The sequence below is a fragment of the Lemur catta genome, chromosome X (genome assembly GCF_020740605.2).
Source record: "Lemur catta isolate mLemCat1 chromosome X, mLemCat1.pri, whole genome shotgun sequence".
Taxonomy (NCBI): domain Eukaryota; kingdom Metazoa; phylum Chordata; class Mammalia; order Primates; family Lemuridae; genus Lemur; species Lemur catta.
In genome coordinates, this window is record NC_059155.1 from 18,433,478 (window position 1) to 18,505,566 (window position 72,089).

The 72,089-nt window shown below is 36.8% G+C and overlaps 1 pseudogene; it reads right to left on the reverse strand.

Annotated features, from left to right (window-relative positions):
• Positions 1-14,054: 14,054 nt before the first annotated feature.
• LOC123628164 lies at positions 14,055-21,070 on the reverse strand (annotated as a pseudogene).
• Positions 21,071-72,089: the final 51,019 nt, after the last annotated feature.

Here is a 72,089-nt window from a genome sequence, read left to right on the forward strand (position 1 = left end):
TTATGTGTGAATATACCCATCCCTTCCTCCCCCCCATCTGCTCGACACCCGATGAACGTTATTACTATATATGCACTTAAGTGTTGATCAGTTAATACCAATATGATGGTGAGTACATGTGGTGCTTGTTTTCCATTCTTGTGATACCTCACTTCGAAGGATGAGTTCCAGCTCTATCCAGGGTAATACAAGAGGTGCTAGATCACCATTGTTTTTTGTGGCTGAGTAGTACTTCATGGTATACATATACCACATTTTATTAATCCACTCATGTATGGATGGGCACTTGGGTTGTTTCCACATCTTTGCAATTGCGAATTGTGCTGCTATAACCATTCTAGTGCAGATGACTTTTTTATAGAATGTCTTTTGTTCTTTTGGGTAGATGCCCAGTAATGGGATTGCTGCATCAAATGGTAATTCTACTTGTATCTGTTTAAGGTATCTCCATATTGCTTTCCACAGAGGTTGCACTAGTTTGCAGTCCCACCAGTAGCGTATGAGTGTTCCTATCTCTCCACATCCACGCCAACATTTATTGTTTTGGGACTTTTTGATAAAGGCCATTCTTACTGTAGATAAATGATATCTCATTGTGGTTTTGATTTGCATTTCCCTGATGATTAGAGATGTTGAGCATTTTTTCATATTTTTCTTGGCCATTAGTCTATCTTCTTTTGAAAAATTTCTATCCATGTCCTTTGCCCACTTTTTGATAAGGTTGTTTGATTTTTTCTTGTTGATTTTCCTGAGTTCTATATAGATTCTAGTTATCAGCCCTTTATTGGATGTGTAACATGTGAATATTTTCTCACATTCTGTAGGTTGCCCCGAAACAAAATTACCTGTACTTCTCGTATCCCCCTACCCTCTAAAAGGCATATATAAAAATATCTGGATCCCATTGGGATATTGAGTACTCACTCTGTGATTCTCCCCATGCGTGTGGCAAATAAACCTTTCTCTCATTAATCTGCCTTAATTGTGAGTTGACCTTTCAACAAACTTTCAGGGGAAAGGACAAGTTTCCCATCATCTCTACACCATCAAGAGAGCAGACAACCAGTTAGCACATTAAAGTATTGTGAACTAAAAATAAAATATTAAGCCTTTGTTAGCTCTGAATTTCAGGGGCTACTCCAGTTTTCCTGGTTCCCTCCATTCTGGACTCCAGACAGAATATTTTTATAGGTTCCAGGTTGTTTAGAGTTGATCTACTTGAACTCAGCTGACCGATAAGGTTTAAGTATGCTCATTTTCCCAGAACTGGGAGTAGACACTGTCATAAAGCTAAGTGCAGTTATAAAAACCTTAGTTATAAGGCAACGATCTCTGATCGACTGCCATCAAGGACACTAGTGACTAACATGCTTTAAAAAATACAAAAAATTCTTAGAAATGTTTGAAATCTAACCTGAAATGATTTAAAGTTTTGCCGGTCACAACAAAATCTTAGGAGACCTCTAGTTTATCTTTGCACTCAATTAAAACAAAGAGGATATCAAACATTCCAAAACAATGAAGATAATGCTATAATTGGTGTTTCAAGTTTTCCAAATGGGATCAAAATTCTCTCATAGCCTCCCTTAACGATTTAAAGTTAAAATAGACTCCAAAAAATGGCACATGCAAAACATTTAAAGAATCTTTCCTTCTTTTTTACACCTCCGTACATCTCTGCTCCTAAACAATTATTTTTCTTCCCAACTATTAATAGTTTTCTTAAATTGCTCCCAATATTGACCTTTGTTTTTCCCTCTGTTTAAAAAGCTCCTATGATACCTACTCCAGGAATGAAACACAGCTGCCTAACTAAACAGATTTATTCACAGGACTAAAAAATTAACTAAAGAAGATATGAGACAATATGTTTAAATTTTGGATTTTTTTCTCATTATCCCAATTTGTTTTTTTCCCTCTTACTCTTTTGCCTATCACTAACCAAATTTCTCCAAAACTATCAGTTTGGTTTCTAATATATGAACCCTTTTTTTTGAGGTAGTCTCGCTCTGTCACCCCAGTTAGAATGCAGTGGCATCATCATAGCTCACTGCAACCTCAAACTCCTGTGCTCAAGCCATTCTTCTGTCTCAGCCTCTGACTGCAGGGGGTGCCACAACACCCAGCTAATTTTTCTATTTTTAGTAGAGATGGGGTCTTGCTCTTGCTCATGCTGGTCTTGAACTACTGACCTCAAGCAATCCTCCCACTTTGGCCTCCCAGAGTGCTAGGATTACGGGCATGAGGCACCACATCCAGCCAATATATAAAACATTTTAGCTTCAAAATGGACTAAGGAGATTAGAAAGGTTTTGCCCCAAGGTATATTTCTTTAACGTATTTTAAAATAACTGCTGCAAAACTGTTTTTTATGACAAAAATAATATATATATACAGCCAGGATTATCTTTTCCTGATCTAAAAAAAAATTTTAACTAAGAGTCTCCACCTTTGAAAGTCTGAAAAGAAACATTTGCCATATATTCTCTGAAAACTATTACCCAAGATTTCACTTACATAACAAGACTACCTTTTGTTAACTGGTCAAGCCTTTCCCTCTCTCTTTCTCTGTTTCTGTCCCTCTCCCCAAACCTGTTTTTCTGCTTTTCAAGCTATAAGCAAACTTAAATTTTCTGTCTTCCACCTGTGAGAGGCACATGAAGGTTTTTATATGTAAAGGGCTCAGACATGTGAAAAACATTTTTTTACTTGTTTCATTCTTAATAACATGATTTAAAATCCAGTTGCCCTAGAAAGACACAAAACAAAAAAAAAAGCAAAAGCAAAGCAAATAAAATCCAGCTGCCCTTTTAGACTGGAGTTTTACCAGTCTCATGGCTAATCATTTTCATCTGAACTCATTGGTCAGGCAGGCCAGATACTATCTCTGCTAAATGCTTTAAGGTCATAAAACTACTGCTTCTGTAATATTTTTAATACTTGCTGGCTTTGACTGTAAACTTATATTTTTAGTTTTGAGCTTCTAGATTCTTGTGTCTGGATAGGTAGCCTTGATAAGGCCTGGGAACATGTTATCAGTGCCTAGACCGACAGCTACAAGACACAACAATTGCCTTTCCCAGGTGGCTTTCTGGCTATTCTAGGAGGGGTTGTATCTTCCAGGCATCTTGTCTTCAGTCCTCAACAATACACCTGGTATGTAAATTGAGGACACAGGCCCTGCCATGTTGGATGCCACGTGGCTACTTAAGACCTACATGACTAGCAAGGACATTAGAGATGATAATTATGTTATAATTTCAAAATTATTTTCAGTAATTTAAAATCTTAAAGTCATATGTTAAAGAAGATATTCATAAACATCTGAGTTATTTATAAGTTAAAATACTAAAACATTAATTATTAAACATAAGTTTAAGTTTATATACTTTAACATCTTATTTTTATATGACATAGAAAATTAAAGATATTTAGATGTACTAAGAAAAATTGGGAACTGATAACATCTCAAAGTTACTTTAATTTCCTAGATTTTTCATCAAAAATAAGGGTTACTAAGAGTTAACATTATAATTAAAATATGTAATTGAAGCTACTAGATATAAGAGAAACAATTCTATATATGATGTCTCATATAAAAAATTTGGATATGTTTTTTTTTCTTGAAAAAAGAGTAAAATTTTTGCTTTGTAAAGTCTTTCAGTTATCACTTTGGCTATATAAATGACTGTTTTATAGTAACCTATGATCCTGTTTTATGACAAGTGTTTTAAACCTTTGATATTTAACAAACTTTCTAAAATCAAAATTTGTTTTTGATTTCAAATTAGCTTTCTAAATATTAGGGCCACTGAAAATCTAAGGGAAAAAGATTTCACATACTCGGTATGTTAAAACTATACAGGAAATGTCAAATATGAAATGGTGTTTAACTTTCTTTGGGTTATCTTTATATAAGCATGTTATTAATATGTGCTCCATAATTGTATAGGATTCCTAAAATTATGATATACTTTGATATATGTTATCAATTATAATTATAGTGATTATGTTAAATTATTGTGTTACCAAAAGTTCAGCATTTGTCCCTTAGGCCACATCAGAAGAATGAGAACAAGTGGTTTAAGAGAAGGAAAGTAAAGTTTATTAATTTGCCAGCAAATGGGGAGGTTGGCAGAATCCAGTCTCAGAGTACCAATGTTCTCCCTCTGAGCAGAAGTACAGAGCTTTTAAAGGTTCTGATTAATCCCATAATTCCATCTTTGGCTAAGACAATCTCATGACCTCTGCCTGGATTCATCCCATCTTCAGCTAAGACAATCTTATGACCTCCGCCTGGACAATTCCCTTGAGCCATCTCCTGTGGCACAAAGAACAAAGGACATCTCCTGCCCCTCCTGACCACTGGCCTGAGGCAGGGGTGTAGGTTTTGTTATCAAAAATGGTGAAGGGGTTTTGAAGAAACAGAAGACATTTTTACCCCTTTTCAGGCCATTTTCTCTGTTACAATTGTATGCCACAAAAATAACCAATTTTTTTCTTGTCAATTGTCTCTTTAACCATGGCTGTTCTAAGACCTTTGGTCATCCACAGACAATTATTATTTTACTTTAATTACTCTCAAAAAATAGTTTTTTACTAACTTTAGAGATCATATAATTTAGACTGAATCCTGCAATCTTTCCTGGCTATGAGTTTCCAATTAAGATTTCAAACTATTCTTTCATTTTTCTGACTTAGACTCAATGAAATTGAGACCACCTTTTTTTGAGGTCATACAAGCATACCTTGTGATGCACAAACTCCAAGATAAACTGTTCCAAATATTAACATTCATTTTTCTATGTGAAAGCTATTTCTACTTTAACTGAAGATGTTTGGAATTTAACATCTAGACACCTCAGCTAGATGTCGTCCATACTCTAATGAAATTGGTTTACTTTAATAAAAGGAGATGCATTCATGAGGATTGCTAACCCAACCTCAAATAGAATAATAATTAATTATATGGGACTAAGCTAATATTTTGAGCAATTGCTTAAAACATTGCTAATTGTTTTATGTTTTGTTTTCCAGAGTCAAGAAATTTTTTTTTTTGGGCTATTTATAGCTTACAACAAATTGATATATTTTATGAACAATTGGAAACATTTATTGTTCTCTCTACTTGATTTCTCCAAAATTTGGAAACTATTCATAGATATTTTTATTCTCTGGTATTATAGTTATTTGCATATAAGTCCAATAAGAATGTGTTTTTCTTTTATAACAGGACAGAATTAGAAATACTGGTTATTTTACCAAGGCTTTGACTGGAGTGGCATATTTTAAAATATGCCCAGACTGCTTTAAGGAATCAGGTTGACTTTATAAGGCCAATAAAAGCCCTCTGGAAAAAATACTGACATGATGTCTCATCTATAACATTTCCTGATCTGTGGTAAGTAAAGGATGTCACTTTGTGACAGGTCCAGGAATCTCGAGTTACCTTGGGGCCCCCAAAAGGAGGCATTTACCCAATTCATACAGGTATCACAGGCAGTTAAATCCTTGGCTTGGATTGAGAGAACTTTAAGTAACATGAGATTCCTTAATTCAAAAAGAGGGGTTCCAGCAAAGCCAAATTTTTAAAGAAAAGCCCATAGCCAATGATTCTTCTTATTACACCTTATGCAAATAGTCAAACCAAAACTCATTATTAAATCCTAGCCTTGTCATTTTATTTTTAATTTTTTATTATTTGTCCAATGTTTGGAGTAAATTCTGGGTTATTTCTTGACTGCAAAAGAAAAGAAAAAAGATTGTAACTTTCTTCATGATGTCTTTATTTGACTCCCTAATGGAATAGTTTCCTTTTCCATTCTGATACCCAGATTCTTCTTTAATTGTTAAATTATTAATATTATTTATCTCTCATTTTACCTCCAAGGAAACCAGAGTCATGATATTCTAAAGACTGGAGATGATTTAATTAAGCCAACAAATCTTCCTCATCTAAAATCCTACTGGGCATGGTTTGTTTTCCATTTCCAATGCCCTGTTACTGTACAAACAGAGTTTCCTCCCTCTAGGCCCAGGGACTATCACAGAAGAGGGAGGCATGTGAGATTGTAAGGGCCAGTGTGTGATATAAAATGGTCTTAACAAAATACTTATGTTTATATAACTAATTAATACAAGTCTGTAACTAAGCCCAAGACTATAATAACTTGATACTTATAGATGACTGAATTTTATAACATTGTTTTTGCCTTTTGGTTTTCAACTATATTGCTTAAAATGTTTTACAGAATTAATGAGTACCTGTCTACCCCCATTCCTGTCTGGCCAAAACATTTAATTTGCTGTAAGCTTTTATGGCTCTAAACCTCTCCTTGTCTATAGGATTCCCACTAAGGGCCTAGATGGACCTAAGGCAAATAGCCATTCCCCTCAGTTAATAATAAAACAAAACAAAGTTTGACGATCATTGCTGCCTCTGGCATATCTCAGCCAAAGGGGGGGACTATGAACTAAAAATCCTAAGCCCTCTCCTAACTGAATGGACCCCTCATGGCCAAGAGACCCCAGAAACACCTTAATACTGAGTTCCAAGCCATGATTGGGATGGGAGAGATAAAACATAATTACAAATGTGCATGATTTCCATTTTTCATAAATATTCACGACTCCTCCTATAGCTTGTTGAATATGTATATTTGACCAACCTGCTCAGTATAAAATCTGTTCCTTTTGTTTGTCCCTTGAAGCATGGTGCCTGGCTTCTGGCTGGGGCTCTGCTTTCCAGCTTGTTGGAATGGCTACCCAATAGGCTGCTACCATTTATGACAAATAAAGCTCTCCTTTTTACAAAGTATAAACGTCATTAATTGTTTTAGTTAACAAGATCCTGCATGCAAAACCTGCTGAATCAGTTCTTCCCTTTGAAATTCATTTTTCATATTTTTCCCATTTCCCTAAAAAAATAATAAGCTTTTTATAGACAAGGACTTTCTTAGACATTTAATCTGCCACAATTTCTCCAGTACCTAATGTGGTCCAGAGCCCACAGGAGAATTGAACTGGCCATGGTAGGATTTAGACAGGAAAGATGCTAGGGTAAGTGCAATTTAGAAGGGATGAAAAACATGATTTGATGTAGATAGTATTGTACCTGTTGCTAGGGAAGAAGGCACATGCTGGGAATGAGGTGTCAAAGAATACCCTTAAGAATGAAGGAGCAGGTTGAGATATGATTATGTAAGGCAAAAAATAAGATGTCAACAAAGAGATAATGTGAGTCATAATATGAGAGATCAACAGGGATTAACATGGAAACTTGGTCTGAGATAATAAGCAGGGATAGGACTGTTTTCTTGCCCACCATTCACCAAAGCTCAGAGTTATGCAGTCCAAGCACAGAGAAAAATCTACTTTTGGGCCTGGATTCTGGATTGAAACTCTGAGTCTTTGACTTGATCCTCAAGTAAATATTTGAGATTTCCAAATTCTCATTAAAAAAAAAAACATAGAAGAAGTGACTTGGAGCCACTGATATCCTTATGTTTGTTTTGTACCACATGTTCAGAAATTCAATTTAATACTGAGAGCTATTTGTTTGAAGTTTTACCATTGTAAGGCATTGTGATAAGTGATTTAGATGAGGTAAGGCAGTCTGCACTTTTAGGAAAAGAGTGGATAGAATAGGATATAATAGGCTAATAAGATAAAATGTTTTCAAGAAGTTAAGAAGGAAGAGAACTTATAATAAATAAAAATAACTCACAATGCCAAGTGATTACTCTGTGACGGGCACTGTTTCATGTATTTGACAAGTGTTACATTACTTATTAATACTAAACATAACAACCTTTTGAGCTAAGTATTATTTTTTCCCACATTAGAGATGACAAAACTGAGGTTCAGAGACATTAGTTGACTTATTTTAGATCAAACAGCCAGTGTTAATGGCAAAGTGGAAGAGTTAAAATTTGAACCCAAGTTGCCCTGGCTCCAGCTGTAGCTTTTTACTGTGACTTCCACTGCTCCAGTATATTACTATATAGTCAAACATTATTCCTAGTTGCTTGGGAAGAAAGAAAACAAAAGAATTCATTCAGTGAAATTTCTAATTGTATATAAACATAAGAGTCAGGAAGTTTGAGTGTAATAGAAAGCCAGAAAATCCCAAAATCTCACTTCAGCCATATGTTTTAATTTCTTTCCCCATCCTATTTCAGTACTTCTTCTAAGGTTCCAGCAGACACTATAAGGAAATAACTAATAAGTGGACAATAGCATTTTGAGGTCTTTCTTTTCATTTCATACAGGTGTTGGGAGCAAGAAACTAACCAGCCAGTGCAGCAGAGATCTGGAAAGGAATAGGGTCATTTACAAGATAGAGTAAATCAGCTGGAATAATTAGAGGGTGACTGGCTCTTTATTTGTTTAGGCTGGGAGATGCTCCAACTAGGAGGTTTATGATTTACACTGGATCAAAGCAGAAGCCAGTGTTCAAGAGAGGAATGGATTCTGCATTTCCTGTTTCTGAACATTATGTTCAGACAGCAGGCCTGTATTTCCACTAAGCTAGAGATAACGGTGGGATTTACCTCCAGCTTTAAACGTATCCTAATTTACCTCAAGAAAAGATATGCATGTATTGACAACAGGGGCTCTTCCACTTCATAAGCCTATTTAAGAGGTTTATGGTTTACACAGATTTAACTGGCCTCAGGGCCAGTTTTTGAACACACATTTGGTGAGATGGCTCCAATTTACTATCCAAGGAACTTCATAGTAGTCTCTTCATTAGTGCAAGTCACTTCTTTCTGATCTTTTCCTACCTATCCATACCCTCAGATTATCTTCTTAATAGGTCATGCACAGGCATACTCCTGTTAATGGAAAAAGAACCGAACTCGGTAAATTTATTTAAAGAGGTTTATTCTGAGCCTAATATGTGTGACCATGGCCCAGAGAGCCATGCCCAAGAAGCCTTGAGAAAGTGGTCTCACCATGGTTGTGTTATAGTTTGATTTTATACATTTCAAAGAGAGACGAATTACATGTAAAGTCATAAATCAATACATGGAAGACATACATTGGTTGGGCCAAAAAACTCAGGACATCTTGAAGCAGGGGATTGCAGCTTATAGGTGAGATTAAAGACTCCTTGATTTGTGTGAATAATTGGTTAAAGAAATGAAGCTTTGTCTAAAGGCTTGGAATGTTTTAAGTTAAGAAAGTCTATTAATCAGAGACAAGCTACTGGACATATACCCAGACTCAAGTGATCCATTAAGTGACCTGCAGGTATGGTTTAAGCTTTGTCTTGTATAGTCTTAGGCCTTTTAATGAGTTACAAAGGATATCTCCAAGAAGGGAAGGGAGAATGATGAGGCATGTCTGACCTCCCTTCTCATGACCAGAAACTCAGCTTTAGGATATTTATGGGGTCCCCTTGGCCAAGAAGGGGTCAGTTCAATCAGCTAGGGGAGCTTAAGATTTTATTTTAGTTCACACCCCTTCCCAGGTCTGTATTCTTGCCTGGAATGCAAAAATTCCTTCCTTAAATCTTTACCATCACATCTTTTTTACCTCTCTGCTTTCTGAATATCATTTGCTCCTTTTCTGACTGACACTCATTTACCCCATCTGTCACATGCCTTGAGGGTATAGTGCTTCCTCATTGGCAAGGTAAAAGCTGACATTTGTTTACAAATAAAGCCATCGCTTTTAAGCCTGAACATGAGCTCGTGGTGCTCACGGAGGAGAGAAGAGAGTACATATCTCTCAAAACTGGGATGCTCTTCTTTCTTTTAAAAATCAACTTTATTGAAAGAAAATTTATATAAAGGAAAATGCATCCATTTTAAGTGTACAGTTGGATTAGTCTTGACAAATGTATGCACTTGAGTAACTTTAGCTCCTATGAAGATATAAAACATAATATCCTACAAAGTGCCCTCCCTCCTACCACTTTGAAGTCAAACCTCCTTTGTAACCCCTATCTTCAGCCAGCCACTAATCTGTTTTTATAATTGCAAAATAGTTTATTTTGTTCTAGATTAATTCATATACATGAATATACATATATATAAAATTATACAGTCTTTACTTTCTTTAGAGTATGGAGATTTATCCATATTATTGTGTATATCAGTAATTTCTTCATTTTAAAATTTCTGTTCATTTTTATGTATTGTTGATTTTTTCTAATCTGCATATAATTCTAATCTGTATTTCTTTATAGAATATGCCATAATTTACATATTTTCTGTTGATGGACATTTGGATTGTTTCGAGGTTTTATTAATTATGAATAAAAATTATGAACAAATGAACAAATAAAAGTCTTTTTGTGGTCATACACAAAATACCTAGATATGGAATTGCTGGAGTCATAGGGGAGATATACATTTAACTTGATGAGAAACTGCAAAAACTTTTTTCCAAAGATATTGTATCTTTTTTTAAATTCAGGATATTATGGGGGTACAAATATTTTTGTTACATATAATGCATTTGCCTCGCCCAAGCCAGGGCTATAAGCGTGTCCTTCCCCCATTCACTGTGTTCCGCTTCCATTAGTGGTAGGTTTACACCCCCAAACTCCCACCTGGCTGGCACCCAATGAGTATTACTACCATGTGAGCACCTTAGTGTTGAAAGGTTAGTACCAATTTGATGATGAGTACATGTGGTGCATGTTTTTCCATCCTTGTGATACCTCACTTTGAAGAATAGGCTCAATCTCTATCCAGAATAATATAAGAGGTGCTAGTTCACCATTGTTTTTTGTAGTTGAGTAGTATTCCATGGTATACATATACCAGATTTTATTAATCCACTCATGTATTGATGAGCACTTGGGTTATTTCCATATCTTTGCAATTGTGAGTTGTGCTGCTATAAACATTTGAGTCCAGATGTCTTTATTATAGAATGTCTTTTTTTCCTTTGGATAGATGCCTAGTAATGGGATTGCTGGATAACATGGTGTTTCTATTTTTAGCTCTTTGAGGTATCTACAAATTACTTTCCACAGGGGTTGTACTAATTTGCAGTCTCACCAGCAGTTTAAGAGTGTTCTAATCTCTCCACATCCATTAAGAATTCTGGAAGAAAATGTTGGGAAGACTCTTTTAGACATCGGCCCAGGCAAAGAATTTATGAACAAGACCCCCAAAGCAATCACAGCAGCAACATAAATGAACAAATGGGACCTGATCAAATTAAAAAGCTTCTGTACAGACAAGGAAACTGTCCTTAGAGCGAATAGACAACCTACACAATGGGAGAAAATATTTGGTTTCTACACATCTGATAAAGGGCTGATAACAAGAATCTATATAGAACTTAAGAAAATCAATAAGAGGCCGGGCGAGGTGGCTTACGCCTGTAATCCTAGCACTCTGGGAGGCTGAGGTGGGTGGATTGCTTGAGGTCAGCAGTTCGAGACCAGCATGAGCAAGAGTGAGACCTTGTCTCTACTAAAAATAGAAAGAAATTATATGGACAACTAAAAATATATATAGAAAAAATTAGCTGGGCATGGTGGTACATGCCTGTAGTCCCAGCTACTTGGGAGGCTGAGGCAGTAGGATCGCTTAAGCCCAGGAGTTTGAGGTTGCTGTGAGCTAGGCTGACACCACGACACTCACTCTAGCCCTGGCAACAGAGTGAGACTCTGTCTTAAAAAAAAAAAGAAAATCAACAAGAAAAAAATCAAACAACCCCATCAATAAATGGGCAAAGGACATGAACCGAAACTTTTCCAAGGAAGACAGACTGATGGCCAGCAAACATATAAAAAAGTGCTCAATATCTTTAAATCATTGGGGAAATGTAAATAAAAACTACAATGAGATATCACCTAACTCCAGTGAGAATGGCCTTTATCAAAAAGTCCCCAAACAACAAATGCACAAGAACAGAGATATAGACCTTTGGAATAGGATGGAGATTCCATATATAAAACCATCCTCATATTGTCATCTAATCTTCAACAAAGCAGAGAAAAATATACATTGGGGAAAAGAATCTCTATTTAATAGGTGATGCGAGGAAAACTGGATAGCCACGTGCAGAAGATTGAAACTGGATCCCCACTTCTCACCTTTCACAAAAATCAACTTATGATGGATAACAGACTTAAACCTAATGTGAGATTGTACCATTTTTACACTTCTATCTACAATGTTCAAGGGTTCTAATTGCTTTACATCTTCACCAATACTTGATAGTGTCACTCTTGTAGGCACTGAGGGAAGTTTCCTCTTGTCGTATTGAAGGTTTATTGAAAATGAACTGACAGAAGGCAGATTAATAGGAGAAAAATGCATACAAATTTATTAATGTGCATAAACGCAGAAGACATACACAAAAATATGAGACTCAAAGACAGGCCAGATGGTTGAAGTTTGAATACTTTTGTCACAGAGGAGAGAGATATGGACCCAGGATGAAGACATTATTTTGTATATGATTCTATTTGGAAGTTGGAGGAACAAAGGAAGGGATAGAAATGCATAGCAACAAAGGTTGTCTATTATGTAGATGAAGCCTCCCAAACAATCTCTTGGAGCTGCCCTCAGAAGAGTAGATGAAAACTTTCTCTGGGCTGGTAACAACTCCTGGTCTCTTCTCTTCTCTGATGGTTGATCTTTCTTGGTTATCTGAGGAGATTCCTAGAGAGGGGATCTTAAGACAATTGCATTTCTTTTGGCAAGAAACTTTCCTAGGTGAGAAATTTATCAAAAGAGTCCCTTCTAGTGCTTTTGGAAAGAAGATCAGAGAGACAGGGAGATAGGGGGAGGCTAGAGAGAGCCCTTAGTGCTGAGGCTTTTCCATTATCAAAGCACTCAGCTTGCTGAAAAGCCATATTTTGGACAACAATTTTTTGTGCTTCAACACCTTTTAGTTTTAGTTATTCTAATGAGCATACTTTTTTTTAATCTCATTTTAGTTTTAATTTATATTTCTTTGAAGCCTGAAAATGTTGAGCATCTTTCATGTGCTCATTGGTCATCCATATATCTTCTTTTATAAAATGCTCAAAAATATTTTGCACCCTCTCCCTTTTATCTTTTATTAGATTGCTTGTCTTCTTACTATTGGCTTGTGAGAGTCCTTATTTATTCTGGTTGCGAGCACTTAGATATATGTATTGTGAATATTTTCTTACAATCTAGGACTTGTATTTTTCTTTTTCTTGTTGGTGTATTTTGTTTTGTTTCGTTTTGTTTCTAAAATGTGGATATTGTTTACTTGAAGCAACAGTCCAGGATTGTGAAATACAACACACATTTTAAGGATGAGGCTTTGGTTTCATGGTCAAGCACCAGCGTCATGCACATAGCGTCAAGTTATTTAATAGCAATGGCCCTGTGGGGTCCGTTCCCGGATGAACACCCGCTTTGGTGTGACAGCTTCCCTCGCTTGCTTCACCACTTTCAGTCACAGCCAGTCTGATTGTACGTCCGAGCCTTCCTCTGGGTGAGAGCAGCAGGCTGTGCTCACCAGCCAACCAGTCACGTTAGTATCTGACTTCTTAAGGTTAAAAAATAAAAGGCAGTTTCTCTGCTCTGCAGGCAGCAAGGCATGAGGCACAGGCCTCTTTATTGCTCCGTATGGCACAGTAAGATGCTTTTAGCAAAGGGCACTGGTAAGTGAGGTAACACCAAGGAGAAGGCTCTGCATAAGACAACCTTGTGTGTTGGGGCCTGACAGGATGGTGCTTGTGGACTGTTTATGGTCTGTCTAATCAAGGCTTGGTAAACCCAAGTACCGTGTTAAAAACCTCAGTCAAAAGATCCTCTAACACATTTGGAACCCAATTACTTGTTCTTAAAAATACGGTACTAAGTGTCACAAAGCTTTCCCTCCAATCTACTACTAGAAAACACTAGTGGTCCACAGACCCAGAGGAGCCAGGACAGATACAGAGAAACCTGTTTTTCAGAAAGAGGGGGGAAAAAACCCAGCAGTACATAAAGTGCTTCTTTTTTAACGAAACAAATCCAAAAGATGTACAGTCAGTTTCAAGTTGTGCAGTTCACAAGCATGGAGGAAACAAACAAACTAAATGACAGAGTTCAAGACAGTCAGAGTTAACCCAAGACAAGGCTGGATTTGCCGCCAGGGGGATTTCTTCTGGATGGCATCTGGGCCTGGGCCACCGGGCTGGGCACAGGAGCAGCGGGCATAGGCTTCTCTTCACTCTGCCCCAGGCTGGCTTGCAAGTCTGTGTCCACATTTTCATGAATGTCACCTTCTCCCTTCAGATCTAAGAAGTCTCCAGAGTTTGCTTCAGAAGAGTTCCTTCTCTGCGGTCCAGATGACTCGAAGTCTTCTCTGCCAGCACTACACTTGGCACCTGCCGACTTGGCTCAACAAGGGGAATTTTCTTCAGGTGTGCTGAAGATGTTAGAGGCCATTTTGTTCTTCCTCACAGGTTGTTCTGTTGGTTCATCAAAGCCTAATGAAAAATTGGATCCACCACCTGGAGACAGCAAAACCTGGGAGCTATTCTGGCTGTTGGGGTCGACACCCTTGAAGGTGGTGGTCCTGGCACCGAGGAGCGAGCTGGTGCAGGAGCAGAACGCTGAAAGGGTTGGACTTGAGGGGCAGGAGGAAGCTCCACGTCACACAGCCCACCACTGCTGCAGGAGCCTCTGCCACTTGTTGTATTTTGAAGGTCAGAAGTTTTTCATTTCTATTGTCAGTGGAAAATACCCAAACTCCACAAAAATAATTTAAAGAGGTTAATTCTGTGCCAAATATGTGCAACTGCAGGCCAGGGAACATAGTCTTAAGAAATGCTGAAAAAAAATGCATGAGAGGCAGCCAAATTACAGTTTGGTTTTATACGTTCATGGAGATAGGTATTAAAGGTATTAAATACATGGAAGGTATACATTGGTTTGGCTCAAAAAGTCAGAGCATCTTGAAATGGGGGCTTACAAGAGATAGGTGGGTTTTAGGGATTCTTTAGTTGGTAATTGGTTGAAAGAGTTAAGTTTTGTTTGAAGACCTGAAGTCAGTAGAGAGGAATACTTGAGGTAAGATATGGGGGCCTTCTGTCATGTGATGCTATCAAGTTGGAAAGTAGGCCACATTATAGTATGATAATAAAAATCTCTTCAATGAGATTTTATCATTTACAAGACATGACTCACCAGCCTTCTTAGAAAGAAATTTGGACCAGAGGAAAAAAGTTTAGAGTTCAGTCTTTGCTATGAAGTCTAATTCAGCACTTTTTTTCCTATTTATAAGGAGTAAGATTTTCTTAAGAAATCAAGGTCAGGAAGATTTTCTTTTATGTATTCTTCTAGAAATTTTGTAACTGTAGTTTTATGTTTCTGTATTTTAGACCTTTCAAGTTAATTTGTGTGTATGGTGTGAGATAAAGAATTATCTTTTAACCATTTGTGTATCCAGTTGATCCATCACTATTTGTTGAAAAGAATATCATTTCCACATTGAATTTCTTTGACACCTCTGTTTCAGAGCCAATTAAGCATATGTGAGTAGGTCTATATCTGCATTCTATTCTAGTCTATTGTATTGATTGCACTTAAGTATGTTTTACAAATACTGCACTGTGTTGATTACTGTAGTTTTATATTAAGTCTTGATATAAAGCAGCATATGCCTCCCAACTTTGCTCTTCCTTTATAAAATTGCTTTGGCTATTCAAAGTTCTTCACATTTTCATATTAATATTAAAACTAGATTGTCAATTTTCACAAAGAATTCTGCTGAATTTTGACTGAAATTACATTGAATCCATATATTAATTTGGGGAGACATGATATCTTTACAAAATTGAGTCTTCCAATCATAAACATAGCACATCTCTACATTTTTTCAGTTCATCACTTTCTTTCAGGAATGCTGTTTCATTTTCAGCATACAGGTCTAGTACGTATTTTGGAAAATTTACCCCTAAGTATTGTTATGCATATTAATGCAATTTAATTTTCTGATTGTTTGTTTATAGTTAGTATATAGCAACAAAATTAGTTCTGTGAATTGACCTTATGTCATTGTCTGCAATCTGTCATTCTCCAGCTGCTTTTTATTTTGTGATTTTCTATCTTTGGTTTTTAGCTATTTGACCATGATGTGCTTGGGTATGGTTTTCTTTGTAATTAGCCAACTGGGGTATTGTAAGCTCCTGGATATGTAGATTGTTGTTTTACAAAAAATTGAAGAAATTTTGAGCATAATTTTTTCAAAATAACTTCCTGTCCCATTCTCTCTTTCTTTGCTTCTGGGGGTCCAATTATGTGTATGTTTGAGAGCTTTGTATTAACTCACAGGTCATTGAGGCTCTTAATTATTTTTAAATATTTTTCTTTCTGGTTTTTCAGATTGGATAATTTCTTTTATTTTAAATTTTATCATTTTTATTTTATTTTATTTTATTCAGGATATTATGTGGGTACAAACATTTTGTTTACATGAAATGCATTTGCCTCACTCAAGCCAGGGCCACAAGCATGTCCTTCCCTCATATAGCGTGCCCCATCTCCATTAGCTGTGGCATTTATCCACTCCACCCACTCTACCCACCCCCCCCACCCTCCTACCTGACTGGCGCCCAGTGAGTGTTACTACCATGTGAGCACCCTAGTGTTGATCAATTAGTACCAGTTTGATGGCAAGTACATGTAGTGCATATTTTTCCATCCTTGTGATACGTCACTTTGAAGGATGGGCTCAATCTCTATGCAGGATAATATAAGAAGTGCAGATTGGATAATTTCTAAAAATTTGTATTCAAGGTCACTGATCCCTCTTTCTTCTAACTCTAGTTTGCTGTTAAGCTCTTCCAGTAAATTGTTTTACTTGAGATATTTTACTTTTAATTTATAGATTTTTAAACTTGGTTCTTCTATAGTGTTTTCATTTTTCTGTTGAGATTCTCCTATCTATTCTCTTATTTTTTTATTTGAGAATATTAGTGGGGTAAAAATATTTTATTTACATATAATGCCTTTGCCTTGCCCAAGCCAGGGCTACAATTGTGCCCTTCCCCCATACAGTGGGCTCCACATCCATTAGTTGTGAATTTACCCACCCTCACCCCACACCTGAACGGAACCCAATGGATATTTCTTCCATGTGAGCACCTTAGTGTTGATCAGTTAGTATAAATTTGATAGCAAGTACATGTGGTGCTTGTTTTACCATTCTTGTGATACCTCACTTCAAAGGATGGGCTCTAGGACTATCCAGAGTTTTTATCATAAAGGTGTGCTGGATTTTGTCAAATGCTTTTTCTGCATCTATTGAGAGAATCAGATGGTTTTTGTTCTTGCTTTTATATATGTGGTGAATTGCATTTATAGATTTGTGTATGTTGAACCAGCCTTGCATCTCTGGGATAAAGCCCACCTGATCATGATGAATTATTATTATTATTATTATTTTTGCTGTGCTGTTAGATTCTGTTTGCTAAGATTATTTTGAGGATTTTTGCTTCTATATTCATGAGGGATATTGGTCTGTAGTTTTCTTTTTCTGTTGTGTCCTTTCCTGGCTTTGGTATCAAGGTGATATTGGCTGCCTAGAATGAGTTGGAGAGGATACCATCCTTCTCAATGTTGTGGAATAATTTCTGCAGTATAGATATGAGTTCCCTTTTGTAAGTTTGGTAAATTTCAGCTGTGAACCCAGCTGGTCTGGGATGTTTTTTTGTTGGAAGATTTTTAATTGTTGCTTTAATTTCTGTGCTTGATATTAGCCTATTCAGGAAATCTGTTTCTTTCTGATTGAGCCTAGGAAGGTTGTGTGTTTCTAAGTATTTGTCCATTTCCTCCACATTTTGTAGTTTTTTAGCATATAGATTTTTATAGTATTCAAAGATAATGTTTTGTATTTCCATGATGTCTGTAGTGACCTCTCCTTTTCCATTTCTAATTGAGTTATTAGAGTCCTTTGCTTTCTAGTTCTTGTCATTCTAGCAGGAGGGCTGTTAATTTTGTTTATCTTCCAAAAAACCAAATTTTGGTTTTATTGATGTTCTGTATAGTTCTTTTATTCTCAATTTCATTGACTTTTGCTCTGATCTTAGTTATTTATTTTCTTCTGCTAGGTTTAGAATTAATTTGCTCTTCCTTTTCCTGTTCTGTGAGATGGTTTCTTAGTTTGTTGTTTTGTGAGCTTTCTGTCTTTTGGCTGTGAGCCTTTAATGCTAGAAGTTTTCCTCTCAGGAATGCTTTCACTGTATCCCACAGATTTTGATAAATTGTGTTCCCATTATCATTTAGTTCTAAGAATCTTTTGATGTCCATCTGTATTTCCTCCTTGACCCAATAGTCATTCAGCAATAGATTGTTTAATTTCCATGACTTTGTGAAGTGGTGAGTGTTTCTGTTGGAATTGATCTCTAATTTTATACCACTGTGGTCTGAGAAGATACATGGTATGATTTATATTTTTTAAATTTGTTGAGATCTGATTTGTGGCCTAGGATGTGGTCGATTTTAGAGAAAGTTCCACGAGCTGATGAGAAGAATGTATATTTGGCTTTATTTGGTTGGAATGTTCTGTAGATGTCCATTAGACCCATTTATGCTAGAGCTCTGTTTAAGTCAATTTTTTTTTGCTTATTTTCTGCTTGGAGTATCTGTCCAGTTCAGTCAGTGGAATGTTCAAATCCCCAGCTACTATGGCATTACTGTTTGTCATGTTATTTAGAATGAACAGGGTTTGCTTTATGTATCTGGGCTCTTCTGTGTTGGGTGCATAAATAGTAAGAATTGTTAAGTCTTCTTGTTGTATTTTTCCTTTCAGCATTATATAGTGACCATCTTTGTCTTTCTTTACTTTTGCTATTTTAAAGTCTATATTATCTGATATAAGGATAGTTACCCCAGCTTTCTTTTGGCTTCCATTTGCCTTGAAGTTTGTTTTCCAACTCTTGACCTTGAGTGTGAAAGCATCTTTGTGGGTTAGATGCATTTCCTGGAGACAGCAGATACTTGGCTTATGCTTTTTTATCCACTCAGCCAGTCTATGTCTCTTCAGTTGACAATTCAAGCCATTCACATTTATGGAGAGAATTGATATTTGGGGTACATTTCTGTTTGTATTGTAGGAAAAATACTTATTATTTTGTTTTACCTCTCAAACCATTGTGGAATCCAGATTCTGGAGTTTAACTCGAGTGATTTTACTTTGGTGAGTGTCTATTGCACTTTTTCAGTGTATAATGCAGGTCTGAGTACTTCCTGCAGGGCTGGTCTAGTCTTCGCAAATTCCATCAGTGATTGCTTGTCTTGGAAAGTCTTTATTTCTCCCTCATAGATGGATCTTAGTTTTGCCAGGTAGAGAATTCTAGATTGGCCATTATTCTGTTTTAGAAGATTGAGGATAGGTTTCCAGTTCCTTCTGGCCTGTAAGTTTTCAGTTGAGAAGTCTGCAGTTAGTCTGATAGGTTTTCCTTTGTACATTATCTGCTGTTTTCATCTTAACTGCTGGAAGGATTGCCTCTTTTGTGTTTACTTTGGCCAGTCTAATAACTATGTGACGTGATGATGGCCTTTTCACATTGAGTCTCCCAGGAGTTCTGTGTGCTTCTTGTACCTGGATGTGTAGATTTCTGGCCAGGCCAGGCAGGTTTTCCTCTAGTATTCTAAGAAATAGATTTTCCAGCTCTTTTGTATTTTCTACTTCTCTTTCCAGGATGCCTATATTTTTTATACTTGGTTTCTTAACATTATACCACATTTCTTGTATGTTTTGTTCTTGTCTCTTGCTTCTATATTATTTTTCTTCATCTGATTTGTTTAACAAGTAGGCATTATCTTCAAGCTCTGAGATTCTTTCCTCTGCATGATCCATCCTATTCTTAAGACTTTCCTCCATGTTTTTTAGTTCCTTGAATGCCTCTTTCATTTCCAGTATTTCTGTTTAGTTCTTTCATAATATTTCAATTTTTTTAGAGAATTTTTCATTCATTTCCTGTATTGTTCTTGTGGCTTCTTTGTGTTGGGCTTCTATTTTCTCTTCAATTCAATTCAGTTTTCTTACGATCCATATTCAGAATTTGTCCTCCATCATTTTAATCATTTCGTTTAAGTTGGTATTCATTATTTAGGATCTAATTATTTCTTTTGGGGGTCACTTTTCTCTGTGATTTTTATGTTTCCTGCATTCTTTTGCTGATTCTTTCTCATCAGGTTATTTGGTTGAGATCTGGGATGGCTAGACCTGGCTTATGGCCCTATCTCCAAGTCCCCAGTGGTCATTCCCTGACAGTGCTGGGGAGGTGCACTCGTCCTGTATTGCCTTAGAGGTATTTTAGCAAGTTGGGTTACCTCTGACCTGTTGTTTTCACATCTTGCCAGTGGAGATTAGTGAGTTTGGCCCCATAGCTTAAGCTTCTAGGTGGTGGATTGCAATTGTGGGTATGATTCCACTGCCCTCTAGTAGCTTGAGATAGAAGGCTTTGTGTTAAGCTATGGGGTTACCCTCTCTGTCGTTGATTGTAGTTTGCATGGAGGAGTCAATTTTCAAGGTAATCTGATGTCTCTGTGTTATGTTCTGGTACCTCAGATGGGGTATACAAATGTTCCAATCTTACCACTCCTGTGGGTTACTTGGACCCTGTTGCCCCTTAAGGTGGGGGTAAGGGCAAGGTAGATCTCAGCTGGTGCCTGCAAGCCTGGGTGTGTGCTTCTATGGTTGCTTGATCTGCAGCTAGGGGGAGCCACTAATGTGTTATTCAGGGCTCTCTCACCACACTTGGGAGGCTGCTCCTGATGGGAGGGTTCAATTGGTGCAATTCCTGAGATCTCTGGCCAGGATTTTCCTTCCCCGTGTACAAACCCCAATGCTGGCAGCTTCCTGGATGCAGAGAGCAAGCCCTAGAGTTATGATCTTATTATATGACCTAAGCCAGTCCAGCAGGCTGAATCAACAGGTTGCCAACTATTGTTTGGCACCAAGGCCCTGCAGATTCATGCCAGTCGCACAGAGAAATTGGCTTTTCTCACTTCTTCCCACCTCCAAGGGCAGAGCCTGCTGCACCTGGTGTGAAAGTCACAAGGCTAGGGGAGGGGTGCTGCCCCAAACTGCCACATGCCCCAGCATCTCCAGGCTGGGGATCCCCCATATGGCAGCTGCCCACACCTGGAGAACTAGTGCTGGGGGGAAACACTCAAGATTCACCCACCAACACCAGCCCGCCTAGCCGAATCAACAGGTTGCGGACTATCTTTCAGCACCAAAGTCCTGTGGATTCACACCAGCCACACAGAGAAAGTGGCTTTTCTCCCTTCTCCCCACCTCCAAGGTGGAGCCTGCTGTGCCCAGTGTGAAAGTCCCTGGGCTGGGAGAAGACTGCTGCCTGAAATCGCAGTGGCTAGCGCTGGGGGTGACCACTTAGGATTTGGCAGATGGCGGTTTGGTGGGCTGAATCAACAGGCTGCCAGATGTACCTTCTGCATCCCAGTCCCATAGTCTCACGTCTGCCTAGCAGAGGGTCCTTGTCCTTTCTGTCCTACCCTGAGCCAGTCAAATTGTCAGTGGTTTCCAGGGGCAGAGCCCACTTTTCAGGGTTCACTTCCTTTGTTCTGGTCCTGCTGACCACCAGAGGTGAGGTGCCTCTCTCCAAACTCCCTCGCGCAGTCATAGGAAGTAACCACTCAGACCATTTCCTCCCCCATTCACTGAAGTCCCAGCACAGAGCGCTGGGGAGTTCGAAATATTTCCTGCTATTCTCTCCTCTCCACAGAGCCTGTCATCCTGTGCCACAGCTTTGCACAGACTTAAGGCATGTCTCTGTCTGAGGAGGTGTGGAGGTCAATGGAGGAGCCGGGCATTCTGGCTGGGCGAGTGTGGCCATCCCATGCTTTATTCCCTATTGTATATCTCCCACTCTCCAGTTTTTGCAATTGTATCTGTATCTCCTATTCACCCCCCTTTTTTTAAAATTCCTATACTGTTTGTCCCATGCTGTTTCTCTGAAGATTCACAATGCTGTTCTTGAGGGGGAACGATCCACTCATGTGTAGCTGTCTGAGTTATTCACCTCCTTCTCTGGCAGCATAGAGCCAGGAGATCACCACTTCTCTGCCATTTTTTCTCCACCCAAAGCTCAATTCAATCTCTATTCTCTTATTAAAACTATATTTTCCTAGGCCTTGCATGGTGGCTCACGCCTGTAATCCTAGCACTCTGGGAGGCCAAGGTGGGAGGTTTGGTTGAGGTCAAGAGTTTGAGACTAGCCTGAGCAGGATCAAGAACCTGTCCTCTACAAAATGTAGAAAATTTAGCTGGGTGTGGTGGTACATGCCTATAGTCCCAGCAGTTCCAGAGGCTGAGGCAGGAGGATCGCTTGAGCTCAGGAGTTTGAGGTTGTATTGAGCTACAATGACACCACTGCACTCTACCCAGGGTGACAGAGTGAGACTGTCTCAAAAATAAATAAATAAAATACATAAAATAAAGAAGCTAACAATATATGGCCACTGTCTGGATCAGTCAGGACTTTTATAAAAACAAAACCAAAAAACCCCATATTTTCCTTTATATATTTGAATATATTTTTATGTATACCAGCTTTAAAGTTCTTCTCTTTTAATTACAAAATCCAAGCATATAAGGATGTTTTCATATTGATTACATTTTTTCTTGATTTAGGGTCTTATTTTTGTCTTGGCATGTTTAAAAATTTTTGAATATGTTGCTATTAATAGCTATGTTGGGTGATATATTATAAGGAATCAATTTTGTATATTGTCTTTAAACAATGTTGCTTTTTGTTTTGGTAGTCAATTACTTCCTGGAAGTTCTCTTTGGTTTTGTGTAGGCTTGGTTATAGGCTTTATTACAGTGGGTCTGGAGCAGCCATAACCCTAGAGCATGGACTTTTCCTAATGCATGGACTTTCTGTTGCCTTAGCTGAATGCCAGGAATTTTATTGTGATATTTCCACTCTGGCTATGATGGAATGCCAATGTTTCTGAGCACTGTGCAACCTCTGGAATCTCTGTTTCAGTATCAACTCTGTCTCTGTTTCAGTATCAACTCCATGACATCCTCTTGCTACTAGTTCTCACACAGTTCTGCCCTGAAGGTACATAGGTCAACCCTTGGCCAATAACTTATGGAAAACCCTGTGGACCTTGCTGTATTCTTCTTGGTACTTTATTTTATTGTGGCTGAGCTGGTACTCAAGTTGCAAAACAAAGCCCTCTGAACTCTTCCCTTTCATTTTCCCAAGTGGAAGAAGACTCTCCCTGATCTGTACTGCCTGGAGTTTGGGAAGGGATGAAACAGGCACTGGCTTGGCCACTACTGCTGGTTTCTCATTGGGTCATGTCTATCCTAAGTATACTGGCTCCAAGCAGGCACAGACATAGGAGTTTCCCATGGGCTGCAGCCTTTGTGGCCTGAGTGCCTTGTGAATTTATTCCAGGCCTTAAACCAATTTTTGTCAACCAGTAGTGGGGCTAGACAGAACTCAGTTTTCAGGACAGAGGATTTCCCTCTGGCTAGGCTGGTCTAAATGTTCTCTCCATGGGCACCAGCAAAATACCACCCTGTGCTGTATTCCCCTGTGCCAGTATGGTCCTGAGTTCCAATATAAGGTCCCACAACCACTTCACTCTCCCTCTCCAGGCACATAGATTCTCTCTCCATTTGTTGCAATGACATGACATTGTCAGGGTTTGGAGGAGGAGTGCTATTGGCAATGCAAAACTGTCTTTTCTGCCCTCTTTATTGACTCCTTCCTTGATATAACGTTAAAACCAGGTACCACGATTGCTCCCTGATTTTTGGTTTTTCTGAAGGTGCTTGGTTTTGTGGATATTTGTTGAATTTGGTGTTCATGCAGAGGGATGATCACTGGTGGTTTCTATTTGGCCATCTTGTTCCACCCCGCCCCCCAAGTGTTTTAAAAGAATATTAATATAACCCCACACTGCTAAATTTGACTGGCTTTAAAAAAAGGATAATAAGATAGTGAAGTCTTTGGATCCTTGTAGATCATGTGGGAAGAAAATTTGCAGCTCAGGGAGACTCATCTTCCACATGGGGAAAGGAAAGGGAAGAGTTAAGAAGGCTTTGTTTTGCACCTTGAGTACCAGCTCAGCCACAGTAAAATAAAGTACCAAGAAGACTACTGAAACCCCTGATTCCAGGCCTTAGTCCCTGGATGGCATTTCTAGACCCACCCTGGCCGAAGGAATTCAGTAGAGTATCAGAGAAATTTAACAAAGAGATTGAAATAATTTTAAAAATAAAAGAAAGTCTGGAGCTGGTGAATCCAATTGACAAACTGAAAAATGCATCAGAGTTTCTCAACAGCAGAGTTGATCAAGAAGAAGAAAGAATTTGTGAGCTATAAGACAGATTATTTGAAAATACACAGTCAGAAGAGAAAAAAGAATAAAAAAAATGCCTACCAGATCTAGAAAATAGTCTCAAAAGAGCAAATCTAAGAGTCATTTGCCTTAAAAAGGAGGTAGAAGGAGAGGTTGGGGTGGAAAGTTTATTGAAATAAATAATAACAGAGAAATTTCTAAATCTAGAGAAAGATATCAATATTCAGGTACAAGAAGGTCATAGAACACCAAACAGATTTAACCCAAGCATGGCTACCTCAAGGCATTTAATGATCAAGCTTCCAAATGTTACAGATAAAGAAAAGGCCTAAGGAAAGCAAGAAGAAAATAACATATAAAGGAGCTCAGTACATCTGGCAGCAGACTTCTCATTGGAAACCTTAGAGGCCAGAAGATAGTGCCATGAGATATTCAAAGTGGTGAAGAAAAGAACCTTAACCCTAGAATATTATATCTTACAAAAATATTCTTCAAACATGAAGGAAAAATGAAGCCTTTCCCAAACAAGCAAAAGCTGAGGGATTTCATCAACACCAGACCTGTCTTATAAGAAATGCTGAAACGAGTTCTTCAATATGAAAGAAAAGGGGATTAATGAACAATAAGAAATCATCTGAAGGTATACACCTAAATGTTAACAATAAGTACACAAATACAGCATACTCCATTGCTGTAATTTTGGTGTATAAACTACACATAAGTAGGATCTTATATTATTTTGATAGGACAAACATCAAAATAACTAGGCTCAGAAGTCTGGGGTGGGAAACTGGAGTACTCTAGCCAGAAGTGTGTTGTAACTACAATAATTTTTTGAAAGATAGTATAAAAAGATATACATGGAAACAACAAACAGATAAAAAGAGAGGGGTGGAATTAAAGTGTAGAATTTTATATGTATTTTATATGTTTGCATTAAAGTATAGATTTTATATTTCACTTGGTTTATTTGTCAATTTGTAAGTAGAGTTTAAGTTGTCTTATGTTTAAAATAATTGGCTATAAGATGTTTTTTGCAAGCCTCATTTTAACCTGAAATCAAAACAGATACACAAAAAGTAAAAAGCAAGAAATTAAAACACAATACCAAAGAAAATAACTTTTAATAAAGGATGACAAAAAACAAGGAAGGAAGAAAAAGAAGACCACAAAACAACCAGAAATCAAATAACAATGTGGCAGTATTAAGTCCTTACCTATCAATAACAACCTTGAATAGGTATGGACTACACTCTCCAATCAAAATACACACAGTGGCTGAATGGATAAAACAAGTCTCAATTATATGTTATATATTGTCTGCAAGAAACCCACTTCACCTTTAAAGACATACATAGACTGAAAATTAAGGGATGGAAAAAGATATTCCATGCAAATGGAAACCACAAACGAGCAGGAGCAGCTATACTTCTATCAGATAAAATAGATTTCAACATGAAAACTGTAAAAAGAGACAATGAAGGTAATTATATAATGATAAAGGGGTCAATTTAGCAAGAGGATATAACAATTCTAAATACATATGCACTCAACACTGGAGCTTCCAGATATATAAAGCAAATATTATGAGAATGAAAGACAGAGATAAACCCCAATAGAATAATTATTGGAGAACTTAACACTATTTTAAGCATTGGACAGATCATTCAGACAGAAAATCAACAGAGAAACATTGGACTTAACCTGCATTATAGACCAAATGGACCTAATAGATATTGACACAATATTTTATCCAACAGCTGCAAAATAGACATTCTTCTCAGCTCAGGGAACATTCTCAAGGATAGACCATATGTTAGGCCACAAAACAAGTCTTAAATAATTCAAAGAAATTGAAATCATACCAAGTATTATCTTTGACCATGATGGAATAAAACTGGACATCAATAATAAGAGGAACATTGGAAATTATACAGACACATGGAAATTAAACAATATGATCCCGCATGACCAGTGGGTCAATAAAGAGATAAAGAAGGAAAGTAAAAAAATTTCTTGAAACAAATGAAAATGAAAACACAATATATGAAAAATCTATGGAATACAGTAAAAGCAGTAATAAGAGGAAAGTTTATATCAATAAGTACCTACATCAGAAAATCTTTAAGTAAACAACCTAATGATCCATCTCAAAGTACTAGAAAATAAGAGTAATCCAAAAGCAAAATTAGTGGAAGAAAATAAGTAATAAAAATAAGAGCAGAAATAAATAAATTTGAAACCAGAAAAACAATAAAAATATCAACAAAATGAAAAGTTGGTTTTTTAAAAAAAGATAAATGAAATTGGCATACCTTTAGCCAGACCTAGAAAAAAGAGAGAAGACCCAAATTAATAAAATCAGGGATGAGAAAGGAGACCTTACATCTGATACTAGAGAAGTTCAAAGGATCATTACAGACTACTATGAGCAACTATATACCAATACATTGGAAAACCTAGAAGAAAATGGATAAATTCCTAGACACATACAGCCTACCAAGATTGAACCCTGGAATTTAAAACTTGAATAAAGCGATAACAAGTAATGAGATAGAAGCAGTAAAAAAGTCTTCCATCAGAGAAAAGCCCAGGACCTGATGGCTTCACTGCTGAATTATACCAAGCATTCAAACAGGAACTCATACCAATCTTACTTAAACTATTTCAAAAAATCAAGGAGGAAGGAAGACTCCCAAAGTCATTCTACAAAGCTTGTATCATTGTAATACCAATGCCAGAAAAAGACAAAATGAAAAAAGAAAACTATAGGTCAATATTTCTGATGAACATAGATGCAAAAATTCTCAACAAAATACTAGCAAACCAAATTCAACAATGCATTAAATGCATCATGAACAAGTGGAATTCATCCCAGGGATGAAAGGATAATTCAACATATGCAAATAAATCAATGTGATACATCATATCAACAGAATAAAGGACAAAAATCACATGATCATTTCAATTGATGCTGACAATCATTAGATAAAATTCAATGTCTCTTCATGGTAAATACTCTCAAAAAACTGAGTATAGAAGGAACATTCCTCAACACAATAACAGGCATATATCACAGACCTATAGCTAGTATCATACTGAATGGGGAAAACTGACAGCCTTTCCTCTAAGATCTGGAACAAGACAAGCATACTCACTTTCACTGCTGTTATTCAACATAGCACTTGACATTCTAGCTAGAGCAATCAGACAAGAGATAGAAATAAAGGGCATCAAAACTGGAAAAGAATAAATCAAATTATCCTTGTTTGCAGATGATATGATCTTATATCTAGAGAAACCTAAAGAGTCCATGAACAAATACTTAGAAGTGATAAATTAAGTAGTTATAGGATACAAAATCAACAAATAAAAATCAATAGCATTTTTATATACCAACAGTAAACAAGCTGAAAACAAAATCAAGAAAGTAATCCCCCTCAACTACAAAAAACAATGGTGATCTAGCACCTCTTATATTATCCTGGGTAGAGATTGAGCCCATCCTTCAAAGTGAGGTATTATAAGGATGGAAAAACAAGCACCACATGTACTCGCCATCAAATTGGTACTAACTGATCAACACTAAGGTGCTCACATGATAGTAATATTCACTGGATGCTGGTCAGGTTGGGGGTGGGGTGGGAGCAAATAAAATAAAATACCTAGGAATAAACTTAACGAAAGAAAAGACCTCTATAATGAAAACAATAAAATGTTGATGAAAGAAATTAAAGATTTCACAAAGAAATGGAAAGGTATTCCATGCTCATGGGTTGGAAGAATCAATATTAAAATGTCCAAACTACCCAAAGCAATCTGCAGATTCAATGCAATCCCCATCAAAATACCAATAACATTATTCATAGAAGTAGAAAAACATCTTAAAATTTATGTGGAACCTCAAAAGACCCAGTCAAAACCATGCTGAGCAAAAGGAATAAAACTGGAGGAATCACATTAGCTGACTTCAAATTATACTACAGAGTTATAGTAACAAAAACAGCATGGTACTGGCATAAAAATAGATACACAGACCAATGGAACAGAATAGAGAACCCAGAAATAAATTTACACATTTATAGCGAACTTCAACAAAGTTGTAAAGAACATACAGTGTGGAAAGGACATTCTCTTCAGTAAATGGTGCTGGGAAAACTGGATATCCATATGCAGAAGAATGAGACTCTTATCCCTCACCATAACAAAAATCAATTCTAAATGGATTAAAGACTTAAATCTAAGACCTGAGATTATGAAACTACTAAAAGAAAACATTGAGGAAATGCTTCAGGATATTCGTCTGGGCAATAGTTTTTTTTTTTTTTTTTTTTGAGACAGAGTGTCACTTTGTTGCCCTGGCTAGAGTGAGTGCCATGGCGTCAGCCTAGCTCACAGCAACCTCAAACTCCTGGGCTTAAGCAATCCTACTGCCTCAGCCTCCCGAGTAGCTGGGACTACAGGCATGCACCACCGTGCCCGGCTAATTTTTTTCTATATATATTTTAGTTGGCCAGATAATTTGTTTCTATTTTTAGTAGAGACGGGGGTCTCACTCTTGCTCAGGCTGGTCTTGAACTCCTGACCTCGAGCGATCCACCCGCCTCGGCCTCCCAGAGTGCTAGGATTACAGGCGTGAGCCACCGCGCCCGGCCTGGACAATAGTTTTTTGAGTAATACTCTCAAAACATAGGCAACCAAAGCAAAATTGAACAAACGGGATCACATCAAGCTAAAAACTTCTGCTTTGCAAAGGATACAATCAACAAAGGGAAGAGATAACCCATAGAATGGGAGAAAATATTTGCAAACTCCCCATATGACAAGGGATTAATAACTAGAATATATAATGAGGTCAAATAATAGCTCAGTAGGAAAAAACCAAATAATCTGATCAAAAAATGGGCAAAGGATCTGAATAGACATTTCTCAAAAGAAGGCATAAAAATGGTCAACAGTTATGTGAAGAAATGCTGAACATCATTAGTCACCAGAGAAATGCAATCAAAACTACAAGGAGATACCATCTCACCCCAGTTAAAATGGCTTTTATCAAAAAGGCAATAATGAATGTTGGCAAGGATGTGGAGAAAAGGGAACCATTGTACACTGTGGGTGGGAATGTAAGGTAGTGTGCCCACTATGAAGAACAGTAGGGAGGTTCCTCAAAAAATTAAAAATAGAACTACCCATCCAAATAATGTAAAGGGTGGAACTGGAATGTTTCTAACACAAAGAAACGGTGAATGCCTGAGGTGATGGATATCCCAATGACCCAGATTTGAGTAACACACAGTGTATGTCTGTATCAAAACATCATATTTATCAAATAAATATATACAAATATTATGTACCCATAATAATTAGAAATAAAAAATTAAGAAAAGTCAAGAACTTAAAACACCCATAAATGAGGTTACAAATTATTTAGTAGCAATCTGCCATTTTATATAGACTAGAAGGAATCTTAGTAATTATCCATAAAACCTTTTTCATTTTGAGGAAAGTGAGGCAGAAAATAAAAGAAATTTTCTGCTCCAAGGCCAAGCATTTAGTAAATAGAACCACCAGGACTTGAATCAACTTCCTTTCTGTTTGATATTCTTACCCCCAGCCTCAGATGCCTCTATGACTGCTTAGAGTAAAATTCTTAGAGAATGAAGCCTAGGAGAGCTGCCTAGGAAAAGGCATAGCATTTCACAGTCATAGTTGCTCCATATCTTTGAAAAGGCAATGATGGTATCAGTAAAGTGTAGTCATCCCTTAGTCTGGTCACCCTCTGAGAAATTTCTGTTTCCAGTTCCGAGAAGAATATATGGGCCTCAGCAGCAAACTTTGTCATAACTATGAGAATATGAGAAGTGAGCCATAACTCCTTCCAGGAAGTAATTCCTTCTCAACATAGTGATGATGTAACAGTGGCACAAAGCCACCCTTTTCTATATTTCAATTGTGGTAGCCACAGCTGGTAGTGTTTCAAAGCCTTTGTGAGAATCTGGTAAAATGATATTTTTAGTATCTGTGGACACTAGTATGAAAAAGATGAGGTTGACTTCATTTCACTTAGCCTGCAGCCATTCAGATATTAGAGTCAAACAGGTAAATACATCACGGCCCCTCTTGATACAAATTGTAGTTTTTTCTCATTGTTTTATAAATGTATGTCCCAAACCCTGTTGGAATCTCACCATGTTGTAGAATTTTTAATTTTTTTCTATTGCTGAGTTAGGGAAAGAAAAGCTACATTTTTATCCATCTGATTTTGACATTAGGCATCTGTCAAAATTACTGCATCATTTTTTACTTTTGGGTATGGTTGACTGACAAAACGGACATCCAGACAAATTTTCTGCCTCAAACATTAAACCCAAAGAAGTGAGTTTCCTTTCTCTTTTGAGTTTGTATAAGTAATGAAGACATTGGATTTTTATCAACTTGATAAGCTGTAGTTAATTATGTCTCACTTTCCAAGACCAGTTTCATACAAATAATCTATCGAGAGGCTGCCTCATATCCCTTGGCTAGCATATGGGATCTCATAACCTTGGTACTGAATTCTCATTTCCTAACCTTTTAGGGAGAAATGAATCTGAGAAATGCCTATTACATTTCAAACTTCAAATAGAGAAGAACACGTGTAAAGTGGCTATAGATTGAATTATCAACTATAATAGCAAGAACAACAATCAATAATAATAGCTTACATTTGTTATGTACCACACATGATTCCAGGCACTTTATATTTATTCCTTATTTTAATTCATACAGTAAACCTATGATGTAGGTACTATTCTTCCATTTTGCTGATGAAGAAATTCTTCCACAGAGTGATTAAGTAACTTGCCACTTGGAGTCATGTTGCTGAAAACCCACACCTATTGACTTTCAACAAAGGATCCAAAGCTAGGACTCACTCATCAGACTGGTTATGTGGCTAAACCCATGTTGCACCTTGGCAGCCTGCCTCTAACAAGCTTCATTGTTGGATATCCATGGCCATATCCAAACTATGGCTTGCATTCCAAGTCACCATGCTTACAAGAATTTAAAAATACATACATAATTTTAAAAATTATTAAGAAATTGTAATATTATTTATTTTAAGCTAAGGATGAGTCCTTGTATTTTGTTTAATTACTTAATTAGAAAGCAGATGTGGTGAGATTAGGTGGCTGGTGACTTGGGTTCTGTCCCCAGTTTTGCTATTAGCTAGTCTTGTACCTAATCATACTAAAGTCAATTTCCTCACTTTCAAATTCAACACAAATTGAGCTCTTAGTGTATGCCAAGCATTGGACTTGGTATTAGAGAAACAATGGTTAACAAGGTACCTATTATGACAACTGAGAATGTCATACTAGACAGTCCTTAAAGTCTCTTCTAGAACTAATCATAATCAAAGCCACCAGTACTCTAGAGGAATTCTATACCAGAAAGGCGCTGATTAAATAGCCACTCAATAAACTGGAAAAAATATTTCAAGCCCGAACACAAAACTGATTCAGAACTGAACTGACTGACTCCCTACGTCATCTGTCAGTTGCTAATGCAAATAATTATCTCTAGGGCAAGACTGCTGGAATGTACCCTCCCTGCTCAGTTCAGGCCCTATAACAACAAAGAAAGCCTTAATGATGATGTTCATGTTCTCTTTCTTTCTCCCTACTTTCTGGCTTGGAAAACAGTTCCTTTTACTCACAAGAATTTGTAGCTTTCAAGAATATGGGCAATCAGACCTGGAAAGAAAAGCATTTAGAAACCAAAAAGTTGAGCTAAGTGGGCAAATAGGAGTCATGTTGTCTATTGACTTTCAACAGAGGATCCAGAGCTAGGACTCAACTGATCCCATCTTCGTTCCATCCAATCCATTCAGGAGAAACTGGGCATATGTGTCCTGGAAACTTTCTTCCTCATTTTCCTTGAAAGTGAACCTGCCCACTAGGATTCTATATTTTCTTTTTCTCCTCCAAGCCTTAAATTTTAGGGTAGGGCCCCCTCATGAGTACATTGTATCTGACATCCTATAGTTAGATCCATATGACTGAACATAAAGTCCATGTTTGGAAGTGGCCTGAGTTGGAGATAGAGATGCAGGCAAGGACAAGATCATGGATGACAATGTCCTTCCACAGGTTATGTACTTGAACATAAGTACCAGACTGACTGAAACCTCTTAGTTTTATTTAGTTTTGTCATCAATCTGCATAAAAGAAGAATCAGAATGCCATTTTTCTATTTCACATCTATATCCTCATTCATGTAATCATACAATGACATCATCTATTCATATCCCCTCATTTTACAGAAGGGAAAACTAAGACCTTAAAAAGTGAAGTGATGTGCTCAAGATCACCCTGCTTATTAGACTCAGAGTGGATATTGCTGTTTCTCAAAATAGATGAATCTAATTCTGGGAAAAGTACAATCACAGGCTTAGGTTTAATTTAAGTAGTTTCTATGAATGCTTATTCAGATTTTACTTTTCTCAGTATGGTGAGAAGGCATCCACTATAGGAGTTCTATACTATAGTATCACACTTTGGTGGCGTGGAATAACAGGGAAGATTGATGGCTTCTACAATTGGGTGTGGTCACTGAAAGGGAGCAACCAATTCCAATGAAAAGACAGCATAAATATTCTACATAGAATGAGATCTAAGGTTCTGCATCTTCTAGCCCCTGATCCATGCTAAATGGCAAAATGTCCCAGCTGCCAGCCTGTGCCATGTTCTCTCATACTGCAACCACCAGAAGAATCTATCAAGGACTGCCTTCTCTACTCAGTACTGAGTCATGAACATGCTGGCCAGTTGGGATGAGTGTAACAAAACTATTTTGCTACAAGTAAAATAAGGTCCCTTTAGGTGCCAGCTTTATGAAGGCAGAAGAAATATGCCAGCAAGTTTAGTCAACCCTTAGCCATCCTTGGAAAAATGCTTCAGGTAATGTGAATGACCCAGTTCCAACCTATTTGCAGCCAACATCCTTCTCTGCTTTACTGAGTGAGAAGTTCTATTTTTCTACCTTCAATCTGGAACTTGGACTAGAACTCTACTCCCCTTTCAGCCACATGGGACTGAATAAATTAGAGTGGCTGAAAATGTTCAGGCTCCTGAGCAATAGCACTTTCCAGATCCATATGTCTCTTCAGGCTTCTCTGCTATTTATTGTTAAGCCTTCTATCTACTGTTTAATATTTTGCCCCATTCTCTGTTCTACTACTTTCTTTTTTTTTTTATTTCAGCTCTTCATGGGGGTACAAAAGCTCAGGTTATATACATTGTCCATGTCCCGCCCATCCCCCTGAGTCAGAGCCTCAAGCGTGTCCATTCCCCAGACAGTGCGCCTGGCATTCACCATGTAGTCATACCTCCATCCCCCCCCATCTCCCCGAGTCAGCACCTTCAAGCATGACCATTTTCCAGACAGTGCGCAACGCACTCATCATGTAGGCATACATCCATCCCCTCCCCCCATCCCCCCTCTCAGTCTGATATCCAATTGGTATCCTTCCCCGATGTGCATTTAGGTGATGATCAGGGAAACCAATTTTCTGGTGAGTACATATGATGCTTGTTTTTCCATTCTTTGGATACTTCACTTAATATAATGGGTTCCAACTCTCTCCAGGAGAACCAAAGAGATGTCGTATCATCGTTATTTCTTATAGCTGAGTAATACTCCATGGTATTGTTCTACTACTTTCACTCATTATCTACTCCTCTTTTTGTTTGAGTTCTAAGTATTCCTTTCATTTTTTTTGTTGAGCTGTATCAGTTAAAGCCAAGGACCCAATTTTCTTCCTGCTTCACTACTTTTATACCTTCAGAAATGCAGCCATATTCTTTAAATTGATTCTCAGAAGCTGACATTTTCTCTCCAGAAGATCCAGCAAGGATATAGATAAGAGGGAGTTTCTTTCTCATGCATTAAAGAATCCAATACTTGGGAGATGTGCAGTGCAGCTAGGTAGTGATACAGGTTGAGCTGTGCTAGTTTCTCTTTGCCCAGGTTTCTCTGGGTGCTTTTTGATGAGCTGGAACACATCTTGAATGTGGCCTTAAGATTTGAATTAACCTTATTCACAGACCTTGAAGACAAGACAGAGCACTAGAAAATATCAGCTGAAGGCAATTTCCTTCAATGGCTCTGTTTGGTTCCATTCAATTTACTTACTTTGGAGTCAGATAGCACTAACTGAAGAGCACTAGTGTGCATAGGACATTATCACAGCTTCTTCCTTGTCTTATCCCAATAGGGTATACAGCAGTTTACCAGCTTTGCTTTTGGCTTTAGTGGAAGCAGATTTTGATTGGGAGTAATCAGAAAGACAGACAACTGAGAAACCATCTGTGTATTTAGCACAACAGCCCCTAAACTCAGATGGTCTGAACATTACCAGAGAGCTTTTTAAAAAATTGTGAGAAAAGTTAGTCAAGTCTTTGAATATTCCATGTATTTCTCCTTGCAATACTCAGACTGGAGCCATGTTTTACTTTGAACCTAGTGGCTACTCAATAAAGTCCAAAAAATTTGCCTTGGTCAATATTGATAGCAAATGTGGCTACAGCATCACAGAATTGGGAGACCACTCATAGTTATTTGTATCATGGACATAGAACATGCAAAGCCCATGTTTGTGACAGGAAACAATATGACCTCTAGCATTATTCATTTATTTAAGAAATAACATTCATCTTTATTCTTCACTTTGGGGGAAATGTGCAAAATTAAAAAAAATATATATAAAAAATGAAAGCTATACATATTCTAAACCTCAATAAATAGCTACAATTAAGATTTTGGCATACTTCCTTTTCTCTATAATTTATACCTACATTAGCTTATACTGAAACTGTAATTTTATATAAATATTTTTTAGAAGTATAGCGTAGTACTAATTTACCTATGTTGTATATTCCTTTGTAATGATATTTTAATAACTGCATAATGGCTCATTTCTCTATTTATTTGTTTTATAAATTTGGCTTTTCCCCAACAGTATGCTTTCTTGAAAAATATAATGAACAATACTATGCAAACAAAATTTCCTGTACTTTTTATTTTTTTTTCTACAAGCGTAGTCTCCTAGAACTAACACTGCCATTGAGGAAAGGCTGTGTTTAGGACATGATTGTTTGGAACATGAAATTATACTCTGTATTCTTACAGGGTTTGAATACACTTTATTAAATAATTTGATCTCCACCCAAATGTTGGGCATTGCTCAGTCAGATCCTTAGGTAAGCTTTTGTATTTCTCTTAAACTTGTTCTGAAACATCAGCTTTTGAATCCCAGTTATAAGACCACCAATTTAATAATAAATGATATATGTAGTATATGTAATCAATGGCAGCTTTTATTAGGTACATACTATGCATCTAGCAGTGTGCTAAAAATTTTATGTGGATTATTGAATTCAATATTTTTCAAACTTTCCTAATCCTAAGAAGCACTTGAAGGATTAAGAAAAACCCTAGAATGTCAGGCCCAGGAAGACATTTAATGACTCTGGGCTTTAGTTACCTCTATAAAATGGGCAAAAATACTGGCCTTGCCCAACTTACAGAGTTTTTGGGTGGTAATAAGAAGATGATAATTACTATACCCTTACAAAATCATAAAACAGTACGTTAAGCAAGTTATTAGTATTATTTTTATTAGTACAAGGAAATGCATTTGTCTATACCTTCCATAACATTGAAAGTCTATGGTAGTTTAAATAAACCAACGTAATTTAATCTGGCTGTGAGAAGGTTGCAATTTCATATTTTTCTATTTTTTGAAACATCTGATAAAATCTTGTAGAGAAGAGAAAAATGTAATTCTTAATTCTACCATCATTGTTCCTGACAAGGAAAAACAGCTTGATGAATATATGAAGAATCATGGGATAGCACCCTATTGTATTGCAAATTCTATATAGGAGTTGTTTAACAGTATTTAAAGTTTACTGTGATCTTTGAGATATCACCTTTCTTTAATTACTATTCAAATGTGTGTAAGCAGGAAAGTAAATATAGCTTTTGTTACACACAGGGGAAAATGGTTGAACACAGCTTGTCACATGGCATACCTACAATGAAGTCAGGGATTAACTATTCTGTTCAAATAAGTTCATTGGTGGTTAACTATTGAAATCTACTGGGGAGCTGAAATATAATAAAAGGAAGATGAAAATCAGGTGGACATTTGGGAAGAAGAGATTGAAGGTAATCAAAATCTCATTGACTCTCTAATGTCTTTGAAACCTAGGGCAAAATTTGACTTCTTTTGAAGCTGGTCTAATTAATCTCGGAATGTCATAATCTCCCTTTTTTATTAACCACACTCTTCTTTATTCTTAAAATACTTTGCTGGCTTTTCTTTCCTTATATTTTTGGTCATTAATCCTTCATGCCACTAAAGCATCTTTCTGGATAATCCTGACTATATTTGGATATAGGTCTAGGTATTATTTCTGCTCAAGCATACCCTAAATCTGGGTCCATGGAAGAAGTTTCTCTTCTCCCTAGTCTATCGCACTTTGCAAGTAATCTAATGCAAAGGGCCTGTTGAGGACATTTCTGGGTTGTAAAGGCCTCTATTTACAGTCTTCAGCTTGGAATTTTTGAATGTAATACAACACTAAGCCTCGTTGGAAGGTAAAGAACAGGAAAAGTTTGGTAAGGATTTTGATTTTAAAGAAGAAATATAAAAGCCTATAAAACGTAAACCTTGCTGTTTTTTCAGTTGCTTTTGAAATGGACCCTGCGCCAGTGTAAGAGTGTGTTGCATGGGGTTTTCAGAGATGACCAAGTAACAAAATATAAATGCTAGTAATGTGTGTTTCTGCAGTGAAACTGACTAATATGTTACAAGAAATTGTAAGCATTTTGCTACAAAACAAGGATTTTTGAATACTCAGCAATGTTAAAGTCTTGAACCCTGCACCTTACAGAAAGATTGTATCTTTAGGTGAGTGCTGGAATCAATCAATCTTAAATATAAGTCACTCAGATTTCAAAGAAAAGAGAAGAAATGTACCAGTTTCATTACCAACCAGACATACAGAAAGACAAACTATCCCAAAGAGCTTTGTAATTGTTTGTAAACAATTTGAAGTGACAGAATTTGCAAACAAGCTGAATTGACATTAAAAATAAATATCATAGGTAGATTCTTGTTTTTTCTATTATAATTTTGTCTTTTCTCTTTTGTAGGGCCATTAAGGTGATTTATTCTTGTTTACATAAATGACCCAGCACTTTGAATTCACTGAATATTATTTTATATTTTCTTTAAAGAAGTATTTAAATACTCCTAAAATTTTCTTAAAATTCATGCTATTCATAAATGAAAAATTTAAACCATCCATGTGTCTTTCTACAGAATTTCTTTTCTTTGTGTTTTTCTTAGGTTTTCCCTTCTGCTTGGAATCTCATTACCTTCTCTTACCTTCCTGGTAAACTTTTGCTTACTCTTAAGATTAAAATGTGCTTCAGGAAGTCTTCCATAATCTTTACAGACAGATAATTACTTCCTCTTCTGTGTTCCTATAGTATTTCATTCATACCTCTATTAAAGCACTTCTCATCTTGGTGTAATTATTTGTTTCTTCATTGCCTACCCCACCAGCATGTGTGCTCTGAAGGAAAAGGACTATATTCTAGTTTTCTTTGACTATTTAGAAAATAATGTATACTTATTATGTGTTTGTTGAGTAAATGGATTACTATTTAAAATCTAATTGATTCTTCCTGGCACCTGAGTTTACTGAGTTCCATGGAACCACTGAAGGCAATGTTGCCTGGCACCAGGAGAGGGTAGTAGAGCAGTTTCCTGAGTAGAGTCCATAGTTATTTTGGACAGATACAGAAGCTAGAATGGTAGTTTTCAAATCTGGCTGCAGATTAAACTGGGGAATCTTTAAAACTACCAATGCCTGACCCCATCTCGAACCACTTCAAACCACTTAAAACAGTACTGTGGGTAGGGCTCAGGCATTGATAGATATTTAAATCTTTCTAGATGATTCCAAGGTGTGTCCAGGGTTGGAAACTGCTGAGCTTGAAGCTGAGGAACCCAAGATTGACAGATGGTGTCTATGCTGAAATGAAAACAGGAGAGGAGATGAGGTACAACTACAAAGTCAAGAACTTGAACCCATAAATGAAATCAAAGTTGATATAAATCCATGAAGTATGGAGGAGCCAGATTAGTACACAGGTGATAGCACATGCAATAAAAGGCTGAGTAATGCCAAATTCAGTAATAATAGCTGGATAAGAGTCAGAACTCAGACATGCAGAGTTCAGAGATGGTTAGAGAGAAAAGTTTCTAATTGTGATAATCAATTGCCAGAGATTATAAATTTCTTTCGAGTCATGCTTTGGGCCCATAAGTCTTTACAAATTAATAGGCTCTCACCTCTGCAGTCAAGGAGCTCAAAAACAATTTTGGTTTCTTATAAAACCAGAGGATTTATATGTCCATACAGTTTTCCTTCTCATATTATTTCCCTCACTAGTATTGCAAGGGTTCAGGGAGGGACTTAGGGAAACACAATTACCTACAACATTTCTTTCTTGCTCCTATTTTTTTTTGGTGCAGTAATCATGTCAGGACAAAGCTAAGTGAAAGAACCCTTGGAAACAAAGACCCAATCTATTTGTAATATTTTACAAATATAAGCAGATTGACAAATGAAGTTAATGGTGGAGAGTTGAAAACAAGTTAAACAAAAGAATTTGCTATGTGTGCCAAACATTTTGTTGTATACAGTATTTCCTTTGGCAGGTTTTTAAACTCAATTTCACATGTATTTTTGTGAGGTATTATTTAGTTATGGCTAAGCAGACTTATGTCTAAAGTGTTTATATGTATTTCACAACAAAAGTTATTATGACGTACATCATTTAGTCAAAACGTCCCTCTTAAAGGCAAGCCTATATAGGGTTGCATTCAAAATACAAGATCCCCAATGCAAGATTATCTCCTTTCATATTCAACTACTTACTCTCCATGTTTGTTTACTTTTACCATAGTGTCTTCCATGGCAATAATTTATATTTAATGAAGTATTACAAGGACTTACAAGTCACTAGATTTGAGTAAGGAAGTCACTGGTGATATAGCAGAAGGTAGTTTGAATAACAATTGGGGTCTTAACCAGATTATAAGGTGAAAGTGGGGTGATAACAAAATGCAAACTACAGAAGATAAACTCTTGGTTTTTCACAAGTTTTGAAATAAAGGAAGATGGAAGATTGAGTGGTAGCTGGAAAAAGGAATAGTGTTGAAGTAAATTTCTATTTTAGGCTATTTATAGGCTTAGAAGAAAGAACCAGAAAAAAAAATATAAAGAGAAATATCAAAAGAGGGGATGCCACAGAAACTGCTAATCATACCTCAATATCTGTACTCTCTTTCCTCAGTAATAGAAATATCAACTTTTTTTGGTCAGAACTTGTGCAAAGGTACATTACCCAATCCCCTTTGCAGCTAGGTATGTCTACATGACTAAGCATGGGTCCATGGGGATATGAGCATAAGTGGTATGTACACTTCTAGGAAATATTCTTAAAAGGAAGAAAATATACCTTTCTTCTCCTTTTTTCTGCTTCCTGTTGGCTGAAATGTGGACCTAATAGTTAGAGATGTAGTTCTTGGCTTACGAGGTAGACTTGGAGGTGAAAGCAGTATGTTGGGAATGGCAGAACAGCAAGCTAGAAGTAATTTGGGACTTGATGATTATGGAGATAATATAGTAGTCCTGGGATGCTTATGTTTATCTTAGAGGGAATCTTCTATCTTGCTCAAATCACTGTTACTTGGGGTTTTCTATCACCTGCAGATTAATCTTAACTAATATAGTGGACAATTGATATAGTGATGGGATTGAAGTTAAAGTGTGATAGGTTTTACTTGGCAAGGAGGAAGGATATGTTTCTAACCTGAGACAGGATGGAAGGAAAAGAAAATGATTAAGAGTCTAGAATGTTTTGTTTTTTATTTATTTTTTATTTTTTAATTTCAGGATATTATGGGGGTACAAACATTTTGGTTACATGTTATGACTTTGCCACAGCCAAGCCATGATTTGAGGCATGCCCTTTCCCCCCTACAACACTCACCATGTCTATTAGTTGTGAGTTTACCCACCTCCAACCCCCCAAGAGTCTAGAATGTTTTGACGTTGAAGCAGTATCTCATGGTAGATGGCCTGAATAGCTCAGTAAAAAAAGAAGTCATCATCTGAAAGTGGAGATGAGATTGAGTGTTAGAGAAGAGAGTGAAAAAACTTTAGATCAGTTCTCCTCAAAATGTGGTCCTCTGGACCAGTATCATCAGCCTTCATCACTGGGAACTGATAAAAAATGCAGAATCACAGGGCCCACTCTACCCCAATTGAATCAGAACCCTTGGGTGTAGCGTTCTGAAGTGTGTTTTTAACAAGACCTCCAGGAGAGTTTTTATTACATTAACATTTGATGAACACTGATCTATAAAAATCACTGTAGAGGAGCCAATAGATAATTCATTAATACATTACAAAAGGTCATCTTTTGAGATGTGAAAAATGTCTCCCTTGAAGTTCTACCATGAAGATGGCAAAGATGATAATATTAATGATGAAGATTTATCTAAGCTGCAGGACAAAATTCCAAGTTATACAGGATTTCTCTATGGCCAAAGCTAACTTTGCATCACATTTTTACTCTCCTCTCCAAAGTAAGATCAAGAAAACAAGCTGGATTGGCAAATGTTTTTCAAATTACCTTAATTCTTTTTCCTATTTGGGCTGTTTAAACTTAGATGATAACCTCTTTGAAGGCACATATCCTGGATTATTTCATTAAGTTTCAAGATAATTGTGTCTGGCCACTTAAGTGTATATAAACAACATATGAAGAAAAACTATTAATACTGTAAATTCCAGCCAATTTCCTATCCTCATGTTTTTGGTTGGTTATAGGAAAAAATCGAAGAGTTAAGATCAATAATTGACTCCCCTTTTCTGAAACATTTAATCTTATTTATAGCTAGGATTAAAGTTTAGTGGCCCATAATTATAATCCTCTGCCTATTTTATCTTTTTCTTTCTCTATAATTGAATGTTTTGTGTTCAGCTATAGTCAACATTGCAAAGAGTTTTAAAATTGTAAATTAATTATAATTGTATATATTTATTTGGAAAGAGTTTTAAAAACATCATCAGAGCTGCAAAATATATGTAGATTTATTTGTTTACACTGATATCCCCTTCTGTAATGTTTAAAAACAAGATGGCTTGCATAAAGTTTCTACTACACTAACTTAAACTCTTCAAATCCCTTACGTTTCTAACCACTACAAAATGTGCAAAACTAAAATTATACCAAGATGCCTCCAAGTGAAAACAAAATATGAAAAATAAACTCACATCTCCAAACTCTTAAAAGTTCAGTTTGTCTTTGGCATGGGATTTGGGTAAACACTCAGCTATTTGATCTAAATCAGCTCACTCGTCTCACTTTGCCATAAACACTATATGGGGACATGTCAAATCCAAATTAATATGGCAAAAGAAACAAGAAGATAAGACAGAATAATTAATTTGTTTATATGAAACTATTCTGGTCACAAGACCAAAAAAATTAAAAAAAAAAAAAAAAGGAAAGGAAGTCTGACCTATGGCTAATATCTATTTATTTGTGATCATAATCAGTTTCTTGTCCTGAGTTTCTATGGATATAGGACTCAGGCTATTATACAAATAGCGTGACAGTCATTGAGATACCACTTACTTTTATTACTGTTTTAAGTCAATCCTTTGCTAACTTAAGTAAAGGGCTTTGATAACCAAATTCACTTAAACTGTAATCTATGCATCATGAGAAATATATAACTTAAATAAAGATTCCAAATGTGGTACTAATGGCCTCCCCAGACCCAGGAAGTATTGTTCCTCAGCAGGGACTCATTTGTGACATGATCACTGATCATTAAGTCATACAAAAAATAGTATAGAGTTGAGTGGGGTCAGCAGTGTATCAGTTTCCTACCATCTTTGTTTTAATACTGCTTTTCTTTCCAGTGGTTTGTCCAATGATGCTGGTGAAATATTTCACATGTTGTACTATAGACAGAAATATTTTTAGTAAAATAATGAGGCTCTAATAGAAAAAATATGACAATAACCTCTTCAACCTGTGACTCTAAATCCATAGAGAACTTGTAATAACTAGAACAACAATGTTTAATAGTGAGTTTTACTTTGTTCTAGGTAGGGCTACAAGCTTTACATAAATAAATGATTAAACCTCACAGTAGTTGTATAAGGTACTATACTAAGGTTTAAAGAGCCCAGGATCTCAGAGCTTCTCAGTTGCAAAGCCCCAATTGGAATCTATCTCTTTCTCCCTCTAGAGCCCTTGATTTTTTTTTATTATTTCAGCATATTATGGGAGTACCAATGTTTAAGTTATGGATATTGCCCTTGCCCCCCCACCCTAGTAAGAGCTTCAAGCGTGTCCATCGCCCAGATGGTGCCCATTGCACTCATTATGTATGTATATACCCATACCCTCTCCCGCCCACATCTGCCCAATGCCCGATAAATATTATTCCTATATGTGAACTTAGGTGTTGATCAGTGAAACCAATCTGATGGTGAGTACATGTGGTGCTTGTTTTTCCATTCTTGGGATACTTTGCTTAGTGGACTGGGTTCCAGCTCTATCCAGGAAAATACAAGAGGTGTTATATCATCATTGTTTCTTAAAGCTGAGCAGTACTCCATGGTATACATATACCACATTTTCTTAATCCATTCATGTATGGATGGGCACTTGGGTGGTTTCCACATCTTTGCAATTGTGAATTATGCTGCTATAAACATTTGAGTGCAGATGTCTTTTTTATAGAATGTCTTTTGTTCTTTTGGGTCGGTCCCCAGTAATGGAATTGCTGGATCAAATGGTATCTCTTTAAGGTATCTCCATATTGCTTTCCACAGAGATTGCACTAATTTGCAGTCCTACCAGCAATATATGAGTGTTCCTGTCTCTCCACATCCACGCCAGCATTTATCATTTTGGGACTTTTTGATAAAGGCCATTCTCACTGGAGATAAGTGATATTTCATTGCAGTTTTGATTTGCATTTCCCTGATGATTAGAGATGTTGAACATTTTTTTCATATGTTTGTTGGCCATTATTCTGTCTTTCTCATGGATCGGCAGAATCAAATTGTTAACATGTCTATACTATCCAAAGTGATCTACAGATTCAATGCAATCCCTATTAAAATACCAACATCATTTTTCACAGATATAGAAAAAATAATTTTACACTTTGTATGGAAACAGAGAAGAACCCGTATAGCAAAAGCAATCCTAGGTAAAAAGAATAAAATGGGAGGCATCAATTTATCAGACTTCAAACTATGCTACAAGGCTATAGTAATTAAAACAGTATGGTACTGGCACAAGAACAGAGACTTAGACCTATGGAACAGAACTGAGAACCCAGATATAAAACCAGCCTCATATAGCCATCTAATCTTTGACAAAGCAGACAAAAATATACTCTGGGGAAAAGATTCCTTATTGAATAAATGGTGCTGGGAAAACTGCATAGCCACATGTAGAAGACTGAAACAGGATCCACACCTTTCACCTCTCACAAAATCAACTCATGGTGGATAATAGACTTAAACCTAAGGTTTTAAACTATAAGAATTCTAGAGGAAAACATTGGAAATACTCCTCTAGACATTGGCCTAGGCAAAGAATTTATGATGAAGACCCTAAAGGCAATCACAGCAACAACAAAAATAAATAAATGGGACCTGATTAAATTAAAAAGCTTCTGCATAGCCAAAGAAACTGTAACGAGAGCAAACAGACAACCTACAGAATGGGAAAAAATTTTCGCATGCCACACATCCCATAAAGGACTGATAACTCGAATCTATTTAGAACTCAGGAAAATCAGCAAGAAAAAATCAAACAACCGTATCAAAAAGTGGGCAAAGGACATGAATAGAAATTTTTCAAAAGAAGACAGAGGAATGGCCAACAAACATATGAAAAAATGCTCAACATCTCTAATCATCAGGGAAATGCAAATTAAAACCACAATGAGATATCACTTAACTCCAGTGAGAATGGCCTTTATCAAAAAGTCCCATAACAATAAATGTTGGTGTGGATGCAGAGAGACAGGAACACTCATACACTGCTGGTAGGACTGCAAATTAGTGCAATCTCTGTGGAAAGCAATATGGAGATACCTTAAAGAGATACAAGTAGACCTACCATTTGATCCAGCAATCCCATTATTGGGCATCTACCCAAAAGAACAAAAGACTTTATATAAAAAATAGGCCAGGCACGGTGGCTCACGCCTGTAATCCTAGCACTCTGGGAGGCCAAGGCGGGAGGATTGTTTGAGCTCAGGGGTTTGAGACCAGCCTGAGCAAAAGTGAGACCCTGTCTCTACTGAAAATAGAAAGAAATTATATGGACAGCTAGAAATATATATAGAAAAAATTAGCCGGGCATGGTGGCACACGCCTGTAGTCCCAGCTACTCGGGAGGCTGAGGCAGTAGGATTGCTTGAGCCCAGGAGTTTGAGGTTGCTGTGAGCTAGGCTGATGCCATGGCACTCACTCTAGCCTGGGCAACAGAGTGAGACTCTGTCTCAAAAAAAAAAAAAAAAAAAAGACATCTGCACCCGAATGTTTATAGCAGCACAATTCACAATTACAAAGATATGGAAACAACCCAAGTGCCCATCCATACATGAGTGGATTAATAAAATGTGGTATTTGTATACCATGGAGTACTACTCAACTATAAGAAATAATGGGGATGTAGCATCTCTTATATTTTCCTGGGTAGAGCTGGAACCCATTCTACTAAGTGAAGCATCCCAAGAACGGAAAAATAAGCACCACATGTATTCACCATCAAATTGGTTTCACTGATCATCACCTAAGACCACATTTAGGAATAACATTAATTGGGTGTCGGGCAGATGTGGGGGGGGGAGGGGATGAGTGCGATACGCACTGTCTAGGGGATGGACATGCTTGAAGCTCTGACTTGGGGGGGGTGGAGGGGCAAGGGCAATATACATAGCCTAAATGTTTGTACCCCCATAATATGCTAAAATAAAAAAAATAAAAAAATTGGGCAAAGGACATGAATAGAGCCCTTGATTTTAATGGCTATTTCACTAAACTGTTTATTTGTGAATATTGTGAGTGGCAGTGGGGGTATGTGTAACTTAAATTTTACTATTTTTATCTATATTCTTGTATACAACATGAAATAAAATTGGATACACTGTTAATTCACAAAGTGGCATACAGATTCTTTTTTATTTTTTATTTTTGAGACAGAGTCTCGCTTTGTTGCCCAGGGTAGAATGAGTGCCGCGGCGTCAGCCTAGCTCGCAGCAATCTCAGACTCCTGGGCTTAAGCGATCCTACTGCCTCAGCCTCCCGAGTAGCTGGGACTACAGGCATGTGCCACTATGCCCGGCTAATTTTTTCTATATATATTTTTAGTTGGCCATATAATTTCTTTCTATTTTTAGTAGAGATGGGGTCTCTCTCTTGCTCAGGCTGGTCTTGAACTCCTGACCTCGAGCAATCCATCCGCCTCGGCCTCCCAGAGTGCTAGGATTACAGGCGTGAGCCACCGCGCCTGGCCCAGATTCTTAAATATGTCAGCTGAACTGGCCAGTTGCCTAAGACTTCACAGGAGTTTTACTGTAATTTTTCAATGGTTTTTGAGTGGTAAGAATACTGCACTGATTGGCCTTTTATGAGGAAAAATTGCCGTTTCCTTCTCGTGTAAAATACTTAGGCCACCATCTGGGGTGTGGGTGAATTGTACTTAGGACAACTGTACAGATAGTTTCCAATCCAGAAAACCTTTTTAAACACAATAATCTTAATTTCAGTTCGAAGAACCAGGTATAATATAGAATATGCTAATATGGATGTTTTACAATCAAGTATTTATCTGGACAAAAAGTTGATCCTATAATAGTTTAGTGCCCTCTATGTCTGTTTTTTAATCATCCTGTAGTTATGCTACAAAAAGTCTCATCCTTACTTTGTATTTAATTGCTTATGAATTTGTCCATTTTCTCCCACTAGAATGCAGACTTGATGAGAGCAGAGCATTGTCATTTATGTTTATAGTGGTATTCTCAGTAGCTGTCATGTTGCCTTGAACAGAGTAGTCACTCAGTAATTTTTGAATGAATGAATGAGATAGCAAAGACATATTTGATTTGCTTCTGAGTAAGAAGTGTTTTCCACCTGGAGTTTCCTCCAAAAATGTAGAACACAGAGCTACATGAGGAAGAACCTGTAGTGATTCTCAACCCTGGATATATCTTGGAATCACCTGAGAAGCTTTTGAAAATATTTTGGAAAAAGAAATGCCTGAGATTGATTATCTGGGTTGATTATAATTTGATGAGGTTCGGCAGCCTCTGTTGTGCATATGAATCACCTGGGTACCTTATTAAAATGAAGTTTCTGGTTCGGTAGGTTTGAGGTGGAGCCTGAGATTCTGCATTTCTAAAAAGTAATGCAGTGATGCCTATGATATTTGTTCACAAACCATACATTAGGGAGCAAAGAGCTAGAGGATAAATAACCAAAAATTTTAGACTTCTTATAGGCCTGAGGGTCAAGTGATATATTTAGGGTCAGAAAGAAGAGCTGGGCAAATGATCAACTTGGCATGCATGAGGCACTGACATGAGAGATTGCATGCATTATCGCATATCTTAGAAGAGTGACCATGGGATGCTACTTACAGTGAGGCAGAGTCCTATGGAGATGGAAAGCACAGTACAAACCTAGGTTCACTGTGGTACCTTTTGAGTTCCTCAAATATCACATTTTCTATTTCTTTTGTATTCCCAGTCTGACTCAGCATGTGGTTCTGGTGTTCAATAAAAGTATGTGTTCTGTATCTACACTAAGCACTTGAGTAAGATTGGAAAACAGTGGAATAATTGGTATTTTCAAATATTGAGATTTGGGAAGCAAACACACAGCCAGAGGCTCAGGATCTGTTTATATGATTTAGGGCCTCAGTAAGCATTTACTGTGAGATTCGGGCTTATTTGTTTAAACACTGACATCTATTCTTAAAGAAAATTTTCTATATAGAAAAGAGAACAGATGACAAGCAGGCAACATATCTTTTCTCTGAATTATAGGGGTTATTAGTTGCTTGGAATAACGATTAATTCAGGACAATAGAAGCATAAATTGTATCTAGGATTCATACTTTTCTCTATGTGTAAAACTCTGTAGCATGGAACTCCACAGCAAGGGGAATGGATCCCCAAACTCCAAGACACATACCTAAAATCAAATTTTTATACAGTATCTCTCCTGCTTTTATGTTCATACTGGTTTACTATCCATGTCTTTGTCGTCTTTCCTTTCTTGTTCTGCACAAGGTCACATATTGGATCACATTCACATTCTTTCTGTATGTTATATGTACATCTTTGTAATTTGAGGCTATATATGAGTCTATCTATAGGATAAATTCCAATTCTAAGAAGAATTGTTGGGCCATTGAGTATATGCAACTTGTAGGGGGATTCTTCCTCTTGCTCCTTTTGCCCAGGTAAGCAGACACATTCTGTTTTATTTCTAATTGTGAAAACCTCCAAATTCTCATAGACAATGTTCCATGGGGCTTGCATAAGGCCTTTGTTTCCTTTTTTATTATTTTTAAAAGTTATGTATTCAAACACTTTATTTACTTTCATTATACATACACTTATGCACCTTTACTGACATGTATAATAGCGATCACATACATGCTGTGGTTATCCAGTCCTTTGTTCTCCTTTGTTTGATTCTCTTTTGCTACTTTCAGTGTCCTCATTAATACCTCCCTCTTTATCAGCATACCCCTTAACACATCCTACTGTGTCATCACAATTTACATGGTAGTGTGTGTTTTTTCCTTCTTTTCATTCTCTTTTCCCTCACCCCTACCCACTTCCCCATTTTCCTCCTTCTTCTCTGCTGGAACAAAGCATCTTCCAAGGGAGTATTGCCTCTTGCTACTACAGTCTGTCCTGGGCCCTGCTTCCAGTTAAGCACTCTTCTTTATCAACCAATACATATGTATTGTGCATCTGTTACGTATCTTGCACCATGCTAATCACTATGAAACATACATGTAACTTCTTTTAGCAGTCTACATATAGTGGAGCGCAAATGTGAAACATTTTTGTTACTTTCCTAGCCATGATTTCATTATATTCTATAGAAACTTCCATTCTTTTTTAAAAAGTAATTTCTTGGGAATTTTATATAATTTTATAGACACTTTTGCTTATTAACAGTCCAGCCCACTTCATTTTAACCCTCTAATCTCATGTGTGCCATAAAATTCTCCCCTCATCCATTACTGGTTAACCTTGTGCTTGGAAGACTTAGAGAGGGAAAAGAGCATGATGTGGTTAGGGAGAAGGCAGGGTTAGAGGTGAGTTGAGATCCATTTTCTTTTTAAGGCCTAAACTCTTCTAGTATTGAGTCTGAGAGGGAAATACGAGAGATGACAGGTTTCTTCTTACACAACTGATCATCTGTTGTTGATAAGGATGCCTCCCTGGATTTGTTCTGGCTTTATATAGTTTCATCTCCACTGGCAGCCTTTGCTGATACACTAGTCTACATAGATGGTTAGTGTCATGTTTTGGGGGAAAGCAGTGTTCAGCTTTTCCTTAGCTTCTTTTATGATGAGGAGAGACTCTTGAAAAAGGTCTTGCTTATAGTGTAAACCTTTAACTTCTTCTCCGGCCATGGTATTGCAATTCTTGGTTCTATGTCTCCCTATATAATTTCTACTGTCCTCGTGATGGGCCATGATAACTGCTGAAGTCTTCCTCCATGTCTTCAAAGATTGAGGAGCTAGCTTCTTCTCTGGCAGACTGTATCATTGTGTTTTATTATTTCTCTGTAGCCAGCTACTTATGAAATCTATTACCTTCAGAAATCTCCAGATGATGAGTGAGCAACACCTATGTGTTCACACATACTTCAATTCATAGAGAAATACATCAAGCTCTCCCAAGAACTGTCTTATCAAGGTCCACTCTATTCTTATGCATGCACAGAGATAAGTCTGTAGTTCATAGCTTAGCAAATATCCATCTAGGAAATGAGGGATCAGCCTCACTGTCTTGCAGTGATTCCTTATTTTCTTGTTTCTTCCCTCCATTTGACTTTGGGGGGTAATAACCCCCACTATTTCCAACATACAAAGGGAAGGAAAAGCCTTTTTATTGTAAACTGGCTGTTTTGACAACTATAATAATTCACACTCTTTTCCCCTTTCCCTTATCTTCTGTCGATAGGCCAGGGAGTAGGGCTTAGGACAGTGGCTAGTGCTTTTGTGGTCAGTTCTTTCACTTTTTGTCGGCCTTTATATAAGTTTCTGGATTGAACTATTGTTGGTTCTCCTGAGAATGTGTAAGTATTTAGAGATTCTGTTCTTCATATTTGATGTTTCATTGCTAATTCTAGGGCAATATAAAAAGTCCCACCAAATATCTTGTCATATGTATAAGAAACCCATGTTAAAATTTAGTGGGATTTAACCAAACCATTCCTTATTTCAAACCTACATATTCAGACGTGTACAAACTATACATATTAATTTATTGTCATGGCCAACCTTCAGTCTTCCTAGATTCTCAATGGAGCAAACATCCTATCTGTAGCCTTCCTACATGCCTCTAGTACAAACTGATTTCCCCAGTCTATGAAAATTTATTGCATTTACAGTCTAAAACAGAGATCCTCCCCAATGTATCACACATGATGGATGAATTCCCTTATAAGACAAAGTTCTATGGAGTTACCCAGGATTATGAACAATTTCCAATGAGCTAGCAATAACTTTCTCTTTTTCTTCCACTTGAGAAAACATATTAGATCACAAAGAGTAAGTGATATTATTAAAGCACTTAGCTTAAAAGGTGTTCTTATTTACTAAAAATAATTCTCAAATATTGATATATTTTTATTAGTACTAAATTACTTGTGATATACCTCATAACTGATCACAATACACAGTTCAAAAACTGCTGATCTAAACCATAAAGCTTAGCACTTTATAGTTTTGTTTCTCAACAAAATTTCAGGGTCTCTAAAGGCAGGAATTGTAGCTGATATATACCTGGTGATTAATAAATTATATTTAGATAGATAAATAGATGATAGGTAGACAGTATTCCCAACAATGTGTACAGTGAAGTGCTCAGCACTGTAGTAGAGTTGGAACATAGAGTTTTAAGCCAGGAATGACCAGTGAACCAGTGAAGAAAGCCATTAGTTTTGTATAGCCTCAAAACCTTATTCTTGTTAGGGAAAGATAGGGGTTTGACATTGATTTGGCCCTTGTCACACCTTCCACATTGCTGTGTTAAGATCAGTAAATGCTTAGAATCTATATACTCATTCATACATTTAGTCCATCTTTATTGGGTATCTACTATGTGCTAGTCACATTTGCATAGTCACCATAAGATATAGTACTTGTCATTGAGGAACTTACATTCTATTTTAAGGGGGGATATTATTAAACAGTCAATTACATTATGCTGTGTGCTATGTTAGGGGAAGAATAGGATGATGTGGAAACATATGGCAAGGAAACTAAACCTTGACTTGGTGGGGGTGCCCAAGGAAAGCTTCCTTATGGAGATGATACTTAAACTGGAACCTGAAAGATGAAGAAATGGAGGTGATGGGGAGGGTCCAGGCAAAGATAATAACATATGCAGAGGTCCTTAGGCATTTAAGAGCATGTCACTTTCAAGGAACCAAAGGAAGTTCTGTAGAGTTGGAGTATTGGGTATTAAGTCAGGAGTGACTAGAGAGGTTAAATCATAAAGGGCTTTATATATCAAGCTAAGAAATTTGAGAGCAAGGCATGTCATTGAAGGGTTTTAATCAGGGATGTGACATGTTCAAATTTACATTTAAAAAAATCACTCTGGCTGCTGGGGGGTGAATTGATTGAAAGAGGATAGGCTTGGAGGAGGAAAAATTAGTTAAGAGGCCAGTGATTCAGATGATAATGATAGAGACTTGAGATTATTCATGAGCCTTTGTACCTGTTATCTCTTCAATAGGGCCAGATTATTTTTGCTCCCTCAAAACCCGCTGTCTTTATAGATTCTTCATCTAGCCTATTACTCCTCAGCTGGCACCTCCAATTCTGTGCTCATTAAAATAGAGTAAGTAGAGGTTTGTTGTTCACTTTTTCTATTAAGCTTCTTTCAAAATCTGGCATGTTTTCTTTCCACACCTGATTTGGTGTATATTACCTCTTTCCTTGCATCAAAAGTCTTCACTACACCTAAGTGTCCTAGAATGTTTTGTAGTTTGATTGTTCCAAAAGTAAACTCTGAGATAGAGATAAAGCATTCAAGAAATTTCTTAGGCAGTACTCTCAGGATCAGCAAGTGTTCCAGGGAAGAGAAGGAGAGGAAAGGAATTAAAAAAGAAGGTAAGAAAACAGGAGTGGGCAGAGAAAAAAGTTGAGCTGCGGAACAGCTTCAATGAATGCCTCAGCCAACCCCATGGTGAGCTCTGAAACTGGGATATCGCTTTACAGTTGCCCCCCATTGTACTAAGTGGTTAGGGCTTTATACTTCAGTCTTGACCGGGTCTTTTTTTTTTTTTTTTATTTCAGCTCTTCATGGGGGTACAAAAGCTCAGGTTATATACATTGTCCATGTCCCGCCCATCCCCCTGAGTCAGAGCCTCAAGCGTGTCCATTCTCCAGACAGTGCGCCTGGCATTCACCTTGTAGTCATACCTCCATCCCCTGCCCCCCCACCTCCCCGAGTCAGCACCTTCAAGCATGACCATTCCCCAGACAGTGCGCAACGCACTCATCATGTAGGCATACATCCATCCCCCCGCCCCCGTCTCAGTCTGATATCCAATTGGTATCGTTCCCCAACGTGCATTTAGGTGATGATCAGGGAAACCAATTTTCTGGTGAGTACATGTGATGCTTGTTTTTCCATTCTTGGGATACTTCACTTAATATAATAGGTTCCAACTCTCTCCAGGAGAACCAAAGAGATGTCGTATCATCGTTATTTCTTATAGCTGAGTAATAATCCATGGTATACATATACCACAGTTTACTAATCCATTCGTGGATTGATGGGCACTTGGGTTGTTTCCACATCTTTGCGATTGTGAATTGTGCTGCTATAAACATTCGGGTACAGGTGTCTTTGTTATAGAATGACTTTTGTTCTTCTGGGTATATGCCCAATAATGGGATTGCTGGATTGAATGGTAGGTCTACTTGAATCTGTTGAAGGTATCTCCATAATGCTTTCCACAGGGGTTGCACTAGTTTGCATTCCCACCAGCAGTGTATGAGTGTTCCTGTCTCTCTGCATCCACGCCAACATGTGTTGTTTTGGGATTTTTTGATAAAGGCCATTCTCACCGGAGTTAAACGGTATCTCATTGTGGTTTTGATTTGTATTTCCCTGATGATTAGGGATGTTGAGCATTTTTTCACGTTTGTTAGCCATTCTTATATCTTCTTTTGAAAAATTTCTATTCATGTCATTTGTCCACTTTTTGATAGGATTGTTTGATTTTTTCTTGCTGATTTTCCTGAGTTCTAAATAGATTCTTGTTATCAATCTTTTATGTGATGTGTAGTATGCGAAAATTTTTTCCCATTCTGTAGGCTGTCTATTTTCGTGACTGTTTCTTTGCCTGTGCAGAAGCTTTTTAATTTAATCAGGTCCCATTCGTTTATTTTTATTGTTGCTGTGATTGCCTTAGGGGTGTTCTTCATAAATTCTTTGCCTAGACCAATGTCTGTAAGAGTCTTTCCTACATTTTCTTCTAGAATTCTAATCATTTCCCATTTAAGGTTTAAATCTGTTATCCACCGTGATTTGATTTTTGTGAGAGGTGAAATCTGTGGGTCCTGTTTCAGTCTTCTACATGTGGCTATCCAGTTTTCCCAGCACCATTTATTGAATAGGGATTCTTGTCCCCAGAGTATGTTTTTGTGTATTTTGTCAAAGATTAGATGGCTATATGAGGATGGTTTTATATTTGGATTTTCTGTTCTGTTCCACTGGTCTGTGTCCCTGCCCTTGTGCCAATACCAGGCAGTTTTAAGAACCATAGCCTTGTAGTATAGTTTGAAGTCTGGCAAATTAATACCTCCCATTTTGTTTTTATTGCTTAAAATTGATTTTGCTATATGGGGTCTTCTCTGATTCCATACAAAGTGTATAATTATTTTTTCTAAATCTGTGAAAAATGATGTTGGTAATTTAATAGGAATTGCATTGAATGTGTAGATTACTTTGGGTAGTATAGACATTTTAACAATGTTGATTCTTCCAATCCACGAGCATGGTATGGTTTTCCACCTATTTCTGTGTTCTGCAATTTCCTTCCTTAGTGTTTCATAGTTCTCTCTATAGAGGTCCTTTATCTCTTTAGTTAAATATATTCCTAGATATTTTATTTTCTTTGTTGCTATTTTGAAGGGTATTGAGTCCTTAATTTGACCGGGTCTTTAATACAGGCTGTTCCTGGAAAGGGGTTATGAACTTGGGAGAGGGAGTTCTCTTCAGCTAATGGCAATCTTTGCAGAGAGTTGGCAGCTGAGTGTGGTCACCAGATGTATTCCCAGAATCTGAGAGAACAAGGCCTTCAGTTCTTACAGAGAATCTTGGCAGTGCATAACAACATTCACCATGAGGGTCTTTCTTTGAATAATTACTCTAGGAGATATTAATCAGTGTTTCAAGGAAAAAAATGACTTCTGTGATCAAATAAGTTTAGCAAACATTAGGCTAACAGGTTTCTTTATACTGGAAGAATTTTCAGAAATTTAAAGATGCTGGTTTATATGGTAAATCTCCAAGGGGGGATAGAATATGCAGAAGATAGCAACCACAAGTGAACAGAGAACATATTTTTTGAGAAGTATTCATTTTAGAAATGCTTTTCCAGAGGCAAAGGAGACAGTATAAATACTGTGTTCACAGGAACCTGGAGCTCTAGTATCTCAGATTTTTGTCTCAGTGGTCCAATATGGCAAATCACTCATGTTGGTGCAACTATTAGCAAGGTCTATTACCTGTGATTAGAGTGCTATAGTCTATTAAATCTGATCCACAGCTAAATCAAACAGGACTTATCTCTTAATGAAAGTCTAGCTTAGTATGAAGACAAAATCTTTGCTTTATTGTTGAGCATATTTATTCTTATTCTGATTAGTTTATAGCGTCAGTGTTTCATTTTTGGAAATCGTCATTGGTGACAAAAATGCAATGTTACTTTCAAGAAAAACATGTCATATAATGGTATTTCTGATGACACAAGAAGGTCTTGAAAAAAATTTGGAGTAAACTAGGACTTTTTTCAGCCCAACTCCATGTCAGTTTTTGCATCTCTGTGATTATTGACTCAATTGTTAAATCTATTTTCCCACTTCCCTTTTCCTGAAATAGTTCTCAGCTCAGGATGTCTGCTTATCTGACTCCTATATAAATCAATTCATATTAAGTTAGAATCAGACAAAAGGCAGTTTAAGGAAGAAAAAGGAAACTCTCCATTGAAATATGCTACCTGTACTCAAGAAAGTTCATGGACAGGAAAAAATAATACTTTAAGTACATATACACAGCTTTTGGTATCTGTAGGTTCCATATTGGTAGAGTCAAGTGTGGATTGAAAATACTTGAAAAAAACAACCTAACAAAAAGTAACAGCACAACAATAAAAATAATACAAATAAAATACAGGATAACAAGTATAACAACTATTTACATGGCATTTACATTGTATTAGGTATTATAAGTAATCTAGAGATGATTTAAAGTATATAGGAGAATGTGCATATGTTATATGCAAATGCTACACCATTTTATAAAGAGATTTAGCATATGCAGATTTTGGTATCCACAGGGAATTCTAGAATCAATCCCCCATAGATACTTAGGGAAGGCTGTACTTGGAAATATTAGAGATCAGTGTTTAAATAACTTCAGAAATGGCAAAGAAGGCCCCAAATACCAACTGTGGCCTGAAACTACTTTTGTTCTAAGCATCATGACATTAAATTTCCTCAAAGTCAGTAAAAAATAACTGGTGACTTTGAACATAAATTTTCAGTATCACACAGATGTATGTTTGTGTGTAAAGATTGAGAGAGTGAGACAGAGACACAGAGAGAGAGGTGAGGAGAGGGAAGGAGAGAGAACCTTGCTTAGAGGTAACCTAGGTTACCTCTACAGGAGTTTATCAATGGGATAAAACTTGGCTGGAGAAAACATTATTATATATATTAAAATTTAACTGCAATAATTTAAGAACCTAATATGCTAATTTTGGGCTTGTCAGAGGTTATTTGAACTTTTCTGTCAACCTTAATTTGTTAATCTTGAGCAGTAGGACTTCTGCTATTTTTTTATTATTTTTTATCAGAACTAGTGTTACTGTCTCTTCCTGACCAAGTTTTCATTTAAGAAAATGGTTCCCAGAGTGTGGGGCAAGATGGCTGACTAGAGACATTGGTTGCCGGATCATCTCAGAAAGAAGGAAAAGTTTTGGATGAAAAACAAAACAAAACAAAACAACAACAACAAAAACCCAGCTCAGGTGTAATTCTGAGGGAAAAGTGCCAAAACTTACCAGAAACTCCATGGGAAGAAGTTGCAAAGCAGAACAGGAAGGAGCAAGATTTTGGCAGAGATCAACCCCTGAGGAACTTGGAGCCCAGTGGAAAGGATAGGTGGGGGTTTTGTTTCTCCTCCCCTTATACCTCCGGCAGACTGTGGGCTCCTAAGCTTCTGGAGAGTTTCTCTACTACCCTCATGAGCCCAAAAGCTGCTGCTGCCAGTGAACGGGGAGCTTCCTGAGAACAAACAACTTGGCTGCCAGCTCTCTCAAGATCACTCCTCCTCACCACAGATCCAAGTTGAGGAAGCAGGTGCCATAGTGCTTCTCCACTCATTGCGTGTCTTTGTCCTCTCCAGGGAGTTTCAGCACTTCAATTTTCTTGCCACTGGTCCCCACACAAACATTTCCCAACTCCTGACCAGACGGACTGTGTCGGCCAAAGGAGGCCAGTGGGTCCCAGGGCAGCGGTGTGATCCATGAACTTGGACATTCCATGAAGGCTGCCTTCTGAGGAGAGAGACAAAGGGGATCAGAGTGCCAGCTCTCCTACATTCAGACTCTTATCCTCCCCCTCCTATCTCCTGCCCACTGCTGCCAAGTGGCAGTTCTTATGTGAGTTGGCACAGGTGCCCCCAGGGACAATTGAGCTGAGACTCTCAAAAGTGGCTGCTTCCCCTCTGTTGGCACACTCACCACACTGAGGCTTCCAAAGAGTGTGGAGGCTGATTCCTTTCCTCCTGAAGATCTACAACAGACCAAGGGGTGCTGCTCACCTGGTGGCTCCAACAGAGCAGGGCATATCCCAAAGTAGAGGGACATAAAGCCTGCTTGAGCAAAGAGTGATAGTTTGACCTCTTCTGCCCCCATTTGGATGCCCCCGATTTCCTTCTCTTTTATGATTGTTCTGGCTAGGACTTCCAGCACTATGTTGAATAGAAGTGGTGATAGAGGGAAACCTTGTCTTGCACCAGTTCTAAGCAGAAATGCTTTCAATTTTTCCACATTCAGTATGATGTTGGCATAGGTTTGTCATATATAGCTTTTATCATTTTGCTGTAAGTCCACCTATGCCTATTTTGTTAAGTGTTCTTATCATAAAGGGGTGCTGAATTTTGTTGAGTGCTTTTTCTGCATCCATTGAGAGGATCATACGTTCTTTGTTTTTACTTCTATTTATGTGGTGAATTACATTTATAGATTTGTCTATGTTGAACCATCCCTGCATCTCTGGGTTGAAGCCCACTTGATCATGAAGGATTATTTTTTTTGTTGAGCAGCTGAATTCAGTTTGCTAGGATTTTATTGAGAATTTTTGCATCTATATTCATAAGGGATATTGGTCTGTAGTTTTATTTATTTATTTATTTTTCTGGGTCCTTTCCTGGCTTTGGTATCAGGGTGATGTTGGCTTTGTAAAACGTGTTGGGGAGGATTCCTTCCTTCTGGATTCCTTCCTTCTGGACAATTTCTGATGGATAGGCACCAGTTCTTTTTTTGTAGGTCTGGTAGAATTTGAGTGTGAGACCGTCTGGTCCGGGACTTTCTTTTCTCTAGGAAGGTTTTATTACTGCTTCAATTTCAGGACTTGATGTTGGTCTATTCAGGAATTCTATATCTTCTTGACTGAGCTTAGGGAGGCTGTGTGTTTCTAAGAATTTTTCCATTTCCTCCACGTTTTCAAGTTCATGTGCATAGAGATTAGTATTCAGAGATGATATTTTGCATTTCTGTGGTATCAGTTGTAATTATATAATGTGTTCATATGAAACATAGATACTTGGGCAATAGCAAATCAAAACATTCATTGGGCTAAAGATTATTACCACAAATTTAAAATACCAAAGAGAATTCCTAACACTACTGCAGCAGCTCTTACTACAAATGCATGTGAGCCCAGACTTCCAAATAAGCAACATACACTGGACATATACAAAGAGGATTCTGAACCTTAACCTTCTACTCCTGGGTTGGAGTCCTGATGTTACTTATTCATTGGGAGACATGGTAAAAAATTTTAAAACTTTTAGAAATTATTCAGGTTCAGTTGTGGACAAAAAGAAAGATCTGTGAATGGCAGACACATTTTAGGAGAACATACTCCAGGACACATTCCCAGGGAAGCTCAGCCTACCTATGGTTGATCTCCTGCCCTAGATTTTACCTCCTGCTTCCTACTGCCTTTCTGCTTTCACCTTAATTTGTCCTACTGCCTGAGTTAGGGATGGGGGGGCATAAGTTTTGAAAATGAACATGCCTCTGGGAGAATTATTCACACTTGGATATGAGTTAGTTCAAAAATATGCATTGCTCCTGATTAACTAGCTAAGATTGGCTGCTCCTTTTTATTATTTCAGCATATTATGGGAGTACAAAAGTTTAGGTTACATATATTGCCCTTTGCCCCCCTCCCCCCCTGAGTCAGAGCTTCAAGCGTGTCCATCCCCCAGATGGTATGCATCGCACTCATTATGTATGTATAAACCCATCCCCTCCCCACTCCCATCTGCCCGACACCCGATCAATGTTATTCCTGTATGTGCACTTAGGTGTTGATCAGTGAAACCAATCTGACGGTGAGTCCATGTGGTGCTTGTTTTTCCATTCTTGGGATATTTCACTTAGTAGAATGGGTTTCAGCTCTATCAAGGAAAATACAAGAGGTGCGATATCACCATTGTTTCTTAAAGCTGAGTAGTCCTCCATGGTACACATATACCACATTTTCTAAATCTACTCATGTATTGATGGGCACTTGGGTTGTTTCCACATCTCTGCAATTGTGAATTGTGCTGCTATAAACATTCGAGTGCAGGTGTCTTTCTTTTAGAATGTCTTTTTTTCTTTTAGGTAGGTGCCCAGTAATGGGATTGCTGGATCAAATGGTAGGTCTACTTGTATCTCTTCAAGGTATCTCTATATTGCTGCAAACTAGTGCAACCTCTGTGGTTTTTTTTTTTTTTTTGCATCCTTGTCACTTTACTGTCCTTTTCCTTTACCTATCTCTGACTAATCTCTGTATCTCCTTCACTATTACTCTCCTGTCCCCCTTCTTAAGTATTGAAAATCTGTGATCCTGATTTCTTTTTTACACTCTCTCTCTGAGAGACCTCATACACTCTAATGGCTTCAACTATTGATTTTATGCAACTGATTCTCAAATCTTTATCTCCACTTTTGATAATTCTCCCAAACTCCAGTCTCATTAATCTAACTAATGGGAATTTCTATTTTGAACTTTTGGTGTCAAGTCCACAAAGAGATTCACACAGAACCTGGATGAGAGAAGAATAGAGAATGGATGAAAAGACAATTGATAAGATCTTTCAAAGGATGGGAAACCCGAGAGTTAAAATGTATAATTAACTATGTTATTATTCTTGTGCTTTTTCTTAAATGGACTCAGATAGTTTGGTAATGCTTTACTTTCTTCCACTTTCTCTGAGAAAACAAATCTATTCATATGCTGATGATGCCAGAGGTATTTTCTTGTCGACAGAGTGGTGCAACCATGGCACAAACTTCTTTTCATCTTTCTCAATCTCTCTGTTCCTCATGAAAGACAACTCTTCACATCATATATATATTTATAATAATATATTCCCTAATACATATTAGAAAAAATTAAAGGAAATATTAATATTTCTTATTAAGAGAAATAAAAAGGAAACAAAGCCAATAGCTGTTTGTCTCACTAACAAGCAGACAAAATTCTTTCTGCTACAGGGAAATTGACTTCCCTGTGATCTCTAAAATTATGAGACAGTGCAAGATGAGCAGTATGTATTACTAAATATAGGAAAATGTCTGGAAGCTATGTAGATGAATGGTATTAATGGTAATCTCATTGTGATAATATTATGGGACATTATTTTTCTTGCCTCTTTCTTCCTTCAATGAGCATTTATTCTTTGGGTAACAAAAATAATTAAGGTTTAAAATAAAATTATACACATTTATGGTTATGACCTTATTACATTGGAACATCCTATTACCTACAATCTATAAGAGAGTCACTTATCTCTTATCCCATCAAATGTCCATGTATTTTTTTTTGGATTTAGGATCTTTTGATGCCTACTGACTGTGGGAGAAGGTATGGGAAATTCTATCTATGTACCCCTGTGGTCCAAGACCAGGAACATCAGAAACTAGTACAGAAACTAGTATAAGGGATAATTTTGCTAATTTTTTTTTGGTTTACATGATGATTATTTCATATTTAGGTTTTTCTATTTGTTTTCAATCTATTTTAGCTATTTAAATTTTGTTAAAACAAGTGATCAATTCTAATATTATTGTAAATTTTATTTGCATGGTACATTGGAGCCTCATCTTATTGGGGAGGGGTTCGTTTCTATGTTCCATGTTAGCACTTAAGGCAAAATTATGCTTAGGCCCCTGAAAGCTCAAATTCCAGGAATTAATTTATTTTGTTTCTCTTTGCATTTTAGCTGTGGCTTCCCTTTTCTTGGGCTAAAGAGGCCAAACTCAAATTTGATATGGCAAGGGGAAGTTGGGGAATTGAATTCCTGTAGTTTAAATTTGTCTATGACAAGACCTCACTTCTCTAGGATAAATTTCTATTAGAGAAATTTCTGGGTCAAAGAATATGTTGAGTTTAAATTTTGATCTGCAATGCTGGCCTTCTGAAGTACCAACTTAAAAATCCCAGTAAGATTTGTTAAAGTAAATTAAAATGGAGATTGGGCCTGAAGAATTCCTGAGCAGACAAAGCCAGTTAGCTTTCATAAGTGACAAAGCAAAACTTAACTTGAGCTATTTTTTTTAATGCCTATATTAAAGAAGCTCAACCATTTGTGTCTCTAACTAACTTATGGTTATATAACTAGGGACTTTCTAACAGGATAGACCAAATAAGGCAACTGTAAAACTGTAATCAATCAAATGTTTTCTTTGCTTTACTTTCATGTTCATTTTTTAAAATTATTTTTTATTTCAAAATATTAAGGGGCTACAAATATTTTGGTTACATGGATAGCTTTATAATGCTTTGTCAGGGTTATAAGTGTGCCCATCACCTGAATAATATTCATTTTACCTGTTAGGTACGTTTTTATGCCTCCCCTCCTCCAACTGCTCCCCTTCTTGATACCCAATGATATTTCTTTCTGTGCCCATGTGCTAATCAATTAGTTTCGAATTATTAGGAAGTACATGTGGTATTTGTTTTTCCATTCTTTAGATACTGCACTTAGGATAATGGTCTCCAGTTCCAGCCAAACTGCTACAAAATACATGAAGTCATCCCTCTTTATGGCTGAGTAGTACTCCATGGTGTGTGTGTATGTGTGTGTGTATACATTCACTACACACACACACACACACACACATATATATATTTACACATCACATTTTCTTAACCCACTCATAAATTGATGGGCATGTAGTTTGGTTCCACATCTTTGCAATTGTGAATTGTGCTGCAATAAATATTCAAGTGCAGCTGTCTTTTTGATAAAATGACTTCCTTTTCCTTTGAGTAGATACTCTGTAATGGAAGTACTGGATCAAATCGTAGGTCTACTTTTAGTTCTTTGAGAAATCTCCATACTGTTTTCCACAGAGGTTGTACTAATTTGCATCCATGCCATAGTCTATTTTTTAGGACTTTTTAATAAGAGCCATTCTGACCAGGGTAAGGTAGTATCTCATTGTGGTTTTAATTTGCATTTCCCTGATGAGTAGTGACATTGAGCATTTTTTTGTTTGTTGGCCATATCATCTTTTGAAAAGCTTCTGTTCATGTCTTTTGCCCAGTTTTTAATACAGTTGTTTTGTTCTTGCTGATTCATTTGAGCCGTTTATTGGTTATAAAGCTTGCAAATATTTTCTTCCATTCTGTAGGTTGTCTGTTTACTCTGTTGATTATTTCCTTAGCTGTGCAGAGAAGCTTTGTTTTTTCTTTTCCATGTAAATTTTGTTTAATCAATAGGAAATAATAAAATTTGCATTTGGAAAAAACAGAGAGTAACAGATTATTTTATTTTTTCTATTAAATAGTTTTAAAAGAGCATGAATAAAATGAAATTCTATTAAACATCTTGAAATAGATTTTGACATAAAGTACTTGCTTTGAGGAATATCTTCTTCTTTTAGTGTGTTTATACCTCAGACTGTTAAACACACTAATGCACAAAATGATCTTCATCTTATTACCTCTGTGTTTTGTTTTGACTCTCACTGCTCATCCAATAGGAAATCCCCCACCCTAATAAATTCCCAGGAAAAACAATGGTTATTTTCCCTTATTGCTTTGAGGCAACTCTGATTTATTACACTTTCACTTAAATGCTCAATGTCTTATCAGAATAATTGCACTTCACCGAAATCTGTTAGTGTATTACACCATTCTATAGTCATATTGATATAGTCATATTTGTACTATTAATATATTCATATAATATTCATATTTTATATTTATTGATTGATCAGGGGTCTATAAAATAATTTTCCTTACCTTTTTATTCTTCATATTTTCCCCTGAAAATTACAAATACATTTGTGTATTATTTAATAACACAGATATGTTCTGGGAAATGTGTTATTGTTAGATGATTTTGTCATTGTGCAAACATCATAGAGTGTACTTACATAAACCTAGATGGTATACGCCACTACACATGTAGGCTATATGGCATAGCCTATTGTTTCGAGGCTACAAACCTGTACACCATGTTACTGTACTGAGTACTGTAGACAATTGTAACACAATGGTGTTTGTGTATGTAAACATACTTTCACATAGGAAAGATATGGAAAAAATGCATTAACATTCCCATTCCATTCTTTTAGTTATTTTAAAATGTACATAGTTTATTGCTGACTACAGTAACCTTGCTGTGCTATCAACTACTACCACGAAAAATTGATAAATGCCTGAGGTGATGGATACCCCAATTACACTGATTTGATTATTACACATTATATGCCTGTATCAAAATATCACATATACCCCATGATACATACAACTACTATTTATGCATAGTAATTAAAAATGAAAAATTTAAATACGATGCTATAATCTATTTGAAAATACCATTGTATGAACCTCATTATGTAGCACATACCTTTCTATATTTAAATTATTTGGGTTCCAGTAAAAGGGAATAAGAAAAGAAAAAAAAACTTATTTTACATAAAGAGTAAATATTCTTTTAAAGGCCAAGAAACTACAAATCCTGGTTCATATTTATGTGGTTAAACTAATTTCAACACAATAATTAAATATGAAATTTGGAGGTCTATATATGCGCATGCACATACACACACAAATAATTGAATATGTACGCTGCTTATATTGGAGAAAATTTGAGCTCTTCTCCTCCATAGAAAATTCATTTCCATAAATGCCTATATCAAAAAGACAGTAAACTTATAAATAGACAACCTAATGAATAGACTCAAAGAGCTGGAGAAAGAAGAACAGACTGACCCCAAACCCAGCAGAAGGTGAGAAATTATTAAGACCAAATCAGAACTAAATGAAAAGGACAACAAAAAAACCATAAGGGAGATTAATAAAACAAAAAGTTGGTTCTTTGAAAAGGTAAACAAAATAGACACACCTCTGGCTAGATTAACCAAGAGCAGAAGAGAAAAATCTCTAATAACCTCCATCAGAAACATGAAAGGAGAAATCACAAACGATGCCACAGAGATACATGACATCATCTATGAATTCTACAAAAACCTTTATGCACACCAACTGGAAAATGTGGAGGAAATGGAAAAACTTTTAGAAACACATAGCTTTCCCAGGCTAAATCAGGAAGAAATAGAATTCCTGAATAAACCAATATCAAGAACTGAAATCGAAATAGCAATAAAAAACCTTCCCAAAAAGAAAAGTGCTGGTCCAGATGGGTTCACACCCGAATTTTACCAAACCTACAAAGAAGAACTGGTGCCCATCCTACATAAACTATTCTCCAATATTGAAAAGGATGGAATTCTCCCTAACATGTTTTACCAAGCCAACATAACATTGATACCAAAACCAGGAAAGGATGCAACAAAAAAAGGAAACTACGGACCAATATCTCTTATGAATATAGATGCAAAAATTCTCAATAAAATCCTAGCAAATCTAATCCAAGTGCTTATCAAAAAAATAATCCATCACGACCAAGTGGGCTTCATCCCAGAGATGCAGGGATGGTTTAACATACGAAAATCTATAAATGTAATTCACCACATAAATAGAAGCAAAAACAAAGACCATATGATCCTCTCAATAGATGCAGAAAAAGCATTTGACAAAATTCAACACCCTTTTATGATAAGAATGCTTAACAAAATAGGCATAGATGGGACCTACCTAAAAATGATACAAGCCACATATGACAAACCCACAGCCAACATCATACTGAATGGGGAAAAATTGAAAGCATTCCCACTCAGAACTGGAACCAGACAAGGCTGATCACTGCCCCCATTACTTTTCAACATAGTATTGGAAGTCCTTGCTAGAGCTATCAGGCAAGAGAGCAGAATCAAGGGAGTCCAAATAGGGAAAGAAGAGATCAAACTCTCACTCTTTGCTGATGATACGATGTTATATCTGGAAAACCCCAAGGATTCAACCAAGAAACTCCTGGAATTGATCAATGAATTCAGTAAAGTCTCAGGATACAAAATCAATACACACAAATCAGAGGCATTCATATATGCCAAAGGAGTCAAACAGAGAACCAAATTAAGGACTCAATGCCCTTCAAAATAGCAACAAAGGAAATAAAATACCTAGGAATATATTAAACTAAAGAGGTAAAGGACCTCTATAGGGAGGACTACGAAACACTGAGGAAGAAAATAGCAGAGCATGTAAAAAGGTGGAAAACCATACCATGCTTGTGGAGCGGAAGATTCAACATTGTTAAAATGTCTATACTGCTCAAAGGTATCTACAGATTCAATGCAATCCCTATTAAATTACCAACATCATTTTTCACAGATATAGAAAAAATAATTATACACTTTGTATGGAATCAGAGAAGACCCCATGTAGCAAAAGCAATTTTAATCAATAAAAACAAAATGGGGCTTGGCGCGGTGGCTCACACCTGTAATTCTAGCACTCTGGGAGGCTAAGGCGGGTGGATCGCTCAAGGTCAGGAGTTCGAGACCAGCCTAAGCAAGAGCGAGACGCTGTCTCTACCAAAAATAGAAACAAATTAGCTGGCCAACTAAAATATACATAGAAAAAATTAGCCGGGCATGGTGGCGCATCCTTGTAGTCCCAGCTACTTGGGAGGCTGAGGCAGTAGGATTGCTTAAGCCCAGGAGTTTGAGGTTGCTGTGATCTAGACTGATGCCACGGCACTCACTCTAGCCAGGGCAACAAAGTGACACTCTGTCTCAAAACAAACAAACAAAAAACAAAATGGGAGGTATTAATTTGCCAGACTTCAAACTATACTACAAGGCTGTGGTTCTTAAAACTGCTTGGTATTGGTGCAAGTGCAGGGACATAGACCAGTGGAACAGAACTGAAAATCCAAATACAAAACCATTCTCATATAGCCATCTAATCTTTGACAAAGCAGACAAAGACATACTCTGGGGACAAGAATCCCTATTCAATAAATGGTGCTGGGAAAATTGGATAGCCCCATGTAGAAGACTGAAACAGGACCCACAGATTTCACCTCTAACAAAAATCAAATCACGGTGGAAAACAGACTTAAACCTTAGGTGTGAAACGATCAGAATTCTAGAAGAGAATGTGCAGAAGCTTTTTAATTGAATCAAGCTCCATTTATTTATTTTGGTTGCTTCTGTAATTGCCTTGGGGTCTTAGCCATAAATTCTTTGCCTAGGCCAATATCTAGAAAGTATTCCTCACATTTTTTTCTAGAACTTTATGGTTTTGTGCCTTACATTTAAGTTTTTTATCCATCTTGAATTACTTTTTGTAAGTGGTGAAAGATAGAGGTCCTGTCTCATTCTTCTGCATGTGGCCATCCAAATTTCCCAGCACCATTTATGGAATAGGAATTCTTTTCCCCAGTGTATGTTGTTAGCTACTTTGTCAAAGATCAGTTGGTTGGAGGTAGATGGTTTTATATCTGGGTTCTCTGTTCTGTTCCATTGGTCTATGTCTCTATTTTTGTACTAATACCATACTCTTTTGGTTATTATAGCCTTGTAGTATAGTTTGAAGTCTGGTAATGTGATGCCTCCAGATTTATTCTTTTTGATTAAGATTGCCTTGGGCCTTCAGGCTCTTTTCCGGTTCCAAATGAAGTGTGGAATTATTTTTTCCAGATCTTTGAAATATGATGGTGGTGTTTTCATGGGAATTGCATTGAATCTGTAAATCACTATAGGCAGTATTGACATTTAAACAATGTCGATTATACTGATCCATGAGCATGTTATGTTTTTCCATTTGTTTGTATCATCTCTGATTTCTTCCCTCAGATCTTGTAGTTCTCCTTGTAGATATCTTTCACCTCCTTCATTAAGTATATTCCTAAGTATTTTATTTTCTTTGTAGCTATTGTAAATAGTATTGAGTCTTTGATTTGAGTCTCAGCTTGACTGTTATTGGTATATAGAAATGCAACTGATTTGTGTATATTGATTTTGTAACCTGAGACTTTACTAAATTTATTTATCAATTACAGGAGTCTCTTGTGGTGGAGTCTTTGGGGTTTTCTAGATACAAGATCATATCATCAGTGAGCAGGGATAGTTTGAGCTCCTCTTCCCTTATTTGGATACCCTTTATTTCTTTCTCTTGTCTGATTGCTTTGGCTAGGACTTCCAGCACCATGTTAAATAGAAGTTGTAACAGTGGGTACTCTTGCCTTGTTCCAGTTCTTAGGGGGATCATGTTAATTTTTAAAAGCCTTCCCTTTGTGTTCTCTCAGTGGAGATCCTGAATCACTTCTGGTTTTGACCTTCAGATTCATGAATCACTGTTTGCACAATAAACTCCCTAAAATATTATTGTGCCTCAGTTTACCTTTAATAGATCATATGAGCTTACCTGTTCCCTCACACTTTCACCAACACTGTATTTTCTTAAACATTTTAATCTTTGTAAATATGATAACATTATTTATTTAAATTTGCTTTTCTTTGATTGTGGATAAAGCTTAACATTATTTACTGTGGCTGTAAACCATGAGAGGCAATATAATATATTGTCTAAAAGCATATCATATCTTAATACCTTAGTGAAGTTGGGGAAAAATTACTTAATCTCTCCATGCCTCAGTTTCTTCATCCTTACAATTGGAATAATAATAGTATATGCCTCAAAGTGTAGTTTAAAAATGAAAGGAATTCATTGGCAGTAGCCACATGGACAGAAGTGGTCCAGGTGTGGGCCCTTCTCCTGGCTGCCACCCTGATCCTTAGCACCAGCCACACCTGGTGCTCTGCAAGCCAGGCAGGGGGTGGCAGGGAGGGGCCAGATGGCAGTTAGGCAGCCATAGACAAGTGGTGGCTGAGAAACTTGTCACAATATGCCCATGAGGCAGACCTGGGGGAGAAGCAGGAGCACTGAGCTTAATTCAGAAGTGGCAGAAGCTCACCTCCAGCTCCTGCTGGATGAATAACAGGGCCTGGTAAAGTATGCAAGAGACTTCCATTGCACTTTGAAGTTCTCTCCTCAGCAAGTCTGCATATCACTCAGTCCAGGAAAAGAGGCCAAGCAGAGAGAGAATGGCATGCTGGTGATGGACACAATGGACAGATAGATATAGAGACAACTCCGAAGCTCCTCCTCTTACAGCAAGGACATCAGCAGGCACTCCATTGTCAACAGGACCCAGGAGCACATGCTGCAGAGCCCTGGACATTTCACAAGAGTGATAATGTACCCTCCTTGGTAGAGGAGGTAACCCAACAAGTAAGCAAAGCTCTACACCTAGAATAGAAATTACATACATGCTGGAATTGATACAAGAAACCCATCTAAAGTGAGATAGGATATTGCCACTTGTCCTCCTCTGGATAAGGGTATCCCTTTAGAAGCAGGCTTAAGTTAAGCCCCTAATAAAATAGTTTATGAGAGACCCTTTCTAGCACCTTGAGGTAAGTATGGTAATATAATCATAAGTAAAAGAGAATAGAGTAAAACAATACGTCAGATGAGTGGGTCAGGTGCTAACCACTTGTCTCTTTTAGGTCCCTTCCCCAGTTGGAAGCAGATAAGTAGAAGGGACCCTATGAAGTGCCTCTAACAACTTATACCTCATTAAAATTGTCAGAAGTGAAACCTTGGGTCCATCATACCAAAGTAAAGAGGTATACTCCCCAGTGGAGGGGCCTGCCTTTAGGCAATCTAAAGTATCCATTTGAGAAAAAGAAAAAGATGAAAATGTTAATATTTTGCTAATCTTTCTTTCGTTATTTGTTCTGTCTATAAGATAGAGGGACAACTCCTTAGTGAGGATTTACTCAGGCTATTGCCTCTTCTGTTAATCTGTCTTACTATTGGGTGTGTTATCCTAAACCTCATTTGGTACAAGTATTTCTGTACATGATTTCTGAATTTGTAGAAGCTGGTCTCTTGGATCACCTACAGCATACAAATCATAGCTCTGAGCTCAGAGGTCCTGTGTTTCTTTTTTAACCCAGCCCTGTATCGGACATTGTACATAAGGTGACAGTCCATTTCACCTTGTCAATCCTCACAGCTATAGTTATTGCTTATGCCCTTTTTCATCTGGTAATCTATACCTTCCATCTAAAACATTGTCCCAATTCAGCAGGAAGTAAATCGATGACTATGTTGCCCCTCCTTCCATAAATATGGAAGGGTAAAATTGACAGTGGGGAGTATGTAACAGAGAAAAATGGCCTTAAAAGGATAAAAATATTTTCTGTCTCTTCAAAACCCCTTTACCGTTTTTGAGAACTAAAGCCTATGTCCCTGCCTCAGGCCAGTGGTCTGGAGAGGCAGAGGAGGGTCCCTGGTTCTTTGTTCCACAGGAGATGGCTCAAGGGAATTGTCCTGGCAGAGGTCACAAGAGTGTCTTAACCAAAGATGGGATGAATCAGAACCCTTAAAAGTTCTGTACTTCTACTCAGAAGCAGGGCATTGGTACTTTGAGATGGGAATCTGCCAACCTCCTCATTAATTAATAAACTCCCCTTTCCTTCTTCTCAAAAAAGAAAGTAATTAGTACTGTATATGTAAAATTATTAGAAGATACCTGATATAAGTTGAATGTTATTTAAACATTATCTATTTTTTAAAAAATGAGCTATATGCTCACATTTTTTGCCCTTTTTCTATTCTTTTAAGTTAAAATATCTTGTCTGTGATGAATACCACATATTTCCCCCATTCTATAATTTAACTTTTGTCTTTATTAATTGTATGCACATTTTAAGTTTTACATCTACATTTTTGATTCATTTGGTATTTATTTTGGTATAGGATACCTGTTAAAGATATAGCCTTATTTTTCCCCAAAGGCTAATCAGATGTTCCAAAATAAGTTCTTTGATATTCCACCATTTACTCGCTGATTTTAATCACAATACCCAATACTAAATATCCCTATGTCATTCACATTTATTTGTGGACTTTCTCTTGTGTTTCACTATCGTGTTTGTCTCTTCAACCACAATATGAAAATGTTTTAATTACTGTATCTTTATTACACATTTAAAGATATCTGGTAAGGCTAGCTCTCGCCCTTGTGGGTATTACTTTGGGTATTCTCTTGGGTATCTTCATGTGCTTTTGTTTTTCTTTGATCTTTGGAATCAGTTTATAGTTCTAAAAATATCCTCTCAGCATTTTTATTGGGATTGTTTTAGGGATTTAGTTTTCATATCCATAAACAAGGTATATATTTATATTTATGCACAAACAAGGTATATGTTTAAATTTATTTGTATTTATTAAAGTATTTTTATGTTTTCAGTAGAATTTAAAATTTTTCTCCTTGTGCATTTATTGTTTTTTTCCCTAGAAATTCTATCTTTTACAGTTTAATTCCCTCCATAGCTATGTTTCTATTCCCTTTCTCATTCTTTACTCTGTATATTTGATATTTCCATATATTATACTTGACTATCCAGAGCATTATATATTATATATTTATTGTATATTTTATGGGAATTTTCACAGAACTACCTATCATAGAACTTGCTGTTTCTTTTCTCTAAATCATGTTTCTGATTTAAAATTTACTAATTGTTTATTTCTGTTTTTCTTGAATCCATGTTGTCTTTTGTTGGCATTTATGAGTTTGAATATAAGTAATGTATGTTTTCATTCTTAATATTCAATAAGATCAGCATTTATAGCTATGAATTATTCTAAGTATAGCTATGGGGATAGTCATACTTTTGAAGTATTGTTTTTGTTATGTAAATCACTAGATTTCTAAATCACTGGTAGTTTTCTAAATCATTGGTAATTATAGTATATTTTATTTTCCTCTTTGAGCAATAAATTATTTACAAGTACATGTATTATTTTCATAATTATATTTTCTAGGATGTTTGTTTATTCCTAATTTCATTGCATCACAGTCAAAGAATGTGATCTGTATACTTTGTGCTTTGGGGAAATAATCATAGTCTATTCAATCAGAAGGAAGCTGCACTTTTATTATGTAAGGTATAATGTTCAACATCTAATTAATAATTCTTATTAGTATTCTTATTGATATTATTTATTCTTGTTTATTTCCTGTGCATTTGACAGACATGATTTAAAAATCCAGTTCTACCATTTATTGATTGTGGCATAGCACAAATCATATAATACTTCTGTACTTCATCATTAAATTGAGCCCAGCTCATATTCTGTTTGAAGGTTTTGAAGGCTGTATGGTTTAATGTACATTGTATATACATTGTATAAATAAAATGTTTTTCATGCTGCTTAAAATACAATATGTGCTTTTACCTAAAAATTATTTACTTATCTTTTTTGCTACTGTCTTATTTTCATTTTTAATGCAATGTGAAGATCTTTGTTCTCTAATAGATGAATTTAAATCTTTCAGGGTTATTGTTTTAATGACTTCTTTCTTCTTTTCTTTATTTTTCTGAAGCTTATTTTCTCTTTTTATTATTTTTTATATTTTACCATACAGAGCATGTTGTCCACCTTGTTTAAGATCACACAACAAATTATAGATCCTGGATTTGAATTCGGTTCCTTCTAAATGGAAATCTCACGCTTTTTAAAGAATATCAAATAGTGTCATAATAATATTGACTTCTCAGTGTTATAATGAGGAACAGAAAAAATCAGGTTTGCAAGTGGCCTAGCACAGCGCCATGTTTGTTCTTTTTTCCCTTTCCTTATTATTTTGCCCTACAACTACAACCCACATAGTTTTAGGAGCCTCTTTAAAGTACAGCGTGGTGAACAAAGCCATTGCTTTTCAATTCCCTTTAACATCTTGCCTCTGTAAAGTTTTCAGCAATAGTATAGCACCTGACAATTGCAGGTAGAAAATTAGTTTGTCACTGAATTATGAGTTTCTTGATGTGTACTGCCATATTTCATCGATTCTGAAACGCACATTTCTTCTTCTGAGCATTGGTGAATTTCATTATTTCCTGTCCCTACTCACTGACACCTTTTTATTCATTTCTTTCTATCATGCATGAACTCAATTCATCACTTATCTAATGTATTATTTCCTGCCAATAAAATAGTAATGGATTCTATTAGTCTATAGATTTCTAGTCCATCCCAAATGAATATTAACTAAGCTTCTTCATAAAATACAGAGAAGCCTGTATAATTAACATCACAAAAGACATAAAGTCATTAATCACACCTTTATTTTCTATATTTCTGCCCTTTTCATTCTCCTTAGTACCCATTCAAAACTCCCTGAATACAGTAGGTGCTCAGTAAACTCTTGCCAATAAGAAGTTAGGATTAGCAGTCGATTTATAGCTACATTTCTCTCTCCCTTCTAAACCAATAGCAGAAAGGTGTACCTAGCATAGTTCCTGGAACATCTTAAATAGTCAATACGTGATAATTCCTTGCTCAGTAAACTTTTGCCAACAAGAAGCTAGGATTAGCAGTGGAACTGTAGCTACATTTCTCTCTCCCCTCTAAACCAATGGCAGAAAG